Source organism: Anser brachyrhynchus, assembly GCF_964034855.1.
Source record: "Anser brachyrhynchus genome assembly, chromosome: 1".
Taxonomy (NCBI): Eukaryota; Metazoa; Chordata; class Aves; order Anseriformes; family Anatidae; genus Anser; species Anser brachyrhynchus.
The window spans coordinates 14,974,981-15,046,752 of record NC_137694.1 but is presented as its reverse complement, the minus strand read 5'-3'; the positions used below and the strand labels follow the sequence as shown (position 1 = coordinate 15,046,752).

Sequence of the window (71,772 nt, the reverse complement as noted above, 5' to 3'; positions counted from 1 at the left end):
TTCCCTCCACATATCACCTGGGGGTGAATTTTCATTCTCACTTAAAAGTTGTCTGCCTCCATGTAGATAGTGCTGGAAACCTAATATTAGAGTACAGATGGGAAAATCCCTGTTTGCATAATATTTATTCTGGAACAATAAGCTTGTATTTGTCACTCTCAGCACAGCCCACTGTGTCTGAACAGCACTGCAAAGCAGGGGATACTTTCACTCCCCAAATCCTTCTTATCCCATGCTCCCGTTGGAACACGCAGCAGCCTCACCGCCTCAGCGTGTTTTCATGGAGGCTGCTGCGAAGGGTGAGGTGGCAAAGGCTTCTTGTGACCAGGACGCCCATGGCCACAGGGTTCAGTCGGCATGGGCATGGCTCCGCCAGCCAGAAGGGCATGTGCGGAAGGAGGACGGCTGCTCACACCCCGCTGTTGCCTTGCTGATGGGAGGAGCGGCGTTAGCTGGAGGACTGTGTGTCTGGGAGGGTCAGGAAACAAGCCTGCAGCCTGCTCCTGTGCAAGGCCTCGCGTTAAAAAGAAACGCCCCCGTTCTACAGCCGGCAGTCTGACAAATGGCCACAAAATGCCAGGGAGCCACTGTGGTGCCTGGCTGCTCCACGGTGCCCTCCCTTGGAGCTGCCTGGCTCCAAGCCCTCCCTTGAGCCGGTCGCCCTCGGGCAGGTCAGCCCACGCGGAGCCCCATCTCACCTGTGTCCGTTGACCACAAGCTCATCTCAGCACGACACTGCCACCAGCATTTCTGTGCCACTGAGGCACAGGTTGGCCTGGACTCCTGTTTGGTTGTAAGCACAAGAAAGGGAGAGGGTACTGTTATATTTGGAAAAAAAAAAATGTAGAAAATTGGTTTCATTCACACCATTTCATTGTTTTAGCTCTAGTTTGGTTCCAGGAGCTTGTCACCCCTCAGCAGGGATGGCCCTGTGACAGAAACAAAGTCTCTTTGTTTGCTCCAGGTCCCTGGGCCCCTCTGGGAGCAGTCTCCCACTGAACTGTCTCAAATGCTTTTTCCTGCTGTAAGCTTTGAGGTTGTTCCATTTCATCCCACCTCCTTGGGGAGTCATCCTGCATAAAAAGGCTGTAGCTCTTTTCCCTGACAGGTCCTTAAGATATATTGTAACTGTATTTCATATGGATGCAAAGAGGCTGGCAGCATTAAATTCAGATGGAGCCGTTCATCACAAGAGGTTAGCAAGGATGAATATAATTTAATAACATGATGAAATTCTTGTTCTGTTTTTGCTGGAACCCCAAAGCTGTAGGCAAGAACATTTCCAGGATCCAGACCTTGTCACTTTTGAGTCACAGTGGGCACAGTCCTGGGGGCATTGCTGGAGGGAAAGACTGACATAAGATATGACAGTTCTGGGGGTAGCTGCTATTTTCTGAAACTTTTGCATCTATTTTATTTTCTGTTGATCAGGAAAGCTCCAAGTGGAAACCAGATGGTACTAATTTGCTCAGGGTTATTGCTGGTCAAAATTAAACAGTGTTGTGCTACATTCCCACAGACAGCTATTAAAATGGAGATGATTATTATTTATTCATTGGTATTTCAGTGGTGTTCAGTTCGGAGTGAAGCCTATCTCAGCTGGGCAGTATTCACAAAAATACACAGGCAGAGTTACAGTTCTTTGTCCCAAGAAACCTAAACCTGAAGTGAAGGCCCCAGATGCAGAGTGCCTTGACCTCAGGCTGTTATCAAATACTTCTCTCTACTATTTCAAAACCCATTTCTCAGTAATATGGTTTCCTTTTTTTCCTCCTCAACTTGAGAGTAAGACTAGACGCCATATTACAGCAACTGCTAGCTGGGATGACTGTGAAGACATGTTTCAGTGAACTGCTTAGGCTGTTTCAGCTCTGCTGCAAAAGGTTGTTGATACTGGTTGCTCTTCCCTATCAGAACACCCTCTGCCACATTCTGAGCTAACCTAGCCTCCTGCACCCATCTGACAGCTGCTTCAATTGGTAAAACACAGGCAAAACTGCCCGTGGATGCTGTCCTGGAGATTTGTCCCTGGGGCAGCTTTTTTCTTCTTACTGAGGAAAAGAGAGACTGCATGATGCAGTGCTTGTAACAGAAACATTTTCCTGAAGCAGTTCTTGACAAATCCAGTAGCCTTCTTAAAGTCTGTGTTTAAATAGTGGTCTAGTGCACACTGTGGTCAGAGGACCTCAGCAGCCGGGTGTCCTACTTGGCAGGTCTGGGGCAGGCTGGCACAATTCTTGGGGACGGGGGAAAACAGCACTTCAGAAAGACAAAGTGTCTCTGGGGACTTGGAGAGCAGAGGAAAACAGAACCACAGTTCAATCCCCATTTACCTTTGCACAAGAAATCAGCCCAGTTTAATCCCAAGAGGTCTGTGAGGCCACCTTATTTCCTCTGTTAGCCTGAACTGCTTTGATGAACGTACCTGTTGTGTTCCAGAACACGATAGCATGCAAATAGTGAAATCCACTGACGGCAAATATCAAAATGAAGAAAAGTTTAAAGTTAGTGTTACTGTTATCCTAATAGTTTACACCCAATTAACCCATTATAAACTGGTCTTTTACGTTACAATTGCAACGTAGCTGGGTGTCAGGGCTGTGGTTCCCTGTACACCCAGTGCACCTGTCTTCAGTTCCCTGGGTGGCCCAGGAACTCCACAGCTTGCCTTCAGAACAGCTCAGTGTGGTGGTTTTACCCAGCTGGGCAGCTGAACTCCACCACAACCATTCTCTCGCTCCCCCTCCTCATAGACAAAGGTGGAGAAAATACAATGAAAAGGGCTCAGGAGCTGAGATAAGGACGGGGAGATCACTCACCAGTTACCATCACAAGCAAAACAGACTCAGCGTAGGGAGATTAATATAATTTATTGCCTTTCACTAACAGACTAGAACAGTGAGAAACTAAAAGCAAATAGAAAACACCTTCCTCCCCATCCACTCTATTCTATGTCCTCCCCCCAAGCAGCAAGGGGGAACAAGGAATGGGGGCTGCGGTCAGTCCCTAACGCTTCATCTCTGCTGCTCCTTCTCGGTCACTCTCTGCCCTGCTCCATGTGCGGTCCCACAGGCAGCAGCTTTTCAAGAACTGCTCCCACATGGCTCCATACCACGGGGTCCATCCCTCAGGAACAAAGTGCTCCAGCATGGGTCCCCCGTGGGCGGCAGCTCCCCCCAGGCCCCCTGCTCCTGCGGGGGCTCTCCATGGCCCTCAGCCTCCTCCAGGCCACATCCACCTGCTCCACCGGGGGCTCCTCCACGGGCTGCAGCTCCGGCCCGGGGCCTGCTCCTGCGGGGGCTCTCCATGGGCCGCAGCCTCCTCCAGGCCACATCCACCTGCTCCACCGGGGGCTCCTCCACAGGCTGCAGCGTGGAGATCTGCTCCATGTGGGACCCATGGGCTGCAGGGGGACAGCCTGCTCCACCAGGGGCCTCTCCACGGGCCGCAGGGGAACTTGTGCTGCCTGCCTGGAACACCTCCTGCCCTCCTGCTGCACTGACTTTGGGGGCTGCTGGGGTGGTTCTTACTCCTCTCTCCCAGCTGTTGTTGCACAAGAGTTTTCTTCCCCTTTCTTAAATCTGCTTTCACAGAGATACAACCAACATAGCTCACTGGCTCAGCTCTGGCCAGTGACAGGTCCCTTTTGGAGCTTGTTGGAACTGGCTCTGATCTAACTTGGGGCAGCTTCTGGGCCCTTCTCACAAAGGCCACCCCCGCTACCAAAATCTTGCCATGTAAACCCAATACAATCAGATATTAGGGCTGGTCTGAGGCAACAGTCTTCCTTGAAAGTAGGTCTGAACTCCTCGCTACCTCCATAATTAAATACTTGACTCATAGGAGTTCTATGCATGGGAATTTTGGTCATTTCTACAGATTCTCCCATATTGCTCCTGCTGCACCTCATCTCCTTTGTAAGCCTAAAAGTGCGCGTGTTGATTAACATCCTGGGTGGAGTGTCCTTGAGCTTCTCACACAGTTCTGCTGCTTCTGCAGTTGCAAAAGTGATCAAGCTGTACATAGATAAGACATTTGCAAAAAGTACGAACTGTTCCTGCAGATGCAGAAATAGTCATGTCGGACAGACTTTTGTACATGGTTAAGAAATTTAAAACATGCTTTGTATGTAGCTGTCATGGACAAAACAGTCTGGAGTTGGGAAATTTTACTTGAATGAATGTATTGCCAGGCCACACCAATTTCTTATCACTGATTTGGAAAGTGAGGGAAAGAACACAATTATACAGACACTTTCATGAATCTCTGTCCTTCCCAGCCTCAAATTCCCTTATTTCTGCCACAGTTATAACCTATGGCCAAGTGGTGGGTGGCATAGGAAGTTGCAGTGGTGTCTATAATGTTTTTCTGATGCCCTGTGTGTAACAGTTTCTGCCACGCCACACCTAATGATTCCTGACACTCTTAGTGAAATGGTTTCTGCCACGCTGCATAGGCTTCTGCTGCTCTGTCCCTTAGAATCCCTCCTCTGGAGTGTCTCCCATGGGCCACAGTCCTTCGAGCATGTCCTTGCCCCAGTGTGGGTCACCCAGGGGCTGCAGACCCTTGGAGATGGACATGCCTTTGGGTGGAATTTCCTCCTCTCCAGCCTCCTGTGGCTGCTGGTTTCTTTCTCACATGTTTGGATAGAGGGATCCAGTGCTCCTCTGGATGGGATTTTGGCACATGATGGCATAGTTTGGGTACACAGTGTGTTTTTTCACCATATTCTTTTAATTTATTTCAGGGCAGGCTGGAACCACCCGCACGTGGCAGGTCATAACCTCACCACTGCAAATGGCTGCTGCTTTCAGACGGCAACGTCTGCCCACTGCAGATAACAGCAGTGCAGTATGCATTGTCATGCAGGACACAGGGTGGCTTGCAACCGAGAACTTGCATAACCCTTGTAGTTGGGAATCCTGTTGACACTGGACAGTGACCACCTGCTATGAGAGATATGGCTCCCCTTGTGAGAGTTACCGTATGATAAGATGGGGGAAAAGAGGTTTTCTTTTAAACACTCTGCCATTGAGTGTCTCTGCAACATTGGGATGCATGAGAAATGGTTATTAAAATACCTTCATAGCACTCTCTTTGAAAGATGCAGAGCTCAGTATATCCCCAAAAGTATGAACATGAGAGTTAACTCTGCCTATCAGCAGTTGGTTCACTTAAATTAGAAAATGCAATAACTGTCTTAGAAGTAGAGCCAAACATTATCAGAGCTGATTTTCTTTGTTTATGCTGCCAAGTGAAGGCAGTTTGAAAAGCAGCTGTCTGTCCATCCCTTGGAAAGCATTGCAAAGGGGGAAACCTGGCAGCCGGGTGTCTGCCAAGTACTGTTCCGACTTTAGGGTGAGTTCCAGCCCTATAATTGTGCTATCTCTGTGTATTTGTGTGTGTCTAAGGGGGAATCTGCTGAGATTGCAGAGTGGAAGTCAAAGCCCTACCCACAGCCAGCCTGCACGCAGCCACCATCCTCTGTGCTCTTTAAATAGAGATCCGGGACCACTGAGGCTTACATAAAGTGTCTCAAACAATTTGTCTGTGCAGTTACACTCTGAGCTGGGAAAATAGTCTCCTGCACAACACATAAGAGCTATGCAGGCCAGCTCCAGCTGTGCCTGTTTGGGGAAGGGATTAAAGAAAGGTTTAAGCTCATGGGGACAGCCTGCAGAAGTGCTGCATTTGGGTGGACTCCATCCTTGTTGCTTCTTCTGACTTACTCTGGGTTTTCAGTTTTCGTTGCTCTTAGCACCAACACTGCTATATCTGAAGGTGCAATGATTGCTGTAATTCAATCACTTCAAAAAATGCTATGATCTAAATAATTTCTGACAGCTGTATTTGTACTTGTCTAAATTTATAAAGAACGATGTAGACTCTGGTAGTGGTTATAAATCCCCCAATACCCTCAGATGTTACAGTCTATGATTAGTGCACTGTGAAATCTAAAGATTCTTTTCAGAATATGCTTTTAAATGAAAAAAGCCATGGCAGCTTCTCGGGGAATGCTGTTTGCAGTGGCCAGGCACTTAATTTTAATGCTGATCCCTAATCCTACTTCCAGTAATTCAAAAGTGGAAATAAAATTGTACAATTACACAGTTACAAAGGCAGTTAATTCTGCCGTCAGCAGATGTGGTGGCTAAAGATCCCCTTAATCACAGACACATGATGTCTGAATGATAGAACCCTGGGTGAGAGAATAAATACCAATGTGAAAGTGAAACATTAGCAAACGTTTCACGTAAAATGGAAGTTAGGTATTGCACAAGAATGTCTGAGTCACAGATACATTATATTGTAATATCAGATGTTGCAGGCTGTGAAAATGACACTGTTGGTATAGGAAGAAACTCCTTCTGGACCCAGCAGGCAGATACAACACACATAGATCAGCTAACTTGCAACAAGCTGCGTGTGTTGACTATTATGACGATAGTATTTTAATTGAATTCCTATGTGTAATTTATCTCAGGAATACATAGGTGAATAAACGGTTTTGTATATGTGTGTCACTATTTCGAGACTGTTGCAAACTTCTACAATCATACAATAAAGATTTCTCAGAGGGACTCACAAGTTAGTGGTGTTTACCCCAGGGTAATTACTGTCACTCCATATGTTCCTTTCATCTGTCAGATACAGTAAATTGGGACAAGGTCTGCCAAATGATGAATTCCTGCTTTCACAAATTCCTTTAAAGATGCTCAAACTTCAACTGTTCTTCTCAGACACCAGATGAAAGTAGCTTCAGCCATTAGACAGCTGAGTTTTGCTGCGTATATTCTCCCAAGACCAAGAGAATGGAGATTCCTTGAGGACATGTGAAGGTGATCGCTGACAACATATTCTCAGCTGGCAGTACTTCAGCACATAATAAATAGCTGGAATAAATCCAGCTATTTTGGGGGAGTTGTATAAAGACTAATCTAATTCAGAATTCCTGTGCAAATGTTAATAGGTAAAATGACATAAGATCATATTAAATCCAGTCTTTCTTCCTCCCTCCTTCTGCACTCTCTTTCTTTTATTTTTTTCCTAAAGGTTGATTTTTTTTTTTTCTTTCTTGGCTTTAAAGTCCTCAATCACACTTTCATTGTACATAATTACATATGGAAAAATCTGGAAACCGGAGGGTTGTTTAAATTCAGTGTATGTGTATGGGCTATGCTGAAGTCCATGTGAGTTACTATATTCCTCCTAAAAGCGTTGGAAACGGCAAAGGACAGTATGTTTCTGCAACTTGTGAAAGGCTGCAGCTGTCTATTTAATTAGTCTGAGATGGCATTTTTTCTGGAGTCAGTTGAGTTAAGAAGTTGTAAGCTGTGGACTGCTAGCTGTCTAGGCTGGCATGCAATAGCTTCAAGGTATTTGAACCTCTGCATTCACAGAGGAAGATAAGAATTTTCAAGGCTGCATATGAGCAATATCCTCTTATAAAAGAATATTTAAAACTGTGCAGTTGGAGACCTTATATTCATCGTCAACAAAGCATAATTTTCTTTAAGAGACTGAGTGTCCAAACTTACCTAGATATTTCTCTGTTCAGCACTTGATGAGTAAAAAAAAAAAAACAAAAAAAAAAAAAAAACATGTACAGCTTGGTCATACCCCTGTAATAAGGCATGTGCTGGAAAAGACCTGGCTCAGATTTTGCTTGTTGCGTAATTTCACCATTACAGTTATCCGTAGTTCAAAGCAGGTTCCAGGCAATGTCAGATGTCTTGGTGTTACGGAAAACAAATGTTCATCTACACGTACGTTTCTCTCTGGGTATGTCTGCAGAATGCATTTACTGTATGTTCTGGAGTGAACTCCTGGGCCAAAACTGCCGCTGTCAAATTGTTATATCTCACTGGCAGCCAGGATCAGGCCATGGAGTGGCAATACTCTTTTAACACATTCAGCTCAGCAGATGTCTATGCTTCAGATCACAGAGAGAGGAGTTGGACAAGCACAAGAAAAGGGAGGGAGCAGAAGAGTTAGTTCATGCACAGTATGTTAAGGATACAATAGGAAATACCGTTGTCTGCTGAGACTTTATAAGCAACTCTAATTAGTGAGTGAATTGAGCACCTCTTGCTGGTTCAGGTAGTCCTCTGGGAAAGCAGATTCAACGTCTTTGAATACAGAGACAAAGCCCTTTCCATGCTTGCTGAACACTTTAACCAACCCTTCCTGGCAGTCAAGCAGGGATTTGGCTTGTACAAAGACGGGACCATCTTTGAGGATTAGAAGTGGTACAGAGAGACAGAATCCATCTGAGTAGCTGGGGCAACAGCATCTTTGTCAAAAGGCTGGACATGCTTGTAAGAACCAAAAAGAGGAAATGGAGGTTATGACCCACAGTTAAGTGAGGAAACAGAGGTTAGCAGTAGAAAGCAAATGATGCAAGCGGGTGGGAATGAGAGAGATGTCAGGAATGATAAGACCGGGGAAAAAGACACCTACCCCAAGTGTATGAACACAACCTGAAAAATAAGCATGAAGACCTAGAGCACTACATGTAGAACTGCAACATCATTGGAACAACTGAGATGTGGTGGGACAGCTTGCATAACAACAGTGATGGGAGGGATGGATAGAAGCTCCTCAGGAATGAAAAGAGGGAAGAGGATGAGAGAGTTTTGTCCTAGACGTGAAGAGAAAGTTGGATGTATGGAACTCTTCTATGGGGTAGATGACATGTTGGTTGAGAGCTTGTGGGTCAGGATCAGAAAACGGGCCAGTAAAGGTGACATTGTGGTCAGACTTTGTAACAGACCACACAATCAAGGTGAGAAAGTGGATGAAATCTTTTTCTAACAATTCATGGAAGTCTCTGGATCACAGAGGTCTTGGTTCTTCTAAGGGGTTTCAGCCTGACACCTCCTGGAAGGGCCACAAGGTGGGATGTAAGCAATACAGATTTCTGGAGGATGTGAAGAATAATTTCTTTATACAGGAACTGAATGGGCCAACCAGGAGTGACATACAGCTGGATCTGATATTCACAAAGAAGAAAGAACTGCTTGTGGATGTGATTATGAGTGGCAGCCTTGGCTGCAGTGACAATGAAAATAACAGGGTTTGAGATCCTAAGGGGATAAGGAAGGCAAAAAGGACAGTGTAGACCCCGTGTTTTAGCACAGAAAACTTCAGCTTTACCAGACAACAGGCAGGTGGGATCCCATGGGAAACAGTTCTGAAGTAGCTCGGGAAAGCTGCCAAGGCCCTTAGTACAACATCCTCCAAGTACAAGTGCCATATACAGGATGTCAAGTAGCTCTGTCAGGAGACTGGGTGGTGTAAATAGGGAACTAATGACTAAGTCCCAGTGCAATCAAATAGCATACAGGAAGTGGAAGTAGAGATAGGCACCAAATGAGGAATTTAGAAGGCACACAGAGATGGGGTTAGGAAAGTCGAAGTTCAAGTAGAGTTGAAACTTGCCAGAGATGTGAAGGGTAACAAGTACTTCTACTACTACATCAGTAGTTGAAGGCTGAACAAGGAATATATGGAACCATTGCTGAATGAGGTAGGCTATTTAGTGAGAGTGCACACAGGTAAAGCTGAGGTATGTAGTGTCTTCTTTGCCTCATCCTTTGTTAACAAGGTCTCTTGGGCATCTGGACTGAAAGGCCAGGTTCAAGGAGGAGAAGAAGACTGGCCTGGCTGAACAGAGAGTTGTGGCTTGAGCTTAGGAGAAAAAAGAGGGTTTATAATCTTTGGAAAAGAGGGTGGGCCACTCAGGAGGACTATAAGGATGTTGCGAGGCTGTGCAGGGACAAAATTAGAAAGGCCAAAGCTCAGCTGGAGCTCAATCTGGCTACTGCTGTTAAAGATAACAAAAAATGTTTTTATAAATACATCAACACAAAAAGGAGGACTAAGGAGAATCTCCATCCTTTACTGGATGCGGGGGGAAACTTAGTTATAAGAGATGAGGAAAAGGCTGAGGTGCTTAATGCCTTTTTTGCCTCAGTCTTTAGAGGCAAAACCAGTTGTTCTCTGGATACCCAGTACCCTGAGCTGGTGGAAGGGGATGGGGAGCAGGATGTGGCCCTCACAATCCACGAGGAAAAGGTTGGCGACCTGCTACAGCACTTGGATGTACGCAAGTCGATGGGGCCGGATGGGATTCACCCGAGGGTACTGAGAGAACTGGCGGAGAACTGGCCAAGCTGCTTTCCATCATTTATCGGCAGTCCTGGCTATCAGGGGAGGTCCCAGTCGACTGGCGGCTAGCAAACATGACGCCCATCTACAAGAAGGGCCGGAGGGTAGACCCGGGGAACTATAGGCCTGTTAGTTTGACCTCAGTGCCAGGGAAGCTCATGGAGCAGATTATCTTGAGTGTCATCACGCGGCACTTACAGGGCAACCAGGCGATCAGGCCCAGTCAGCATGGGTTTATGAAAGGCAGGTCCTGCTTGACGAACCTGATCTCCTTCTATGACAAAGTGACACGCTTAGTGGATGAGGGAAAGGCTGTGGATGTGGTCTACCTTGATTTCAGTAAGGTTTTTGACACTGTTTCCCACAGCATTCTCCTCGAGAAACTGGCTGCTCATGGCTTGGACTGGCGTATGCTTCATTGGGTTAGAAACTGGCTGGATAGCTGGGCCCAAAGAATTGTGGTGAATGGAGTCAAATCCAGTTGGAGGCTGGTCACTAGTGGCGTCCCCCAGGGCTCAGTACTGGGGCCAGTCCTCTTTAATATCTTTATCGATGATCTGGATGAGGGGATTGAGTGCACCCTCAGTAAGTTTGCAGATGACACCAAGTTAGGTCCGTGTGTCGATCTGCTCAAGGGTAGGAAGGCTGTGCAGGAGGATCTGGATAGGCTGGAGCGATGGGCTGAGGCCAACTGTATGAAGTTCAACAAGGCCAAGTGCCGGGTCCTGCACCTGGGGCGCAACAACCCCAAGCAGAGCTACAGGCTGGGAGATGAGTGGCTGGAAAGCTGCCTGGCAGAGAAGGACCTGGGAGTATTGGTTGATAGTCGGCTGAATATGAGCCAGCAGTGTGCTCAGGTGGCCAAGAAGGCCAACAGCATCCTGGCCTGTATAAGAAGCAGTGTGGCCAGCAGGTCTAGGGAAGTGATTGTCCCCCTGTACTCGGCTCTGGTGAGGCTGCACCTCGAATACTATGTTCAGTTTTGGGCCCCTCACTACAAGAAGGACATGGAGGTGCTCGAGAGAGTCCAGAGAAGGGCAACAAAGCTGGTGAGGGGTCTGGAGAACAAGTCTTATGAGGAGCGGCTGAGGGAGCTGGGCTTGTTCAGCCTGGAGAAGAGGAGGCTCAGGGGCGACCTTATCGCTCCCTACAGATACCTTAAAGGAGGCTGTAGCGAGGTGGGGATTGGTCTATTCTCCCACGTGCCTGGTGACAGGAAGAGGGGGAATGGGCTAAAGTTGTGCCAGGGGAGGTTTAGGTTGGATATTAGGAAAAAATTCTTTACCGAAAGGGTTGTTAGGCATTGGAATGGGCTGCCCAGGGAGGTGGTGGAGTCACCATCCCTGGAGGTCTTTAAAAGACGTTTAGATGTTGAGCTTAGTGATATGGTTTAGCGAAGGACTTGTTAGTGTTAGGTCATAGGTTGGGCTAGGTGATCTTGGAGGTCTCTTCCAACCTAGATGATTCTGTGATTCTGTGATTCCGTGAAGATCTATCAGCAGTCGATGAAGGTCAAGTCAGGGTTGATTTGTAAGATTTCAACCCATTCAAGTACCTCGGACCAGACAGGCTGCACCCAATAGTGCTGAGAGAACTTGGCAATATTGTAGTGAGGCCACTTTGTCATTTTTGAAAGGTTGAGTAGATTGGGAAAGGTCCCCAATACATATAGAGAAGGAAATGTTTCACCCATTTTCAAAAAAGGCATGGTCAGCATCACTGTAAATTATGGGATAAGACCATTTGGAGTCCATTTATGGGTACATGAAGGAGAAGATGGTGATTTGGAACAGTCAGCATGATTTTTAGAAAGGGAAAATCATGCCTAACCAATCTGATTGTCTTCTGTGATAAAATGACTGGATTTGTGGTGGGGGGAGAGAAATGGATGCAACTCACTTTCACTTTAGCAAGGTTTTTCACATGCTGTCAATCTGACATCAAATTGACAGGTAAGGAGGGGGAACCGGTCAGTATCCTCAAGGGCATGGCAGTCATTCAGAGGGACCTGGTCAGCCTAGAGGAATGGACCACAGGGAATTTTCCAAGAACCCACAAGGACACATGCAAAGTTCTGCACCTGCAACAGAAGAACCCCATGCAACTATACAGGTTGGACACTGGCTGGAGAGCAACTTCACTGAAAAAGACCCCAAGGTCTTGGCAGACTGCAAGCTGAACATAAGCCAGCGATGTGGCCTGGCAGCAAAGGCTGGCAGCCTCCTGGAGTGTATGAATGGGAGCAGTGCAAGTAGATTGAGCCAAGTGATTATCTCTCTTGGCATTCATTAGACTGCATCTGAAATACCGCATCTGCCCTCCAATAAAAGAGAGATGTTGATCAACTGGAATAAGATCAGTGGAGGTTCAGAACAATCAAGGGGCTGCAGCAGATTCTCCAGGAAGAGATGCTGGGCTTCTGTAGCCTGGAGAAGAGAAGGCTCTAAGTGATCCAAGGCAGAAGAGCAAAAGATAATGGGCATAAATTGAAACAATAGAGCTTCAGACTGGATATGAGAAGAAAAGAAATCATCATGAATTTTCAAAGTCAAGCAATAGAACAGATTGTCCAGAGAAGTTGTAGAGTCTCCATTCTTGGAGGATTTCAAGACCCAACTGGATAAAGCCCTGAGCAACATGGTCCAATCTCAAAGATGACTCTGAGACCTCTTAACATCCCTTATAACCTGAATTATTCTGTAATTTTATGCACTTCATGGAGAGCTCATTGCTGTTGGAGCTTGCCTCTGTGACCCATTCTCAGTGGGCTTAGATGTGACACAACATGGATTCAGGTAGGGACTGGAAGTTCTAATGGCTTTTAGTGGAAGACACCTCCAACATACACTGGCCTTACAATTGTTTGTGCATGCTGGGGATGGTCAGTGTGAAGAAGTAAGAGGTTCCTATTTTGCTTAGTCTTACCAGAAAGTTCCTATTTCTTCCAGGCTTTCCTCCTTCTTCTACCATACCACTGGAATAATTCTGCTGATGACTGCTTGGCCTTGTGGGAATGCCAGTGGGACCTGACAGCAGGTAGATGTTTTCCAGAGAGATGGAGAAGGGGACATCATAGTCCAGGAAGTTCTGGAAAAGGAAAGGGAAGGGGGACAAAGTGCTGCACTGATTTTTACCATGTAAGGTGAATAAATGTAACTGCAATAGCACTGACAGTAACACCACAACACCAGGCCAATGACAGGAAAGGAAAGCAGATGCTGTTCAAAGGAGTTTTCCTCCCAGAACTGCAATCACAATGTACATAACCAACACAACTGTTGCAGCAAGCTCTTAACCACAGTAACTGATGTGATGTAACTGATTTCTGAACGTAAGTCCTCTCCAGCCGATGCCAAATAGGGGAAACTCCTCTTTAACACACCCAGTACACTCTACCATCTGTAGGCGGTCTGAAGCAACAAGAACAGCTGGGACAGCTTTAAAAAATGCTCGCATTCACAATTCATTCCCTTCATATCCCCTTCTCCCTTCTCTTAGGACTGAAGCTAATGCACAAAGCAAAGCAGTCACCAGTGTTAGGTTTCTGTGTAGTCAAGAATCATGGCATGAAGACTGAAAATGGTGTGACAGAAGAAGTGGTTTCTTGATTCTGAATTCCATCCATTTCTTGATTCTTGCAGTCCATCCACTGGATGGACTTCACCTAGATCACTGTTCTTGATGTTAGATGGGAATGACAACAGAAGTGTCCCAGGTTTTCTCTACTATAACAGACTTTATATGAAGGCCAAACTACAAGCAGCACCATGATGAATGCTCAATCAAAGTTTTCATCTTGATCATCTTAAGTGAGATCATTTTTGACATGCTCTTGACCATAGATTTACTGCCCTAAATCTCAAAAAAACAAACAAAAAAACAACAACAACAAAAACCAAAAACAACAACAACAACAAAAAACCAACAGAATAATAGCAAACAGCAGCAAAATGTAGTGCCTGTGCCAATGGGTCCTGGCTGTTGAGTGCAGGGCTTCTTCTTTGAACTACATTACAGGCCATTGAGTAACACAAGCAAAGTGAAGTCAGAGTGAGGTACGCAGTGACAAAGGTACAACAAAAAAACTCTACCAGGTGAATACGTGGAATAGAAATCAGGGCTAAACATAATTAAATACTAGAAACTGTTCTGAACCCAGAGCCTGGGACAAAATCTTTGCCTCCCAAAAAAATCAGTGGACATTTAAAAAATGGTTACAATTCTGTATGCTTTAGTTTCCCAATTTGTTAAATGAAGATAATGCTGCCTACCTGGTATATTTTATAGGCTTCTTTCCTTCAATGTTCAAAGGGCTCTAAGATCTTAAAAGGGTAGACTGCTGTTGAAGTACAAAACATATTCTTTTTGACTGCCATCTTATTGATCAAAATCTCTCATATATTTGGAAATACTCTCTCCCTGAATTGCTGTGACATTTCAAAACCACACAGCAGTGTCTGACAACATATGAAAAATAACCTGAAGACCCTTATTCCAAATAAGCTGAAGAGATGAGAAATTTATTCTGAATGCTGGATTAATGTTCTTATGTGTAAAAAATCTGTAAGATTCTGTAATATAATAAAGCCACAAATAAATCAAAGTATAAATTATTTCATCTCAGATCTCTTTGGGTTTCTGATCTGGCTGCAGCAAGAGACAGAAAAATGTTAAATTTCAGATCCTGCAGGGAAAAAAAAAAAAAAAAAGAAGAAGAAAAAAAAAGAAATCTGTGTGTTGTACATAAAAAGGCATTTACCAAGGAATGCATGTGTAACCAAGTTTCCATTAGAGATGTTTTCACTGGGAGCCTGTCCCAGTGCCCGACCACCCTCTGGGTGCAGAACCTTTCCCTAACCCCCAGCCTGACCCTCCCCTGTCCCAGCTCCATGCCGTTCCCTCGGGTCCTGTCGCTGTCCCCAGAGAGCAGAGCTCAGCGCCTGCCCCTCCGCTCCCCTCGTGAGGGAGCTGCAGGCCGCCATGAGGCCTCCCCTCAGCCTGCTCTGCTCTGGGCTGAACAAACCCAGGGACCTCAGCCATCCTCATACATCCTGCCCTTTAGGCCCTTCATCATCTTTGCTTTATCAAGTATGTAAAAAGAATTATGTTATTGTTACAGGTCTCTGTTGATCTTTGAAGGACTTAATTGTTATGATTTAACCAAATTGTGTATGGATCAGAAAAAAAAGGGGGGGGGGGATCGAAATGCTGCACTAATTAAGTCTTTTGCCTTTGTTGAATCAGAGTTCACATGCGATAATATATTTTACTTAAACCATAAGGGAAGGAAATTTCAACTTAAATTTGCCAAATTCTGTAATGATTACACCAGTTTTACATAGCAGTAACCACTACTGAATTTAATATGCTTACGCCTCATTTATATCAATGTAACAGAGAGTGAAGCAAGGCCAAAGTATTTTAATTTGACTCTTCTTAACCTTTCCTATTCACACAGCAAAGTGTATGTAATTAGAATGTATGAAAGGAGTAAAAGCTTATGCTCCAGTAGTGCCCTTAAGAACTGGACTGTCTGTATTTGCTTGATTGCCACAAAGTTCAAGGTAGAGCCACGCAGACCTGAGCTGTAGAAGATTAAAGCACTTCAATCCTGCTGCTTCTGTGATAACTGCTAGGTGTTGCTCAGAAAATGTTAAGTTCAGGTTTTCCCTAGTCACCTATAAGCAAGAGCATTAAATCAATGCAGGAATTCACTATGGTTTTCTAGATAGCCCCGAAGATGATCAGAAATTTTATAGAAGATAAAATACAACATAATCTTTTATTCATGAGTAATTCACAGTAGTGTTCAAAGAAATATTGTAAGTTCTTGGCTCCTTATGATGAATTTACAGACTTCTAAATCTTTCTCAAAAAGTAAACAGAAATATCTACATGGAGAAAGATTTCAGTATGTGCTGCTTGTACAGACTCGTCCCACCATCTTGAGCTCACTTCCTGAACTAGAATAACTCTGATTTACTTTCACATGAACTACAACAATCAGAGGAAGTAGTAACTACAGCAATTAGCCAAAGGTATTTACATTGCTTATAGTGTCCTTCAAAAGTGTTCTTCAGGCATGCATTTGCACACTACACGCCCTGATCTGATGGGTCTTCCAGTCAGCTCATTGCACCCATCAAGAAAAGAAGTAATTATCTTTGTGAGGTTATTGCCTGTACACAGTAAAAGGGGAACAGCTGATTCATGCCCCACATGGTAGTCGTCTTCCTCCCGTGCTGGCATAACATTCAAGTCTTCCACAACCTCTGCTTGTGGTGACAGAGATCACCATTTATTGTGTTGCCAACAGCCTTTGCTGTAACCTCCACAAGGAAGTTAGGGCAGGTGCAGTGAGCTAACTGTTCATCACAGAGCTCACAAAATGCCTCCAGCTGCCCACCAAGCCTGGAATTACTCAGATCTGTATGGTTACAGTCCCTCAGTACTGTATTGTCTGAGCAACTGGTTGGGGAGTTTTCTGATTTAACAGGTATGAGCCACTGAGTAGCTAGAACCAACAGAGCTCATAAATATATGCAAGCTTTAAATAGTTATTATTATTATATTTATTAAAGAGAAGTTCAAATAAAACCTTTTCTTGCTTGCTGCCAACTGATTTATTATTATTTTTGCAAGAGCATGCTTGGACTTCCAGGAACCCCCAAAGGCATGGAAGACCCAACTTTTTTTGGTGCTCCAACACAAAGCGAGGACCCCAGAAACTCTGCAGCTGCCGAGTCTGAAGCTTCCAGGTTCATTCAGTCTTCCCAGGGCTTCCAGTCTGCTACTTCACTTCATCTTTCTGGGGCTCCAGGCAGAGCATCCAGGTTGTGCACTGAAGTGGGTGTCTGGAAGCTGAGCTCTCTGCTCCAATTTCAACATTTTAAAAGTCTGTTTTTAACAAAATATTTGTATTTATGTTAAAAAATTATTAAGAAATCCCTCGACATCAAATACTGACATTTCTACCTTTGTTTCTAACAAATATTTTTCATCACACACAAATTTTCCACAAGGCAGATATTTCTGTTTTCACCAGCTCTGCTCAAAATTTTTTCATGTATCTATCATTATGACATGCCTGTAAGACAGAAAAATACAACCACCCTCATGTTACAGGGAAGAAATAGGCAGCAGGCCTGCCAGCTGGTAAAGAAGACTTTAAATGATACACCAGAGAACAGTGATAATAGCTTGCAGTTAAGCAAGGGAGGTCAGGTTGGTAAGTACATGGGACAAGCTGATGGGAGCAAGAAAGCCCTTGGGAAGGATAAAACAGATGTAAAGGGGCCACCTCAGATGCCTATACACAAACATATGCAGTCAGAGAAACAAACAGGAGCAGCAAGGCTCCACATTTGGATACAGAGCAATGACATCACTTGAATCATAGAGACATTATGAGATAAGTTATACCAGCAGAATTCTGGCATGTTTGGATGGATGGACGGACGGACAGAAGGACAGACAAAGGAAAATTAAAACATCACTCAGGAGCTCAAGGATGAAGTCAGGAAAGACAGAGTTGAAACTTGTGAGGGACATCAAGTGCAACAAGAGCTTCTACTGCTTCATTAGTGAATGGGATGGGTGATTTACTGACCGTGGGCACAGATAAGGCTGAAGTACTCAGTGCTTCCTTTGCCTCAGTCATCACCAGCAAGGTCTCCCAGGCCACTGTGTCTAGAAGTAGGAGCAAAGGAGAAGAACTTCTTTCTCGCTGGAAGAGGATTGAGGCAAGTACCTCTTGAGAAATCTCGTCTTATCCAACATGATCAGATCACTCATACCCTGTGAGGTAAGGCTGAGCTTTTTTAGCCTAGAGAAGGATTTAGGGAGCACCTAATAGCAGCCTTCCAGTGCCTACAAGATTGAAACAGGAGGTTCTAGATGGATATAAGGGGAAAATAATTACTGGGAAGATAATGAAGCATTGAAACAAATTGTCCAGAAAGACTGGGGAACCTCTGTCCTTGGAAATTTTCAAGACCTGACATGATAAAGCCCTGAGGAATGTGGTCTGAATTCCACATTCACCTGCTCTGAGCAGCAGGCCAGACTAGAGATCTTCAGAGGTCCCTTTCAACCTGGACAGTTCTATGAATTATCACAGAGAGTTGAAGTGAGTTGCCTGATATCCATCAGGCAACGGTGGTAAAAGAAATGGGCTAGAGATTTGCCAAGAATTCAGCTCACTTTTTTTTCTTTTTTTTTTTCTTCCCTTTCTGATGCATGTCCTCTCTACCCAGATCAAAATAATGCAGTTTTCGAGACTATTTAGTACACCGTTGCATCCAGGAATATCTTCTAAGTCCCAGGTCTGAATCTAGAACCATACCTCATCCTGATTGTATCTGGAGCTCCCATATCACCCTTGTGAGACTGGAAATTCACAGCAGTCCTCCTTGCCCTGACCCTACCTTACACACCATACAAAATAATCCCAGGTACATCTCTTGGAAAGTTGATCTACTAGAATAGATGCTAAGGTGGATAGTCAGCAGCCAAAACACCCATGTACGAAAATGTGAATCAAAACATAAATCAAGATTCCTGATTTAGTGGAGCTGCTGAGAACCTCCCCATAGCTATGACTCATCAGAGGGGTGGGGAAGATTACTCCAGTGGTGTTTGCATAACCAAGGATCACTGACCATTTCTTCTACATATATACTCTCATTGTTGTCTTCTAGATGATCTATTTTCAGTCTTTAATTTCACACCCACTCTTTTCCATTGCTCCAGCCTAGATAGTTTATCCCTCACTGTTCTCTGTGTATTTCCCTTGAGGAGGAGAAGTTTTGACTCTTTAGTAGTTCAGCATCAAATAGAACGCTGTTTCTTGAGCTACATACTCAGAGATTCCCCCACCCGCTCCAGTTTCCATTCTCTATAAAAGAAACCATTGGGATTAACTGATGTACAATATTTATCAGGCCATTGTAATGTAAATCTTGAAAGCCTCACAAATGCAAACCTTTTAATTGGAATCAAGTTGTTATCAAATGGAAGATCTTTGTGACAGTAGGAGTTAGTTGAGTGGATAATGCAAAACCACTGAGAAATGTAAGGTGAAACAGAAATAAATCCTCTTAAAAGGAATATGGATTAATTTCCACTACTATGATCAAGTTATAAAAGAGAGAAAAGAGTACTATGTAGACCACAGAAGGAGATAACTGCAGAGAAAAAATAGATCAGATATCAGAAACCTTCTGCCTTCCCAGCAAGAAGAAAGTGTGCCAGAAGCAGGAAAGGGGGTGCTTTACATAGAGAAAATGAATGAGAAGATGAAAATATAAGGAAGGGACTGATTCAATAGAGTAAAATTAACAGCAGCTATAGAAAGTTTCACATTTCATTTGACACCAAGGATTGTCATAAGCCAACGACTCACCTCACTGGGTTTGTTGGATCACGATACCCGAAACATTTGTGGAATGAATATTGCTTGCTACCTGGTCAGCTAGAGACCTGACTTTTAAATTTGGTGGTAAAGATTATCCCATTTCCATGTCTAAAAAATAATACTGCCAGAGAGCTGATCATTGCTTCATCCCAAGCAATAACCTCACTGCTGGTTTGACACATAACTCCTGCCTCTAAAATCAGCAGTCTAAAACCTCACGCCTGTTTCTACTCACTTGGAGATCTCAGGATCTAATCTACAGAGACATAAATATTAAAAGTCACCTTGCTAATGATCCCAGAGGAAGGACTAGCTATAAACGAATGGGATTTCAGGGGTGTTTTTTAATTATTTGGTTCATTTCTTGAGAGCACTGAGGAAGAAACGAGACTGTAGGCAGGAACTGAGTTCAGGGAGCTTGGCAAACCAGGGTGAGAAGAGAAGCTGGCAAGAAAATACCGTGTGCAGGGGGCCATGCTGTAATTCAGCTCCGTGCAATTTATCGGATTGACTAACTCTCCAAACGTTGCCAAAGTGAAAAGGAAAAGCCAGACCCTACAGGTACTTGTTGGGAAGGTGCAGTCCAAATAACATTGCTCAAACTGGGATCCCGCATTGATTCCCGATGCAGCACAAGCTGTTACATAGCATGGTTGCCATCTCTCTTCCTCCTGGGCTCAGGCAGCTTTTCCTTCCTTTCCACTGCTCAGCACCTCTTGTAGCTCCTCATAATTTGAGGTAATACGGTGATTGTTTTTTTATTTATTTACAGAATCAGAGAATGCATCAATCTGGCATGTATTGATCAGAAATCAATGCACAACCTGCATCCCTATCTCCTCCTGCCACACAGCAGTCTCTCATCTCCATTTTTGATTTCATGTTTAAACACAGTCCTAAAGGAAAATTAGGACAAAGGTGAGTAAAGTAGAATTTAATAGGAAAAAGAAAAAAAAAAAAGACCTAAATCCAAAAGTAGCATTCATAGAAAACTGTGCAGCTGTCTATAACGTAGTAGGTGCCTTTCTGTTTAGCCCAAAGACTTTTCTGGTGCTGGGCAGTTCGCTTCTGTGCACACCCGCAGCTGCCCCGGCACCTCAGCCTGCCAGAATCCTCAGATAACATCCCTCTGCTTGCATCCAGCGAGCATTTCTAGGCCACGCTTCATGCACGCTAATGGGATTAAGGTCTTTGCAAAATGCAGCTGCAATCTTTTCCTTCGCAGAGAGCGAGAGCTGAAAACTGCCCACCCATTTAAATGACAGCCCAGCAGAAAGAGGCCGCTGCTCCCAGCGTGTGTGTGCCCTCCAGCAGAGCTTCCTGGCCAAGGGAGCCCAGGCTGCCTGCCAACCTGCTCAAGGTTGTCTGCTGTAGAGAGAATGGAAGATGGATTGGGTCTGAAAGGGAGCAGAAGAGACCTATGTCTAATCTATACCCTAAAGTCTGTGAGCAGTGTGCTGGGAGCCCTGTCTGCTGCTCCAGTGACTGCGTTTTGCATAAACCAGTCAATAGAGATCTTGTGAAGCACAGCGTCCCGTGCCAGTGCAAATATTGTGTAAGAGCGCTGTTTTTTTAAAAAATAACTTTTTTGCCAAGATCATTTCTGTCTGGGACATCAGAAAGGAAGATCCCCAGCTCCACAAAAGCGTGCACACAGTCACACGCTACTTCATCACTTCTGCGATTATTCACCAAACGTGCTGACTTTAATCCTGCGCAAGTCAGTAAATCCACTAACACCCTAAATTTAAGCACACAAGGTGGTTTTTGCAGGTTATGGGTTTAGGCTATTATTCTAAATTCCTCTGTTTTCCTTCACTGTTACCTTCAGAAGCAACAGAATGCAAACCCGAATATCAATTTCCATTATTTCAATTTCAAATTCCCTGATTTGAAGGTATTTTCTTAGACAATTTCCACCTCTTTTATTTTTTTCCCTGCTTTCCACGTCTGCACAGGAGAAGCACAAGCCATGGCACAGCCAGCAGCAGTTCAAATGCACCAGCACTGAGTGAGCAGAAATGATTCTGCATCCGCATGCAGGGCTTGCTCACCTAGAGCTAGGATGACTTAGCAGAACAGCCCTGCATCCGTATGCAGTATCTCAGCTCCAGCCACAGGTACAAATATCCTTGCTGACTGCCTGAAAGGGCTTTAATTTTTCCCATAGCCAAATCCTAAAGCCTGTGATGAGCTGTTATGAAAATGGACATCACTTGGGGCTCAGTCCTGGTCCCTTTATAATCTAAATATTTGCACTCCTCAGGAACAGTAGGAGCGAGATCTTGTTCCCATTTAGAAAGGGTGCAAGAAAAAAAAAATCACACATTTCTTTAAACATGTAGTGCAACAAATTTTGTAGCCTTGTGATATTTTTTGCCAGAATGCTCTCTGCTCAGTACCGCTTGCCCTCCATACCATTCTTCTAGAGAGCAGAAATAAATTATTCATTATTTTTTCTCTTTAAAGAAACAGTATGCAAGATCCTGAGCTCACTGAAATCAGTGGTAGCTTGGACTACTGACTGGAGAAGTGCTGCCTGTTACGGGATCATGCCTAAGCAGAAAGTGTCTGAGTATGTTAACACGACCCCAGTTCAAGGCTGAAGTTCATGTGAGGAGACTGGTTGATGTCACCAGCTGTGAAACCGCCACTCCTACAACTGACAGGTTAAAGCACAATGGTAAGTGTCAGGGCTGTCTCCTGTATTTTACAAATGTGTTGATTTATCTCGTGTTTCTGAAAAACCAGCGTGAATGTTACAGAAACCGGGTGATCACCACGTACATATAATCTTCCATGTTGCCAATACAACAAAACCAGAAATTTGGGGGAATCAGAGTTTCTAAGGTAATACAGGTTTTTTTTTCCTGAGTATGTAGAACTAAAATAAAGAGAAATATAACCTTCACCTTGCTAGAATGAGCATGGAGACCTGGATCACTGAGAAGTCATCTCTGGGCTTTCTAAACCTGACAACTGTCCTTTGGCGGTCAGATATATCTGTGGCAGAGCGGCTCAACTTTGCATGTTTTGCTAACACAACGGCGCATTGGGTGTTGTCAACCATGTATTCTTACCTGGACACACAACTGGACAGCTCACTCTCTTTGAAAATGGTTCTTTCAAATACACAACAAAAGAATAGCTTTGTTCGAGGTCTCTTGTCCCTCCAAACCGTACAAAACTCAGTCACACTCCATGGACACTGCAGTTGCTGATATTGTGGAAATGCAGAGGCTCTCGTTTGAATCAGTCCTCACCACATTAGGCAACAAACAAACACAGAACTAGAAGTGGTCTCAGCTCCAGAGGACTTACAATTTTTTGTTTTACTCCAGAGCAGTAAAAAGTGATTAAATTACAAATGTTATTCTACAGAAATGACTGTAAAATCTTCACACTGTACCATAACAGCACAAATTCTCCATCGGCCAAACAATGCTGAAGAAACTGTTTAGAAGTACTTCTGAATCCTGAAATAAATTTACTGGAAATAGTTCACTCTTCTTCCTGTAAAAGCCAGACGCATTAATTAACATGAACTCTATTTGCCCGAGCTGAGCCTCAGGGCACTCTAATGAAGTGGAGGAAATTTGGTTTGGGAGGCAAAGAAAATACTCTGGGCTTACTTGATTTAAAAGAAAAAGAAACTGAGCTGTTCGGATGTTTGGGAACCTTGATGTGTCGGCAAAGCACAGGTGATCCAATCTAATATTCATGACAGCTACCTTCCTTCCTCCCACAGTCCACAGATAACATTTAACTAGCTGTGGAGGGTGATTTCAGGTGCACATTGTGCCATAGACACACTCGGTATAGCTCAGAGGTTATTAATACAAAGTTCATCGGCTCAGGTACAGCGCTGCACAAACAAGGTTAAACAGCGTTCAGTGTCGTTTCAGATCTGGAAGTGGCTGCGCCGTTTTTACGTGATCTGGGATGTGATGAGTAAGCTTTACTGACCGAGCTAGCTCCATTCACTGTATATCTGAACCACACTACAAAATCAGGAAGACTCAGACGTGCAGCACAGGAAACTTTACTCATGGAGAGACATCAGGTCCAGCAAGCTCCGGCTCAGGAAGGTCTGTCTTGATCCAAGCTGGTTCTAGGCAGATGCACTCAAATATCCATGCACAACACTTAACTTGTGAGGAATCTTGAGCAGTGGCAAAAAAGAGCAGAGACACCTGAGCGGCCCTTTGTGGAGGGAGCCTCAGGACTCAGCCAAAGCTGCCAGACTGTGGTGGATCCACAGTGACTATGCAGAAGCAGACAAGTATCTCAGTACCTTCAGAAACTTCAGGGGATCCTGTGGCATTCATACATCTGTGTGGCAGCATTTTCAAGTCATGTCACCTTCACATTACTCTGGGCAGTAAAGTGATTGAACTTTTACTCCCTGAAGAACTAGCAAAAACCTCAGTACGGGTTATGCATTGCATGTCAAGAAATAAATATTCATGTGCTGAATAAAGGCATAATCATAACCTGAAATGAGGTTAGCCTTATGAACCTGAAAATCACCTCTTCCAAAAACCAAGGCAAGAGGTCTGGCAGCATATCTGGAAGGCTAGCAATCCAGCCCCCAGCTGAAAGACATACATCTGCTTCCAAAGATAAGACCTAACAGTGAGATGGAGCTCTCAGGAAGGTATATAGAAAACCTGACTTTCTGTGATCCACATGTGGAACCACAAAGCCCGATAACCATTTGAAGGCTGGTTATCCTGAGACGTGAATCTTGCTGCCCCAGGTCCTGCGGTCATATAAACACCTCTTGGTAGGCTGCAGTTCAGAAAAAAAAGATGCTACACCATGGACTGAACAGGAACTTCAGCAGACAGACCACCAAGCAGTATTTTAACAGAATATTAGTTTGTGTATACACACACACACAAATACATACAGAGAGAGACAAAAGATCTAAACATCAAATTACATAAAATCTAGTGTGGCTGCCCACCAAAAGGCTCTGCCATCTCCTGTAAACAGAGCCTTGCACTGTATTTAACCTTGTCCTATAGCGCATTCCTCTTATTTTCATACACATTACGTTCAGTAATTTATACAGCCTGCATAACACAGAATTTTTAAAGAGTACTTTGAGTTATGATTTAATGAGGCTTCTACACAAGCCTTTGATAAACTACAAGGGAGAAACACTAGTGCTTCCTTCATTCACTGACTATGATTTAAAGTGATGTGTCAGGATTTTCTTTTATTCACTTCTATAAAAAATAATCTACCTCTCCATGATTCCTTGTGATTGCAATTCTATTTAAAAAGACTATTGATGGATACTGTTTAGCAATAAGAATAAAATTCTCAAGCCTAATGAAATCTACTTAGATGGCACTAACATCTTAGCCAGTTGTGCGCTGATTAACTCCGGAGCCCCATTCACGGTGAAAAAATGCCTCGAGAACACAGAGGGAGCACTGCAGAGTGGTGTAGGGTGGGAAGGTTTAGGAAGGATAAAAGGAGATTTAGCAGACTTAGTCTTGAAAAAAAAAAAGTCTCCAGGCTCCACTCTTTTCCTTATAGCTCCAAAATGAACAGTGGTATGCACTGAGGTGGAGAGACACAGACGTCTGACACCATCCAGCAATTCCAACCTGTCTGTCAGACACAGAGGCATTTGGTGCCAACCATTATAAGCTGCACCAACCCATTCAAAACCTAAAGCACAAAGCAGGGCAGCTAGAACTCTGTTCTTTTGCCTGCATATTTGAGCAGAAATGATCAGTATTTAAAGATAGTCTGTACTTGGCTCTGGTGAGGCCACACCTCGAGTACTGTGCTCAGTTTTGGGCCCCTCACTGCCAGAAGGACGTCAAGGCCCTGGAGCATATCCAGAGAAGGGCTACTAAGCTGGTGAAGGGCCTGGAGCACAAGTCCTGTGAGGAGCTGCTGAGGGAACTGGGGTTGTTGTGTCTGGAGAAGAGGAGGCTCGGGGCAGACCTTATTGCTCTCTGCAACTGCCTGAAAGGAAGCTGTGGGGAGCTGGGGGTCGGCCTCTTCTCACAGGTAACCAGTGACAGGACTAGAGGGAATGGCCTCAGGTTGTGCCAGGGGAGGTTCAGGTTGGAAATGAGGAGACATTTCTTCTCAGAAAGAGCAGTCGGGCACTGGGACGGGTTGCCCAAGGAGATGGTGGAGTCACCGTCCCTGGGGGTGTTCAAGGAGAGGTTGGATGTGGTGCTTAGGGACAGGGTTTAGTGGGTGACACTGGTGGTAGGGGGGCGGTTGGACCAGGTGATCTTGGAGGGCTTTTCCAACCTTAATTATTCCACAATTCCATGATAATGCTGACATTTAGTTCATTGATATGCTTTGGAATTACCACCAAGATAAACAGAGCACAAGGGATTGGTCTGGGCTCAGAATTACCAAACTAACCAGAATTTCTTCAGGTGAAAAATTCACACTGTGTGCATAGCCATGGTGTGTGCAGAAATTTCAGTCACGCGGATCTTCTGTGCAGCTGTGACACGACTCTCACAGCTAGAGGAAATAAATACCCAGTTTTGCAATAGTGACCAAAGTGATATGATCTAATCTCCATCTTAATTTGGCTGTCCTTACACACCTCCCAATACATCAACCTGAGAACGCATTTGCAGGAGAGCTTTCCTCCAACTGCAGCAGCAGGCTACATTATAGACTTCATATACATAAAATGCTGACTGGACACTTCTACTATGAAGAATATCACTTCTCATCAGAAATCCCCAGGGAGAAAAACACGTCCCTGGATTAATATGGCCTTATTAAACCCACCATTAGGGCTCTGTTTATTAAAAATACCTAAAATGAGTACCTCTAATAGCGTCTCGTATGTCAAAGGAAAATGTTAAAAGATAATTAGTGAAGATGCCCAGCTCCGTCGGTAGGCTAAACGGTGTCAGAACCGATTTAGCTGAACGTGCATTTAAATTGAAGGACAGTATTTCCTTATGGGGTGCCATCTGAAACGAGAAGTTACGCCCCATGTAAATTACAAATCCTTGTTTCAATAAGCCAGATGATCAGCCCGAAGTCAGGTTCACGGATAACATGGCAAATACAGCACAGACATCAGGTGTTTGAGGTCCCAAGGATCACCCCTCTTCCCCCATTTAACTGTACTCCCACTGCCGCAGGAGCATTTATTTTTTTTCCCAGATATAAAATATGTTCCCTTAACCAGCAACGCGTGATTTAATGCGGCTCTGTTCAGCATAATACTATTCCCTATTAATACTCTGACGCCCTGACTTTACAATATTTCAGTGCAGATACGGCTTCAGATACGCTCACGAGAGCTAAATTAAGCCATTCTTCAGGTTCTGGCACGCCGTAAGACACAAGAAGGAGCCAGCAGGAGGAGTGGGAAGATGCTGACAATTAAAAATTCCGTCTGAGCACATCATCGTTAATTGTGGTACTGAAGGCTCGGAGGTCCAGCAGCAGCGCTCTGCAGCCAGGAACGTCAGGGTTTTAAAAAAGGAGCCCTGTAGCATGGGTCTGACTTTTTGCAATTTAAAGGACTGATCTAATGAATTCGTTTTTGATTAGCGTGCACTGTTATTTTCTGAACATAAATGAGGATTTCCCCTTCGCTGCCGGGAAATGTCGCCGTGCAGGAGCCCGAGGGGCAGGGAGAGGAGGGAAGCTCGCCTTTCGCTTCCAGCCACCCCCCTGCCGGGAAAGCCCAGCAGGGACTGGGGCAGGAGGAAAGCGGAGCCCCCCCCACTCCCCTCCCCTCAGCGCGCCCCCGCGGCGCGCGCCCCCGCCGCCGATCCGGGGGGCGCGCGCGCGGGCCGCGCGCTGACGTCACCAGCCCCTCCCAAGCGATCGCGCGGCGCCCCCGCGTCACGCCGCCCCCCCGCCCCCCCCCGCCCGCCTTTCCCCTCGCCCAATGGCGAGCCGCCCGCCCCCTGCCCCCCGCGCCCTCGCCTCGGGGCCCCGCCCCCGGCGGCCTCGCGGCGGGGCCAATCAGCGCGCGGGGAGCGCCGCGCCGAGGCCCCGCCCGCAGCGCTCCCGTGCCCGCCCCCCTCCCCTGGCGGAGCGGCGGCGCAGCCCAGTCCGCGCCGTGCCCGCGCCGCGCCGTGCCCGCGCCTCGCCCCGCCGAGCCGTGCCGTGCCGTGCCGTGCCGGGGCCCGGCGCCATGGAGTGCGCGGCGGCGGGGGCCGAGTTCAACATCCTGCTCGCCACCGACTCCTACAAGGTGCGTGGGGGGCGGCGGGGGGGCACCTCCGGCACCGGGCGGGGCACCGAGCCGGGCAGAGCCGAGCGGGGCCCTTCCCCCGGGGGGGGAACCGTTGCCCCCCCCCCCCCCCCCCCCCGGTGACCGTTATCGGGGCAGGGCGGCCCCGCGGGGGGGTTGTTGGTTCCGTCCCGGGGCCGGTGCCCCGAGCACGTGTGGGCCGCGGCGGGCGCAGGGCTCGGGGAAGCGAAAGCGCGGCGGGTGCGGGCGGTTTCGTATCCGGCGGGGAGCCGGGCGTGCCCTGCGGCACCGGCACCCGGCCCCGTACGTTGAGGGTCCGGGGCTGCCCCTCTGGGGAGCCGCTGTGGAGCCGCGCGCCCCGCTGCCCTCCTTCGCGCGGCTCCCCGATTCCGTCATTTTTGACCCCAAAGCGCCGTCAGCGCGTCGGGAGGTGAGAGCGGCCAGGCCCCAGCCCTGCGCTGCTCGGGGCTGACCCTACGGCCCCTCAACGCTGGGCCTGCGAGACCCCGAGCCCGGTCCTACCCGCGCTCCCTCATCACCTAGACTGAAAAAACTTAACTTTTTTTTTCCCTTCAGGAGCGGAATTGTAATTCAGAGGGGCTGCTGGGGCACTAAGCGCAACGACAGTACCGCTCCTTACTTTATTGTAGTCCCTTAAAGGTTTGCCCGCTCGTGGGGGGCACGCTTCTGCAATTCGTGCCCCCTGCTGCCGCTGTTCGCAGGAAGGTGAGCTGGAAGCCTGCAGGATGCTGATACAATCTCAGAGCATCTCGCTGAGGGCTTGTGGAACTGCTTTCATTCAGGGCTTAATCTGGCACCGGTGCTCTTTTAAGAACCGCGCTTAGTGTTCATTGTTAACCTTAATTCAAATGTGGAAGAGCCCCTTCTCTTCCATGTTCGAGACGAATCACGCCAAATGCTGTAGGCATGGGTTTAAACAGCATCTATTTTAATTCTAACGTGCCGCTACTCTTAAATTCACTGCATCTGGTCAAGGATTAGTATTAGTGAGGAGTACTGGGATGACAGACGACATTTATTTCTGTCTCATTTGCTGTTTTATAGGCAGGATGATTTAGTAACAGTCCATGAGCGGTAGAAATCCTAAAGGAGTCAAGTAAAGGCCTGAGTTTTTCCTAGTTCAAATTTAATTTGGATGAAGTTGTCTGTGGCAATTAGGAGCATTTCGTACTGTATCAAAAGCAGTTGGAGTTGCCTGCTTTGCTTTGTTAGGGCCATTCAAATTGTTTATCTTCCCATATACTTTGTTCCAAGTCTCAAAAGCTCCAATATTGTTAAATAATGCTTTTACAAGTAGCTTCTTTTATCTTGTTAGGTAACGGGAGCAAGCATCACTTACCTTCTCCCTGGATGATACTGTCATTTCCTAATCAATGAAGCACGCTTAGTGGAAGCACTTTCAGTAACAATCGCGCTAAAATAGCTGGTAGTCTGCAACACCAGACTTCTTACAGGAGTTACCAAGTGCTCTGATTAGCAATTAGAACAAAATTGAGAGTTGATGTTGTGTTCTTTTTTTTTTTTTTTCCAATATTTCTGCTTTATCCACAATCGCAGCATCTGTTTATGTGCAACACGCAACAATCAAACCGTGAGGCAGAACACGTAGCTGTGTTGGGAACTTTGCTCGGTGATCCCGACGCAGATCCATACGAACTAATGGCGGTGGCAAAAGCCACATGAAAATAAACAGCTCGGGGACAAACTGTGCAGTGTCCCAACCAGTACAGCCCCAGCTTAGGCAGCTGTCCATGAGTAACAAGTTGTGGTGTCTCCAGCTCGTATCTGTCACAACTCATTAGTTTGAGGCAGGACAGCATTGGCTCCAGTGTCCCACTTCTGTGTTGCTACAATGGAAAATTTGGGATGGCGAGAAAATTGGTGACTGGTTTAAGTGCCTGTCAAAACCCAGGAACAAGTAGCATAAAACAAAGTAATTTGGTGGGCAAAGATTTTTCCACTGACGGCTGATCTAACCTCCTCCCTCCCAAACCGCTTTCCTGCCTGGGTGTGTGTCACAGGACATTTCATCTCAAGTCACAGAAGATTATCAAACACCCAGTTTCAGTATCGTACTTAATTCTCGTGTGCTCTGTTTTCCTGGGTAGGAGTCATTCCCAGCAGGTGAATTTCAGACTTTCTACTCCCTGAACCCAGTACTCAGCTTCCACTATGAACGGGGTTTACAGATCTGTGCGAGTGCTCCATGATTTTGAGATAAGGTTTCAGATTGCCTAGTTTATCTCTAGCCCCAATAACAATATAAATGTTTTTACATCAGATTATTTTTTTTTCCTCCTTCAGTACTTGGATATTCTTAAGCTTCTCCAAGTCCCCCAGGAGTACAACTCCCCGTGTGCTGGGTATTCTGTGCCGTCCCCTCTAGGTCTGGGCGTGGGCATCTGGTATGGTGTGTACGCATCTTGCTAAACAAGTAAAAGTATAAGTAAAAATGCATTTTTTAATTCTTTGGGTCACAAGACTTTGAAGAAATTCACCCACGCAGAGTTATTTGGGGAACTGCTTTGTGCTGAAGTCCAACACAGAGATGAGCCTTTTAGCAGTGAAGCTTTCTGCTGGTGACCCGATGTTGCTGAAAAAGACCAGCACGTGAAGTCAAGATCCTCGTTGCTAGTCTGAGAGCTGCAGGTGGGGCTATCAGCAAACTCCTTGAAGTTCATGGTTCCTCATGCAAACATACTGCATGCTGTCTTGTTCTGTCTATACCAGGAAGTTCCTCAGTCTGGTTTTTCTTCTTTTTTTTTTTTTTTTTCCTCCTTTTTATCAGGGGTTAGTGTGCCCTAACGTCGCCCTTCCTCCCAGCAGGGCTGTACGGTTCCTCCCTGTGGCTCTGCCTTTCTCATGCCCCTCTCTGACAGGTTTGCTCACTCATGGTGCTTCCCAACGAAAGGTCCCACGTCCTTCATCCGTTCTCATCCTCCTCATCCATTCGGTGCTGCAGACACGCTGCCCCTCTTTCCTTCCTCTTTGATTCCCAGTGCTCTGTTTATCCCACATTTATTTGTTTGTGTACAGGCATCAAATCTTCCAGGGAATCCCTATCTGAGACCGTCCTGGGGGGCAGCTTGGCAGAGCTGTGGGCCCGGCCCGGAGAGCGTGAGGAGCGAGGGGAAAGGCTGCCGGAGGGAGGCAGGAGCCTCGTTTGCTAAAGCAGTGATAGCTTCTGTTGTTCTTACCAGTGGGCTGCCTGACTGCTGCTTGGGATGGTTTGTAATTAAGCTGATAGCTCTAACAAGCTGCGATGCAATTACTCCATAGGAGGAGCTGACTTGCCATCGGGACTGTAAATGAGATCTGTTTCTCTTTCGGGATGCTCCGAGGCAGCTTAAAGATTTTTGCTTAACTCTGTCCGTCTTCCATGTTGCATCTTAATAATTTGTCATTGCGACTGACTTCTTACGCTCTGCGTGGATGTAGAAGAGCGCTTGTGAAGCATTTCACACCAGTGTGTGTTTATTCTCAGGCTCTGGCAGGCTGCATGTGCTTTATTTAGAAGGCTGTAGGTATGCGAGGAAGAGTCATGAGTATCCTTCAGCTTATTGGGTTTGATCAGTACTCAGCGACGGCAAATTATTCTTCTCTGTGGCACATACGTGTATATATATTTATTTTAATTGATAGGAGTTGGACTCAGTGATCCTTGTGGGTCCCTTCCAACTCGAGATAAGCTATGATTCTATGATTCTAATTAAAACCTGTTGGTAGGGGTGCAAATCTGTTTTGTTACCTCCTGTAATTTTGGCAGTGGCAGGCATCGGAAACTTCTGGGCTGGCATTCCTCGTAGGAAGCAGCCTTTGCTCTGTCAGGGGCTGTTATCCTCCAAGTTTTGATTCACAGCCACGTGGTGGTGTCCCAGCCCCCAAGCCGTCATCGCTACAAGGGAACGCTGCAACAGGACAGGATTCGGACAGTTCTTAAATGAATGGGAAGTACACCTTTACCGAGTCATTGCAGCTTTCATTCTCAGAAAGTTGAATGCGTCGTCTTTATGTTTAAGGATCAGGAAACTTGTAGCAGTATGTGAAATGCTACAGAGGACTACTCAAATGTGTAAACAGCAAACATAGGGTGTTTTGTCATCTTTGTTATGATAATCTTGGATGCAAACCACCGGAATTTTGGGAGGTAAAGAAATCTGTTGTAAAGTGTTACCTTTTTAAACGTATTCTTTTTTTTATTTGAGCATTTTAGAATACATTTAGTTACAGTGCTTACGCTTGACCTTGTTTTTTAGATGAATGTGAATGTGGTCACTTAGAGCATCTCTTGCTGTTATGAGCAGCTTCCATAGAAGTTTGGTTGTGTGAATGTGCTCCCCTTACTTTTCATAGTATTGGCTGATCTGTTAACTGTTTCTTGCTCACCTCTCATCCTCTTATTTGTCAACCTGTAAGTAAGAGATGATGGATGAACCAGATTACAGAGACATTAAAAGTGGTACAGAATCAGCTTTCAGTCTTGGTCATAACCTGAACTAGTTTCTCCTCCTGATCCGTAAGAGCAGGTACCCCAATATTCTCACTTAAACGCTGCCTTAATCTGTGTTTGCTACACTTGTGCCACATCAAGTCATCTGGGGTCTCTCTAAGGCTATTTTCTTACTGTAATTTGAAGCTCATATATGATCAAAATAAGAAGATTGTACTTGACTATTAGTATTTGGGTTTTTTATGCTTGCTTGCAAGCATCTTGCACTTAACCTACTACTGTCGAATGCCCTTTTTGTTAACTTCTTAAAGGTTGGTTCTTCTGTGATTGCCTTTTGTGTTCAGATAAGTTTATTGTTTAACCACACCAACTTTGGGCTTGGTTTTCATTTCTACTTTTGTTTATGGTACATGTTCCTTTCGTGACTGCTTTGGAAGCTGCAAAAGCATCCTTGTTGAATCTAATTGCTAGTCACAGGTTTTTTTCTTCCCAAAGAGGGTCAGCAATAACTGGTGTTAGTTATGTCTCATCCCAGTGAGGTATATTTGATAAAGCTTTTCCTTTGTTCCCAAGTCCTGGTTCGCTTCCTCTGTTGTTAACCGTGTTTTCCCCAAAGGTTATTGGCAAGCTTTGCTTTGAACCACTCCGTGGGTTGAACCCGATGAAGGGTTAGGTGAAGTGGTCTTCCAAATTGTGGCCTCCCTCTCCCTACACGAGGTTTTTAACTGGTAAGTAATACCAGCACTAGTGGGGGTCTTACAAGTGTTTCCTCCATGTCTCTCCAGCAGAAATGCCCGGAGCCCCACTGCAGTAAAGTTATCTCTCTCAGCGGGTTGTGTGTGGGGGCGAGGATCCCCCAAACACATCTCTTCCAGTACAAGTTAGTTCAACAAGCAGTTCTGACACCTCATCCCGCAACTTCGGCTCTCCTTTTTGTCACTTAAAACAATTCTTGCCTATGCTGGCGTGGATATGGCCCATTTTGGTGTATGAACGAGGCTTGTAGTGCAGTGAGCAAGCCCTAATTTGTGCCCTAATAACTTTCTGCAGATCCTGAAGTGCCCCAGCTGAGCAGCCCATCTACTAGCTTCCAGGACCACGCTCCTTCAGGCTTATTTTCTCCCTGATTCTCCCTTGTTTTCTACCTGATTCTCTGTGTTTCTGCCTTGGTTTCAGTAGCTGGGCTGTTCTGTACCTATTCTGCAATATTTTTCAACTAACTCCAGAAAGTTCAAGTACCTTCTTGGTTGAGCTGGCGTTATCTTATCTCTCGTGGAGTTACAGTACAGGCCTGACCCTGCTGGTGGATGTTCTGCGTTTTGTTTTCTTTGCTGCAGGCAGGGCTCAGAGGCATCTTTCTGATGGTTTGTGGTTACAACTTGCTGAACACCAGGAATAAGCCACCGCTGGAGAATTTGGCCACACCTGACTCCTGTACTTAGATCAGACCTGGTTTCCCTCCTGTTCTCAAATGGTTGATGTGTATAGACGTAAACAACCTTTTTAAAGTAGTTTCACTGCAAACTCTTGTACATCAAAGCTTGTAAACACAAGCTGTTACTACAAAGGGTTTATCTTCTAGCCTACAAAAAAAAAAATACATCCTTTGCCTCAGTTCTCCCTGTTTTGTTATGAGTACCTGTTAATTCATTTCTCTTAAAATCTAACTTAATATTGGGTGTTTTCTTGGATGCCTGACCTAAATCCGATTTGTGCTGTGTGTTCCTCTCAAATGGCTGACTAGATAGAGCTGCATAGATGAAGTCCTTACAGAGGTATTCTTTGCCCAGCATGCGCCTTTTCTTGGATTAAATTTGATAAGGAGCTATCCCAACTGGAGGATAGGTGCTCTAACTCAGTCATAGTACGTACCCTCGTTGGAGATGGCTGGTTGTCAGACTTGGAGTAGGCAAAACCCGAACCACAGTCTTGAACTAAGTACCAAAAGGCCTTAGAAGATATTTTGGAGTTCTGTTTTTTTTGTTTTGTTTTGTTTTTTTGTTTGTTTTTTTTTGTTTGTTTTTTTGGTAAGGGGTTGCTTAGTCCACTACTGGGATTTTGGTTTGGTTTTTGTTTGTTTCTGTAGAAAAGGGGGTTTCTTATTGAGTTTCTAGTCACTTCTGCTTATTGAGAGCCTGTCTGTACAGGTCCAGCTTCTGTCATCCCCTACCTGAAAGCATGGGTTTATCAATGCTGTAAGTCACGTAAAACATATTTCAAATGCCACCCATTGTCACAGATTGTTTTTTCTACTCTTATGTAGAGTACAGAAAGAAGCAAAACATCATCTGACAACAAGGGCAATTCTGGCATTTTTCAAAGTGTACTTTTCCTTGTGCAAGCGCCTTGTAGTCCTGTTTGGTTTTGTGTGGTTGGTTGTGGAGTTTGTTTTGATTCGTTTTCCACTGGCGCTCTGTCTCTTCTGTGAGCGTTCCTGCTCCCTAGGGCTTGATCCTTCCTCATATTTCATTTATTTTTTTACCCCAGACATTTGGCTACGTTACCCAAGTGCCTGCCCATCACTCTGGTGGGTGGGTATTATTTTCCTACCTCCTAGACATCCAGAAATCCCTGCTACTGGTCAGAGCTGCAGTGATGCTTATTAGGCAGATGTGCCTTCTGGGCACCTTTTGTGCCCTGCCTAGTAGCTTGCAGGCAGAGCTGGGGCCGGACGAGTGCCCTTAGGCTGATGGATGCGTGCTGGAGGCGCCGAGTGACACCGTGACTTAGCACAGCAGGGACATGGAGGGTTGGGAGTGGATCCAGAGATCTGCAGCTCCAGCTAAACCCATCAAGAACAGGGGAAATGGCTCTCGTGGTTGGCTTCTCGCACACCTGGAGTAAGCAGTGGCTGGAAGATTTGGTCCCTTCATGCTGTGCTTGTGTCTTTTAATACCGAGAAGTCTGTGAGATCCTCGCAGACACCCAGTGGGTGTTTTGATTTTTGTAGCTAAAACCAATAGCTTTGTAAAGCATCAAAGAAAAGCACAAGTTATTTAAGATTACAAAGGTGAAGATTGCTTAGATGTGAAATATCTTAATTGCCAGGGGTGTGTATTTTTCACTGTCCAAATAGATTCTAGTATGTGAAGAATAGAATTAAGTCTTACACATATAACCATTGGAAAATAAATTATCTTTCAAGTACTTGATGAAATTTAATTGATAAACTGACATTTCTTTCATAAGCAATTTTCATCTAGGTTTTCATCCTTGCAGATAACATTTCTGGATGCTAGCGGTTATATATTTTCAGGTTAAGATCTAATCCAAAGTCAGAAAAATTATTTAAACCCGTGATTTACTGTTTGAGGAACTTGACTATATTTTTTCTTAGGTTGAAACTGCCAGCAAGGTAGTCTGAAGGAGCTGTTTCCCCAGGCGTGCTCCATAAAGGATAAATTGGGTTGTTGGGCTTTCCAACTGGGTTTCAGCAACTTCCAGTCTACAGCCAGAGCACCACGTTTTGGGATCATGCTTCAAAGCACAGCTAGAATGGGAAGTCCGTGAGGAAAACTGCATTGAAATGCACCAGGGAAGCGTGGCACCAGCTCAGCGTGTGCACTGCGCACCTTAAGTGAATCTGGGGCCTGTAACCCATTGACAGAGAGAAATGTTTAGCTGGAGGAGATGCCTTGGAACAGCAAAAGACAGAGTTGTGTTTTTTTTTAAGCTGGTAGCTGAGGGTCATGCAAGTTTTCATTATAATGTAGGTGCTAACTTCAGCAACCTGCCTTTGTAACTTGGATAATTAAACTTTGTTAGAGAGACTTGATTAGGCAGTCTCATGTGGATGTAGCTTTGTTTCGTTGTTGTTTTTGTTGTTGTTGTTGTTGTTTTTTACCTTTTTACCATTGTGGGTAAAACAGCATTACATCATTTTGTTCCAGATCATATTCAAGGAATTCAGGTATTGGTTTGGGGAATTGTTCCTGGAACGCTGGCTCTGTGCATTTGAAGCTGGTGGGCTGTGTCGAGTGTTTCTGAAAGCATGAAGCTGTAGCATGCAAATAGGAGGGAGAATGAAAATGAAGTTAACCGGAGTTCCCAAGCGATATAATCAAATGAAAAGCCCCAGCTTAAAATCCTGTCCCGTATGCGGTCACAAAAAAGAACAAAACTTTTCATGTAAGGGGATTGTGTGGGTGTCCATACTCAGGTTAGTTAGGAAGACGTGTCAAACAGCGTATTGCGTTAGACTGCTCCGTAGTAGGTTTTTTGGATTGTTGCGTGGTTGTGGTTTTGTGCGTGTGGTTATGGGGTGGGCAGAACTGCCTGGGCTGGCACTGGGATTCACTTTGTTGGGAGTTCTGCCTAGAACTGGGACCGGGCATGGTATAGTTTGTGGGGCGAGACTTTTCCTAATAGCTAGAAACCAAATCTGCCGGGCAGTTTTTGACGTGGGTTTGACATGATCAGCAGTAGGCATTCTCCCTTTGGAGCGGCTGTGGAATCGGAACAGAGCGGGTTGTGCTCCGTTCAGTGTCTCTGCTCTGCGGTGCCTTGCTTGAAGTGAAGGCAGCCAGCTTGCAGTGACAAGCGTGGGTTTTATTTGACTGGCCTCGAAAATTCCGTACGAGTAAAGATAATGGGAAGATCAGAAAATTGACCTTCTGGTTATTTGACCGTTCCCTTGCAGCATTGGAAACCCAAACACAACTGCTGGTATAGGAGGACCAGAAGGTGCAATTGAGCAGTCTAGGTCACTATCCAAGCTGAGTGAAATACTAAATAGAAATGACATTTAAGAGGGAAAAAAAATGATTTTAAATCCTTTAATAGACAGTTTTAGCAATACAGGTAAGGGAAACTTTCAAATGTTTTATTTTGAAAGTGTCAGAGGTACATTCTAAGAAGACAGGACAATGTTAAACTAACCTTTTTCCAGTTCAGTGTGATATTGAAAAGGACACTTTTTAGGATGGTTTGGAGTAAGAAGTTGCAGCAAGTATAACTCATAGCTGAGCCTGTAAATGTGGACATTTCGGAAAAATCCAGACGTATTTCATGCCTTTCTCAAGTTTTGTTCTGAGGTGTGATGGCACTTTACTCTGCTATAGGAATGGTTTTCTCTTATGGAACGTATAGATTTGTTCACAGACTTTCCTTAATAATTTTAGAAAAATGTTGATGCTTCACCTCTGGGTATGCTTTAAGCTGATTTATGTATCCTGTAATTTCAACATTCAAATTTACAGTATCAGATTTACATCACTCTTTTTTCTTTGTGTGTGAAATATGGAATTAGAGGTTTTACATGAGGTTTGCTTTTTACATACTAGTAGGTAACAATTTTGCAGATTTAAGTTGCTAATGTTTCAGTTGCAGCTGTTTCAAACGGCACATTACCCTAAGTAAATTCTTGGGTAGGTTTATTAATTACCAATAGCTAATAAAAGCTGGTGTGGCTGAATCCAGCTTACCTGGATATGTTCGTGTGACCAATTTCCATGTGATACACGCTTTCGGACTTCAACTTTCCGTGCTTCCTCTATGCCAAATGTGAACTTTTACAGAAATTGGAAAAAAGTACAAAAGGGGAGGCACAAACCTCAAGCAGATCTCGTAACAGCATTACCAGCACTAACAGGTTTGTAAGCTGGCTTTAACATTATCTGAGCTTGAGAAATGCACTCTGCTCGTGGATAATGGGACGCTTGGGTAGGTGCCATTGTCGGTGCCTTCTTGAGCCTTGAGGGCTTTCATTTGAATTACGTGATTATAGCCTTCAACGCTTCAGCTACAAGCAGAGAACTTCACGTTGGTAGTGGCAGACAGCTCTGTGCTTCCTGCAGCTCTTGGGCTTGGCCAAAGCACAGTGGGGTGAAAACTGACTGGGTAGGTCAGTGCCCTGTGCTGCTCCTAAAACCCCAGCCGCTGTTCTTCCCAGTTAGTCAAAGCAGAGGTTTGAGAGCTGGCCGTGAAGGTTACTGGGGAAAAAGGCCTGTTACGGAAGCAGAGAGTAAGATAAAGGAGACAGACCTCTGAACTGAAAATTGAAGAAGTGGGAAATCCCCCAAAGACTTGCTGACTGTAGAGTGTGAACAGAGAATAGTCCAGAAAAGTTGGAGTTACTGTAAGCTTTAACAAAGAGCTCTGCTGGAAACCCTGATATTGCCCAATGACTTTTGATTTCTCTTTTTTGTAGTGTTGTTTCAAGAACTTACTGAAGTTTTTCTTAATGTAGGTTACACACTACAAGCAATATCCACCTAACACAAGCAAAGTATACTCCTACTTCGAATGTCGTGAAAAGAAGACGGAAAATTCCAAATTAAGGAAAGTGAAATACGAAGAAACTGTTTTTTATGGCTTGCAATACATTCTGAATAAATATTTAAAAGGTAACTGACTCAAAAGTAAAACTTTACCTGTAAATAAATACCTTAATTTTTCTCATGTCTTGCTGGAGTTGTAGAATTTTAAACAATTCCATACTATTTTGGTACAATGCAGGTAGTGGCAGGCATAAGGTCTTATTTATGTGATTTTGAAAATGAGATGACCGCCCTTGTTAAAAGGTATTGACTTCTAAATTCAGGCACTGTTCTACTGATTCTTTATGACAATGGGTTACTGAAAATGAAGACATGTTCATAACCCTACTTCAGGGGGTTAAATTGAAATGAATTGAAGTAGAAGAAGACTTCATAGAACCACACGAAGGTACACTTCACATTTTGAACATGAATTTTAGTCTATTTGCTGATTTATTTAGTGTGTAAGTCAGTAACGTTAATTTTCCTTAGATTTTTGTTGCCACTCAGATTGCTAAACAAGGCAGCTACATGTGAACATGTTTTCAATATTGACAAATTTTAAAGTAACATCTGAAAAATCCATGGTGGCATTTAAGACTTCGCTTGTTTTCTTGCATTATGTGTGAATGTCATCTGTTCTGACCCAAATGCAAATTGCCTTCTGCCAGGCTTTAGAAGGACAACTTTAGCCATATAGCTTGCTTGTCTTTTATCTCGAACCAGAATTCATAAATCTCTCTGCCAGTTCTGCCAGATATTGGAATTAGACTGAAATCAAAGCACTTGATAATCTTTTCTGTAGCAATCTGAGGATTGTTCTCTAACACTGCAAATAGAAGATTGGTCATAAAGCAGCAGCAATACTTATTCAAGTAATGCGGTTAGTCTGTCTGTATCACAGAAGTGTTTAATCTGATTTTTAAGGCCTCTCCATAGGGATTCTTTCTGGAGCAGTGTAGCTTGAGACCTGGTCAGGTTGTATCTTGTGTGTGCTGAGTTGCACAATCATCACACTCCTCCAGGAAAACTACAGATAAACAAAACTCTTGACAGGTTATTAACCGTTCTAAAATAGAAAGCTGAAACTTTTATTGAGTCACCTGCTGACCACAGCTTCCTTAGCATCGTAATCTATATAATAAATTAAATTTGGTTTGAGCATAGCCGATTTACTGCACTTGACATGTTTTCTGTGTTGGTTGTTTTTTTTTTTTGAGGCAAAGTAACTTTTCTGTGTCTGAACCTATTTGTTATTATTTCCTAATCTTTCATTTGTTTCTGGAACCACAGGTAAAGTGGTAACCAAAGAGAAAATCAAGGAAGCCAAAGAAGTGTATAGGGAGCACTTTCAAGACGATGTCTTCAATGAAAAGGGATGGAACTATATTCTGGAGGTAAAAATTTATGAAAATAATGCAAGTTCATCCTGAAAGATTTATGTATAAACTGTAAAATAAATTCCACAGTCTCTTCTTTAAATCAAGATATTTTAACCGTAATACCAAAGTGTGGGTAAATTTAGCTTCTTCATACAGTGTACAGGGAATAGAAGCAGTCAGAGAATAATCATAATTGCAAGTCCATAGAGGAAAAACAATTTTCATCCTTTTGGATGCCAAATATGGCTTTGCAGGTAATAAGGATTTATGGCTGCTGTCAGCCAGTTAGAATAAATGAGGGCTTATTGGCAAGTCTCCATTTATATATATAGTGCTTTGTGGTTGGTTGCATCATTTATATTGCTTTCTGTAACTAATCATAACCATTTTTATTCCAATGCAGGAAGCATTACAACTTCTTGTATGTGTAAATAGTTCCAGAAAATGTGTTTTGTTCAATTGTTTCCTAAATTTTCCGGAGATAACTGAAGTTGAACTTCATTATGAAATACAAGGCTTGAGTATTTGACACGCAAATCTTTCCAAGTATTTCCTCAGTTTATCCTCTTTCCCTTTTGTTTAAAAAGTTATCAGTCTTCAAGTAATTGCAAACATCTCTTCTGTGTAAAGCCAGCAGATTCAGACTAGTAACACTCACCAGAGTTCTAATTTCTGCTGGTGAATTAAATACCAAGTTTCATTGTGGATTCTTATGAATGGCATTTGACGCTTGAAAGCACAATTTTTAGCCTTTTGCATTTATTTTCATGTGGATACCCTGACTGAATGTATTTTATGGTGGCATCTGTGAATGTATCTGGATGTCATCTTGCAATAAGGGTGAGCCATAAGGAGTGCAAGAGAAAAGTGAATTTAAGTGTTGAAATTGGCAGCAAGGTAAATAACATTGTTTTCTAAGAGGGACTTAGGGATATGTTTGTAGAGGACTTGCATCCATTTGAAACAACTACAGATGCGAATTCAAGCCGTATTTTTAAGTTACATTATACATTGTGGGCTACTCTAATCTGTATTTAATCTTGACCCCTCTTTGGCTAAACTGAATTAATGCCTTGTTAATGCTGCATGTCTGTCCACACTGAGTTTTGACATGGTTTAACTAAACCTGTTCCAATGCATGCTTTTGGCTTATTCAAAGTAGCCTTCCCATGTACCCTCTGTATACATTCTTTATTCCTTGGTCATATTTTCTTGCTGAAACAGTGCAAATATAAAAACAAATATGATTTCTATTTTTTTCTTAGATGCTCATGGTGCTCAAAGTGGAATGGTTTGTTCCCTTCGGGTGCTTGTCTGCCGTTATGAGCACCCAGAGATGTGCTTCTACCCCTCTGTACTATTGCCTGCTCTCTCTGGCTCTGTTAACTTGTATGTTGTGTTAGGTAAAGTGGAGGGATCAATGGCTGTATGAGTGACGTGCCAAAAGGAATTTGAAATGTATGTACATGAACTGGTACAGAATAAATGAATGAGTAAATACCTATAGGATGGAGGGGGTAGAAGTGAGGAGTGGGATTCCTGTGGAATGAGGGGATGGGTAGAGGTTGGAAGCAGACAGGAGCTGGTGAGGAGCGTTAGAGTTGTAAGCCCTGAACATACGGAGTTGATCTGGGCTAAAAAGGGTGTAAATGATGCATTTTGCCTAAAATGCTTACCAGACACTCTGCGTACATTCAGGAGATACCTCATTACAAGAAAGAAGCTGACTCTACCTGAAAATTTTGAAAGATGCTATAGTGTTATGATGAATTATAGTATTTGATGAATGGTGCTATAGTGTTATGACATGACCCTGTTGCTTTTTCCATGGACAAAATCAACACCTTTACCAACTATTAAATCTGTTTTGTTTTTCCACTAAGTATACTTCTGCTTTCATTGAATCATTAATACATAATTTTGAGCCTTTTTGAAGGCCTCATTGCCCTTTATTAAACCAGAACTGGCATCTACAAGTCTGACAACTAAACCCTGTGTGGTAGCTAAACATAACTTGCTTCAGCATCTTACACTTCAGAAGAAAACTTTTAGCTGTACTATAGAAGAGATCTTTGTGTTTTGGGCACTGGAGAACGTGTATTGATGCTACTTAAGAAATCTGTGTAATTTCTCTAAAGTGATGCAATTTTTGTTACCTTTAAAGAAGTAATATATCACAAAGATTTCTGTCAAAAATTATTAATGTGCAAAATGTTTTAAGTATTGTCAGTTTAGCTTGCAAAGTTATAATTACTGTTTTAGAGCAACTGTTTGCAACTTACTCTTTTGCAAAAGGCATGCTCCACAGACTATTTATTCTTTCAGGGATGAAAGACTGAGTTTGACAGAAGAATGACACTTCAAGATTGGATTTCATGTTTAGTGAATAGTTGAGATGATAAAATATTCTTTAAAATAGATGCTAAATAGATCCTACGTTAATAAATTAACAAAGCACGCATCTAGACCAAGCAAAACTAGTGATTTTTGTTTAAGGTCTAGATAATAGCTAAACAGTTGTGATTTTTTGCTTTCTTCATGTGAAAGCATGGAAGAAAACCGCATAGCAGATATTTCTTGTTCTGTGATAGAGCATATTTCTTTTTATTGACTATTAAAGCTTGTATGCATCAAGGAATGAAAGTGATAACCAAAATTTGGATTGATAAAGATACTCTGTATAATTTATTTATTTTTTAGGTTATAGAGTTTTACTCCTTTTTTGATAAATGCATTTTTCTTACTCGTTTGGGTTGGTCAGTATAAACAAACACTTATTTTAAGGGTCAAAAGAAAGAACTAAAGAGCTTTATCAATAAACTCACAGACTGACTTTTATCCACTGCAGTTAAGTATAAGAAGTAGGTTCCAACCTTCCTGTTACCTAACAATATTGCTATTTCTCACACAGAAATATGATGGCCATCTTCCTATTGAAATAAAGGCTGTTCCTGAGGGCTCTGTCATTCCCAGAGGAAATGTTCTCTTCACAGTAGAAAACACAGATCCAGAATGCTACTGGCTTACAAATTGGATTGAGGTCAGTTTTGGAAAGCTAGTATGCTTTGCTAAATAAATATTAACGCACTTAATTTAAGGGTTGAATCCCTTAATGGCTTAAAGCAATTCTCTGGCAGCTTTCATCTTCTGCTTTAAGTAAGCCTGGATTCTTTCTTCATTGCTCTTACACAGACCTTTTCCCACTACCTGGCAAGTGACTGTAATAGTTTTTACAGGAAATTCACAGCAGTACTTTTATTAACAAGGAAAAGAGGAGGAAGGGAGATAAATGTCTGTAGCGTGGGAGCGATAAGTCCCAAGATGGCCAGTACTTACCCTACCTTATAAAGGTATTATAAAGGCAAATTACTTTAACCAAAAGCAAATTGTTGGAGACATCAGTACTTTTTAAATGGGTGATGAAAATAAATAGCCCTTTTTGCACCTGATTAAATACCGAGTGGGGATTTTGGAATCCTAAGCAAACTTGCACCTAATAACGTGTTGGGTTTTGTTTTAGACTATTCTTGTTCAGTCATGGTATCCAATCACAGTAGCTACGAATTCTAGAGAGCAGAAAAAGATTTTGGCCAAGTATTTGCTGGAGACTTCTGGCAGCTTAGAAGGACTGGAATATAAACTGCATGACTTCGGCTACAGAGGAGTTTCTTCACAAGAGGTAATGCTACTTTTCTAATAATTGGAGAAGCCTGATTGTTCTTACCTGTAAGGGATAGTAGCATGTATTCATTAACAATTACATCTACATGCCACAGTGAAATTGTGAATGCATACAGCACTGCATTTGGACTTACATGGAGGGGGTAGATCTGGGTGGGGGTGTGGGTCTGAACTGTATCTGAGTACTAGGCTGAGAGAGCTTTCTTCCACATAGACACTGTCTTTCCTGTGTAAATGCATAAAGAGTGTATTGGTAAAACAGGAGCTGAGTCAAAGTTTTGTTTCAAGCTAGTGCTAGCCAGTAACTGGTTTTAGGCTTCTATATTTGGCGTGGCAACTGAGAGCTGCATCTTTTTCAGACTGCAGGAATAGGAGCTTCAGCTCATTTGGTGAACTTCAAAGGAACAGACACTGTAGCTGGAATTGCATTAATTAAAAAGTACTACGGAACAAAAGATCCGGTTCCAGGATATTCTGTTCCAGCTGCTGAACACAGGTAAGATTTTTGGCTATCAAACTTTTTTTAAAAATAAAAAAAATTACATGTTGTTAAACCTACTCATCTTTGTATCCAGAAATTTTTCACTTAAAAGGATGAGGCAGGCTTAAACTGTTTCATTTATATCACACGGTATTAGCCATGACTGACCCAGCTATTATGGCTAAAGTTTGATACTGATGTCTTCTGTATGTTCTAGGGGCACAGCAATGGCATGTCTGTTTTTAACTCGAAATGTTTTTTTAATGTTTTTAATTATAAACTTCTTAACACAGTCTAAATAGAGTAGGAGTTGGACTCGATGATCGTTGTGGGTCCCTTCCAATCAGGATATTCTATGATTCTGCGAATCTATGATTCTAAATGTAGATGATTTTTAGAATGGACTTGAAGGCCTACAGGCAAAAGTAGATATTGAGTTATGAACTTTAAAATTGTTCTAAACATAAAATAGTAACATGAAAAATTGTATGAGATGCACCTTTAGGCTTTCCCAGATCATGTTCTCCCTCCAAAAGAGGCAGTTGTTCTAAAGCTTCTATCCACGTAACTAATTCATCCAGTTGATCCTTAATCTCACACTAAGATTTGTTCACAAGTTTGAGAGTAAGGAACTGGTCTCAAACAGGTAATTGAGATGAAGAGCTCTGGGTTTTGATATAGGAATCATGTACAAGGTCAGGAGTGAGGGCAAATCTTTGGATTTCACTTGTGTGTCTCTGCATGCTGAAATGAGCACAATATAAAGGAAGGGCCAGTTGTGTTTTTTTCTCCTAGCAAGTACAAATACAGTCCTTTTTAATAGGGTTATTTTCACTCAGAATTGTAAGATGGATAACACAAGTTCAAGTGACTAGTTCTAATATGATTATCTTTGAAGGTACATTACTTCATGTAATTTTCTGGACCATTGCAATAGTGCTGTTCTAAAACTGCTGCTTGATCAGTAGAAGTAACAAAATTTGTCAGACTCATCTCTGATTAGCTTAATACTACAGTTATATCAAAAAATGATTAATAAAGTGACTATAATATCCTTTGTAATGAAAGGAAACACGTGGAAGCATCTTTTGTACAGCAAGTTGAAGTGGTAGTATGAGAGCAGACAGCTTAAGTGTGTTAGTTTGTATTGCCAAATGTAGACTGCAGTCACTCTTTTCAAACTAGTACACCAAAAGGGTCTTGTGCAAGAGTTGAATTGTTCCAGAACTGTTCTTCTGTTCCACAGCTTCCAATCTAAGGCTGTGTCTTGCGTGTGGTGCTCACTTCTGGCACACCACCAGGGTGGTCCCTGTGACTGCCCCAACCTGCTGGAAAAGAATTTTTTTGTCTCTTCGTTACCATGAGCTAGGGCTCGTATACACAGAAGTTAATGCTAGTATTTTATGGTACAAGTTCAATGCCCACTAGCTCTTACTGCACACCTACACTTGGTAGGAGTGCATTTAGTGTCCATACACAAGTTATTGATGTAAGTTATGTCTGCTGCTCTGCGACAGCCACATACAGACAGCCGCTGCAGATCAGCTAGCATTCAGTAACTTACTACCTCTCATAGCAATTCTGTTCGGTATGCTTGCCTGTACCCTTGTACCAAGGGTAATGCTCTGAGGTTCCTGTAGAAGAACCTTTGTATCAGTGAGCTTAATGGCTTTAAATCATTATCCAAAAAAAGGCAAATAAATTGTTTTTGTTTAAGTTTTTTTCTAATTTATGTTGCTAGTTCTCAACTTCCCTTTTTATGGTCTGAGGTTGCCAGAGCAGATGGTCTGTTCTTGTATTTGTAGTTCCCTAATTGTCTGAACGTCAGATTTAACAGAAACTCTAACAAAAGTTTTTTAAAAAAATAGTTATATGTGAAAGAAGTTTCATGTGTCCAGTGCTTGTCTGAGTTGCAAAGATGAATCCAGGTTGCTGTTAATATATTTACTATCAGTGTAGCACAAAGCTGATAAACATATAGTTTGTGCTCTCCTGTTATCACACTGTCTATCGTTATCTTGAATTATTTCTTGTAGAAAGTACAGGATATGTGATTTAATGCAAATGCTCCTCTAATATGTATTTTGCAATTGACTTCACAGTACCATAACAGCTTGGGGGAAAGATCACGAAAAAGATGCTTTTGAACACATAGTGACACAGTTTTCTTCAGTGCCTGTATCTGTGGTTAGCGACAGCTACGACATTTACAATGCTTGTGAAAAAATATGGGGTGATGACTTAAGGCATATAATTGAAGCCCGAAGTCCAGAGGCACCGCTTATTATTAGACCAGATTCTGGGAATCCTCTTGACACTGTTTTAAAGGTAATGCTTTCTTGAAATCATTTGTATACATGATTGGGAAGGACAATTTTTTGTTTTGTAATGACAGGCTAGTAAACATAAGAAAAAGTGTTCTAACTTAGTATGTTTATTATGCTTTGGATGTTTTTTTATCTATGAAAAATCTAAATGCTTGCCTTATTTAAATGTAGATATGGCAACTCTTTTGCAATCTGAATGGTTTTATTGTTTTCTTCAAAACCATTCTTGCATACTGTTCCTTGAAGCCTTTACAGCAGTTACCAGTTTTGATGGACTAATGATGCTGGAATGATTCTATAAAGAAGTCTTTCGTCACTTAGTAACAAATAAAACGGGGAAAAAACTTGAATATTGATAAATGCCAGGCAAGTAAGACTTTTTATCTCCAAGGTTAGGTATCTGGGAGTCCTAGTGTAATTCACTATTCTATGCTGCAAATACATGCTTAGTGCTCTTCTCCCTTTTGTAACACTTGCATTTAAGTTAGTGACATATGACCTTTAAGCTGAAAACTATTTCTTGCCTTCTAGCTGTATAGAGAGCATGATGATTCTTGCGGTTTTATTCCAAAAACTGTTGATACCTTCTGAATTTGAGGAGCTCTCAATACTGTTTTAATAAGAAAGTAGGGGAGATTTTAGGTGTGTTGGTAGTCTGTCAGATCCATATAGCTTTTAACACCTTTTTTTTTTTCCGTTGGGGCAAATGGCATAACAAATAGGAACTTTGAATAATCTTTCTCAGAGCTGATAAGAAAAACCCTATCTGGAGAGTTTAATTTTAATTATTGATGGCTAACAGAATCTTAGAAAACTGAAAGCCTCATCCACTATCTTAATGGAGGTCAAAAGAAGAGCAGAATCTTCAGCTGACTCATGAATAGCCATAAATGACACAACCAAAGAGAGAAAGGAGGGAGGCATGGATCTGATTAGCTTTTGGGTACAAGTGCATAAAGGCTACATATTCTGTGACTGCTTTAATCTAACAGCTTCTGCTACAATGGCTGGCATGCTTTTTGTTTGTGTACCTACATGGATATATTTAGAGCAGGGTACGTGGGTATACTCATGAATTTGTGCTTGGGTTTTTTTTGTTTTGTTGGTTTGTTGTGTTTTGTTTTTAGCATGAATCAGACGTGGAAATTGGTTTCTTTACTGGAATGGCAGATTTTTATTTTTATTTTGAGCTATTTCCCTTTTCTTTCCCATAGGTCTTGGAGATCTTAGGGAAGAAGTTTCCCATTACAGAGAACTCTAAAGGCTACAAACTGCTGCCACCCTATCTCAGAGTTATTCAAGGGGATGGTGTGGATATCAACACATTGCAAGAGGTAGGAGATCCTGTTCGTGTATAAGGGTGACACTGGTTATATTGCTAATTAATCTGAAATCTGTTACGACTAGTCAGGTGTTGCAGCTTCTCTACTGACCCCACCCTGCCCTTCATCCTAGACATTGGCAATGATATCCTAATGCATAAAACACCTTCATTAAAAGCCCACAGGGAGTTATTAAGATGCATAAAAAACTAAGAGGCATATCCTAATCTTACTGTCGTAACCATTCTACTCCCACTGTCTCTCCTTTTGTTTGCTTTTATCCTGCTTGTCAAGCCTAATTCAGATCAAAACCTGGCAGTGTTTGGTCCTTTCATTGATACCTAAAGCACACTGCATGACTGCTGTGCTGTAGCAATAGTAGTAATTAACTGATTTAGCTCGTTAGTTATGTATGCTCTGTAGAGTGCTTGCACTCAAATTTTGAAGGTGTGTTTTGTGAAGGTGACTGTTTAAGAGCGAACATAATGAAGGTAAGGAGTCTACTGATTTGGCAACTAATGGAACAAAGATTGTTGAAAGCCCAGAAAATGTGAATAACAGGTCTGTGGTCTGAATCAAATTGGACTATGTTGCACCACTGATGTCTTGAGTCTAGTAAATACACTAATTATTAGTAATATTAAAAAAGGGCAGTTTCAGTAAGACCAAAAAAATAGGTTTTTTTAGTGGATGCTGTGTGCTAGAAACTAGTTACAAATTGACCGCTATTGGCTAGATAGAGATACTAATATAATGCAGTTATAAAGGTACAGGCTGCAGCAACTGCAGCTGATGAGGGGGAGAAGGACTTGACTTTATCAGGCTTGTCCTGGCTTTCATCATTAGCGGTACTAGAGTTCAAAACCAGAAATAAGTTGGATAAGCTTAAGATGAATTTTACTGGATTTTATTGAACCTTGTCCTAGCTTCCTAGACTGGCACACCTTTAGACTCTTCTTAACAAAGTTGACTTTTGCTGCTTCTCAAATTAGGCAAGAGAGATAGCAAGCTTATTTTCTCGCTGGCTTGAAACTATCTGCATATTTAACGTGGGCACATCATGTTAACCTGAACCACGGAACTCCAAAGATGTTTGTCACTCAGATCCTTAGAGAGCAGTTAATACTGACATTGTTTCCTGATATGCCATCTGTAGTGCAGTTAAACACCATAGTTTTGTTCCTATAGCCTTTGAAGCAAATTTGTTTTCTTCCTCTGGCTTCTTGAGAATAATTTGTGCTAATAAGCTTAATGAAACACAAGCATGAGAGGTTAATAACTAGAAAGGAAGTCTTATGGTTAGATACTAAGGGAAGAGACTTTATTAATAAACTTCCCAATGACTGTTAAACAGGATTTAACCATGACTTGATGCCCATCTTAGGTAAAATATGTACTTGTAGAGATTTTCATGAGTCTGTGACAGGGGAAGAAAAATGGAACATTAAGCCTTTCATGTAAGGAACTCAAAATTTTCATTTTGTAGGTTATACATAGCAAAATTTGTAGAGGTAAGCTCATATGGCATTGATTGTACTCGGAGAGCCACAAAGATCAATGAAGGGACCAGAGCACCTCTCCTATGAGGAGAAGCTGAGAGAGCTGGGATTGTTCAGCCTGCAGAAGAGGAGGGATCCATCAGGGGGATCTGATCAATGTCTATAAATACCTGAAGGGAGAGGGCAAAGAGGATGAAGCCAGACTCTTTTTGGTGGATGCCAGCGCCAGAACAAGAGGCAGTGGGCATGAACTGAAACAAAAGAGGTGCTGCCTGAACATCAGGCAGTGCTTCTGTGCTGTGCGTGTGACGGAGCACTGGCACAGGCTGCCCAGAGAGGTTGTGAGTCTCCTCCTTGTAAATCTTCAAAAGCTGCCTGGACATGGTCCTAGGCAGCCTGCTCCAGGGTAAGCAGGGGGGTTGGACCAGATGGCCTTCAGAGATCCCTTCCAACCTCAGCCATTCTGTGGAAATAACAAAACTATTGTTAAAGTATTTATGTTAGAGGATAAAATGCAGTCCTCTCCAAGTCCTACATAGAGCAGGAAATTAATTCTAGTAGCTAATGGGAGAGGATAAGAGGCAGAAGGGAGCAATTCTTTGTTCAGATGATCTGCCTGTTCATGTGTCTTTCTCAATCAAACTGTTGCTGATTACAAGGAAAAGTCTTATCTGTAATATGTAGAAGAGGGTTGAGGATTCAGTTCCTGAAGACTTAACGGAGCTGACAGAACTCATTGCTGCTTAGTGGCCACCTTCTGATCCTTTCCTGATTCTGTAATCTTGCTCTGCACTTCGTGTCAGCTATGGTCATTAAACTGCTGAACATTAAACAAATTTAGCCCACAAATGTAGCAGCAAACTAACTTGGCCAAAACCAAACAATTTTCTTTTGTTTTAATGAAATTGGCCCATAAAAGGGGCCAGTAACCACCAGTACAACACAAGAGTAAAACCAAATTGTTGTCTTGAGTTGGGGGAAGCAGAAAAGGAGGAAAGAGACACTTCTCATTTGGCAGCAACAAGTTATTTTGGAGCAAAAAGGCCACGAGCTTGCAGCCTAATTTTGATCGTGGTTAAGATGTCGTGGATTTCTTTCCTTTTATGTCAGCAAAACCCAAGTTTCTTCATTCTTTTCATAAAGGAGTTTACATGAACAAATCTGAATGCATTGTCGTGGCTATCCGTTTTTCCCTCTTAAAACCTATGCAAGTGATTGTTCTAATTACTCTGTATCAGCCTTAGATCGACCTGCTGTTATGGATCAGGTGAAAGGTAACCGGTACAATAGGAAAACTTAGAATGAGTAATGACAGATCAGTCTCATTTAAATATCAGACCTAGCTGAAAGAAAAATACAGAAAACAGAGTGTAAACTGGATTTTAAAATTCTTTGTTTTAATAGGGATTGCTGGTAGAACAGGTAAGGAACCTTTTCTGACTTTCTTCTAGCATTTTCACTTTTAAAAATCATTCCAATCTGCTAACTCCACAATATGCTACACTTTCAAAGGATTTTCTTTGAACATTCAATTTCCAGATGTCTTTAAATGGTTATAAAGAAAAAAAATCCTCTAACCTGGAGTCACAATTGATGTATTAATCATGTTCATAATGGTCAGGGCAAGCTAGTCAAAACCCTGTCACTGAATCTGTTGTCTGTATAAGTTTGGAAATGGGAGACGATCAGTTGTTCTGCATTGTTTTTCCTCTGGAGGAGGATTTAGTTGTTTGGAATCTCCTCCTTTTCTTCCTCCCCATTACTGCTGCTGTTCGCCATCTCTTCTCCATATCTGAGGAAGCTGTAATCTGGGGCAACTGTGGGTCACCGGTAGAAGTCAGAACTATCTTTCAACTTAGTCTCAATTTCCCTTCCTTTCTGCCCCTCACTGACCAAAGATCAGTCTGGCTAAGGAAATCCCTTGATAGAGAATGGAAAGGTGGAAGCAAGTTCTTCACCCAGGGTAAGTAAGAAGTTGTGCCTGTAGTATAAGATGAACAAACTCTCTAAATTAGAGCAGAATTTCCAGCTGAAAGAAGGTTCCCATTTCTTCTCACCTAGGCAAGGGGGCTGAGCAGCTACGTCCCAGCTGTGTTATACTTGTACCCGTAGAATATGTTATCCTCCAAGTATTGAAGAACGTGAAGTCTAAGCATGGGCACAGGATGTTGCTTATACCATGTAGTTTATGCTGAATCTTGCAGGCATATTCATGTGAATTCGGTGTCAGACCTATCTATAAAACTGGATAAGTTGTGGGGCAGAATATATTGGCTCAGGCTTGGCCAACAGTTTACCTGACTTCAGGCTTGGTCGCTGTCTGGACAGAACTTGCTCAGAATCCAGGTGGAGCTTACCAACACCTGCCTTTTCAAAAGACAGTGTAGATAAGCAGAGCCGTATCTGGGAGTCAAGTCTAGCTTCTTTCTGTCTGTCTTGGTCTTATGCTTGAGAGGGTATTCAAAATTCCTTTTCTTACCCTTCCTTTATCATGTTCAGTAACTTCTGAGGTGCTTAAGGGAGAATCTCATTAGCACCATGATGGTACTAAATCCCTTATCCTCCATGGATACCCCTTTTAAAACTACTTCCAGGAGAACTTAATCTCTTGAAAACATAGATTTCTTTCGTAGTGGGTCACTGTCTGAAAGGGTGGAATGGCTACTACTAAAATCCACAGGATTTTCACATATTGAGGCAGTATTTGTTCAGGACAAAGTGTTTCCCAAGGGTTTCCCTAAGCAAAAGTCATGGAGGTGGGGCCAGAGATTCCATTTGCTTGGTTTGTTGGATGAGGCTGAGTAAGCAGTCACCATTAGAATGAGGAAGACTCACTGATGGTATCTCTGCTGGGGAAATCTGCTAAAAATCTAGTGGGAAATTGTTCGAGGTGTGCCCTCAAATTATGGCTCTCCAGGCCACCTTTCGTGTTGGCTGGCCTCTGTCAGGCATTCAGACTCTGAGAGTATCCTTGAGACAGGCAGTCTACATGTGACCGAATGGATAAATAAAAAGAAAACTACTAGATATTTTTGTTTACATTAACTACCCATTTACCATTGTCTGAAATTGGAGTGGTCTTTTTTTTTTCCCCTCCATATAAAAGTTTGATTTTTGCCTTAGCTGTCCTTTGAAGAAATGACTTCACATCAGTAACTCCTAGAACAGTTATGTTAAGTGCTACCATGGTGTTTTCCTTTGCAGGAGGACAAAAAAGATTACCCCATTTCACATGACACTGATTTCTGAAACTCTGCACTGTTCCACATGGATTGTGTGTTTCCATTCTGCTCCTCACCTTCCTTTTTCTGGATGGAGGGGATTTTGCTACTTCACCTCCTCTGAAGTTTTCTCACCCACTTTTGTTAGTGAAATATTTAGGAGATAGGAGTTCAAACACTTTTATCGGGGCCGTAGCCACCTTTTCAGTCTGTAATAAGAATAACAGGTCAGGGAAACAAATCTTGCTTGCTTATGAGCGTGACTAAACTAGCACCCATGACTCCAGGCTAGGGGATGCTATGTTTGTGTGGATAGAATGTGGTGAGGAGGATGGGAATGCTGTAGTAAGTTTTAAATTAACTGTTGATACCCGTGCAGTTCACATTGATCTGTATCTGCTTGAGAAGGTGCCAAGGCAAACTTTTTAAGCAACTTTATGTATTTCCATTTCCCATCCTCTAAATTGCCAATCTTAATTTTAGACGTGATTTTTTTCAGAACTGCTCTGCTGAAGTCATTGGTCAAAGTGGGTAATATCTTTCTGGAGTTGATGAGCAAGATGATTGCTTTGTTTCAGGATACATGCTATGCTTTGAGGACTGCCTATAGTTCTGAAAAATCAGAAGGCTCTGAAATAACTCCCACGAAGTCTTTTGTTTTCTCTAATTGTCTGGGCATTGTATTGCTGTGCTACCCTAGTTTGGAAAGGATATGTGCCAGCATTATAATAGTTTTTCAGCAAAAACTTTCTATAATTATCCTGTGCTGTAATCGCAATGAAAAATGCAAACAGTATGCCAAGTATTGGCAGCATTGTTACATATATCTCCTGGAAACTGAATGTTAGTTGGTTTAATTGTCTGTAAAAGCATCTTGTTTAAGTAGTAGTATATTTTTATGGAAAAAAAATGGCATGGTCTAAAAGCATGTTCCATCATAGTTTTCTTTTTATTATTAGATTGTAGAAGGAATGAAGAAGAATAAATGGAGCATTGAGAATATTGCCTTTGGATCTGGTGGAGCGTTGTTGCAGAAACTAACCAGAGATCTCTTAAACTGTTCCTTCAAATGTAGCTATGTGGTGACCAACGGTCTTGGGGTATGTCTTTTACTACGTCTACCATTATGCTGTCAGTAGAGGCCTCTTGAAAACTGTTTCGTGTTTCCTGTTACATTACCACTGTCTGCATAAGGGTACACAAGTCTGACAAAGCCCAATGTTCCTTTCATTTTAGGTAAATGTCTTCAAGGATCCAGTAGCCGATCCAAACAAACGGTCAAAGAAAGGCCGACTGTCTTTGCATAGGACACCTGCTGGAGATTATGTAACACTTGAAGAAGGCAAGGGAGATCTTGAAGAGTATGGACAGGTATGAATTGTCAAGATTTATTACATCATTCTTCATGAAAAAGTAGACTGAAAAAAAAACAGGTTATAACTTAATTTCACAACTTGTTTCCAGTTGTCTTTTTTTCAGCTCCTGTCTCACTACTTCAGAAGTGTCCCCAGTGCCAAATTTGCTAACAGTAGAATGCTAGGATGTTAGTAGAATGTTCAGGCTTGAAAACCAGCACTCTCTTTTTTGCTGTGTTTGGAAACAAGAGACTGTTGCTTCTTTTTCACAAAAGTAGTGTCTCATAATGTAGCAGGACATAAAAACTATTAGAGTGCCCAAAGGAGAGCAACAAAAATGGTTAAAGATCTAGAGGGCAAGATGTACAAGGAGCAGCAGAGGCCCCTTGGTTTGTTCAGCCCAGAGCAGAGCAGGCTGAGGGGAGGCCTCATGGCGGCCTGCAGCTCCCTCACGAGGGGAGCGGAGGGGCAGGCGCTGAGCTCTGCTCTCTGGGGACAGCGACAGGACCCGAGGGAACGGCATGGAGCTGGGACAGGGGAGGGTCAGGCTGGGGGTTAGGGAAAGGTTCTGCACCCAGAGGGTGGTCAGGCACTGGGACAGGCTCCCCAGGGCAGTGGGCATGGCACTGAGCCTGATGGAGTTCAAGACATGCATGAACAATGTTCTCAGACATGACACTTGGTCTGATTTTTGGGTGGTCCTGTGTGAAGCTGGGAGTTGGACGCTTGTGAATCCCTTTCTACTTGGGATATTCTGTGAGAATATGTTAACGAAGTACTTCTGTATGAGTCGTGTATTTGAATAGTAGCTTGAGGTGGAGGGAGGAGAGGGACAGGCTTAACTAAACTTGTTTCTACTTTCGCATTGAGATTTGTAAATAGTTCCTTCAGGTGTTAATGCTCTATACCTGGAGTAACTTCCCAATTTTCGAAGATTAATTAAATTAATCTACAAAGTCTGTTTCCTTGTTAAGTCTTCACAATCACGAAATTAAGTGCTATTTCAGTAGAATAAGTACAATCTTTAGGCCAATCTCAGGTTTTCAGATGGAGATCTCTTAAGTATTCAGTGAACTGGCAACAAAATGCTTAACTGTATGTTGAGTCTCTTCCTAAATTAAGGGGATTGAAAGTAAACACATTATCAAATTGCTCTTCAGCCATTAAAAGCTCGAAGATTCTTGAATTTTCTGGTATGTAGACACATTTCTGTGCTACAAGACAGAGGGATTTTTCCAGGCATGCTGTTTAAGCATAAAAGTGAGATCTCTGAGAAATTTAAACATAGAAAACAAACAGTTATATACTCTGTAGTTATGTGCTCTGGATGCAAAGACCTAAGAACAACAACAACAAAAAAAACTAACTGGGACTGTAATAATAGGGCAAAGCATAACTACTTTAAACAGAAAGAGGGTAGGTTTAGATTAGTTATAAGGAAGAAGCCCTATATTATGAAGGTGGCAAGACACTAGAACAAGTTGCCCAGAGAAGCTGTGGCTGCCCCATCCATGGAGGTGTTCAAGGCCAGGCTGGATGGGGCTTTGGGCAACCTGGGCTGGTGGGAGGTGTCCCTGCCCATGGCAGGGGGTTGGGACTGGGTAGTCTTTAAAGTCCCTTCCAACCCAAACCATTCAGTGTACTTTCAGAGTTGTATATACACATATGCATGTATATGTTTGTGATGCAGATTCATATATATCTATTTATAAATACATGTGTGTGTGTGTATGTATGTGTGTATATATATATATATACACACACACACACACATATACATAAACGGGAGTTAGTGGTAAGAAGTTCTTCCAAACAACTCAATCACAACCCTTGGGGTCTGAATTAAGTTGATGTGTGGTTCCTTCATTTTTGACAGGTGAAAGAATTCATAAAGTAGTTTCCTGTAATGGGATGTTAGAGAAGGTTGTATATGCGGTACAGGATCTTTGGAACTTGGGGAAATGGTGGGGAGATGTGCTCCTTTGTGGGTCCTGGTTCTCTAAAGCCATGGGTCAATAGGTCACCAGGCATAGCAGCTGTCCAACATTGCTTTTGTGCTAACTTTTCTGTGCAAAGCTATGTTTATTGCCCTTTCAGTGTGCTACTTGTGAGCACTTTTTGATGCATTTTTAATATATTTTCCTAACAGTCCACATTACATAAAAAAGTTTTTTCCATAGTTGATGTAGAGAAAATTAAGATTTAATCTAAACCTCTGAAGTTCAATTGTACTTAAAATTTGGTTGATTGTCTCCTTTCCCAGTAGCTGGTCTAGTAGGATATATTTAGCTTATTTATTTTGTTTGCTTGTCTTTGGCCTGATGTGGACAACTTAATGAAGGGGGATTTCTCAGTACAAAACTTCTGTCTGCGCACAGGATGGGCTAAATCCTTTCTTCTGTCTAACCTTTAGTGGAAGTTACCAGACAGAGCTGAAAAGATCTAGTATCTTGACAGTCAAAAGCTTGTCCCATCAGTGTTGATTTGGGTCCTTGCCTTTTGAGTTTGTGTGTAGCTTGTGTAATCTGTGTTGTTTGTTCATTTGGCAAATGAATCTTGCTAAAACAGTGGTGTTTCTTGCAGGATCTCCTTCATACAGTATTTAAGAATGGAAAGGTAACGAAGTCATATTCATTTGATGAAGTAAGACAAAATGCCAGGCTGAAGAACAGTGAACTAGAAATGGCGTCTCACTAAGTTTCATTCCTTGTCCGTGTATGTGTGTGTAACAAGTATGTACTGCATAGCTACTGGGTTTACTGTACAGATTTGTGTGTTTGTGTTTTATGACATTGTAGCCAAATTATTTGTTGGTTTATGGACATACTGCCCTATCTTTTGCCAGTCTTTAGAAAAGATGAAATCAGGAAATGGTACTTACAATGTAAAACATATTTAATGCTAAAGTGTGCTTTTTAGGGCCCTTTGCCAGTAGTGATTCAATCTGGTATTGATCTTTTCACAAATGAGACAGAGCTGAGAAACTTTTTTATATATAACAGAATATCACAAAATGGATTTACATAAAATTATCATGATTGCTTTATGTTTATATTTAACTTGTATTTTTGTACAAACAAGATTGTGTAAAATATATTTAAAGTTTCAATAATTAAGTCTTTCCAACTTTTCATGATTTTTATGAGCACAGACTTTCAAGAAAATATTTGGTGGGGGGGAGAATCCATTGCCTTTTGTCCATTAATCAGCAAATAAAACATGGCCTTAAAGTTTGTTGTGACATTGTACCATTTGACAACTAAATCAGGACTTGTATCTCCTTAAGATCCCATAGAACTGCTGACCTCACCGTTTCTTGTAGTTGTCTGTATTAGTTAATCTACATTAAAGAAAGTTACTGTTCTTACTAGAAGGTTTAGGTACTACAGACCTTGCTGGCATGGTAAGGTGTATAAATGGAATGCCAAATTTGAAAGGATTCTCTACTGCAACTTAACTTGCCAAGTCTATCCCACTTGGCACATGCACCTCAATATTTTAAGAGTAAAGTTTTTAAGAGATCTCCTCTTCCACTATAGAATATATGTGTAAAATACTGAAATATGGAAGCGGTGTATTTTAAAGTAATTACACTTCTGGGTTTATTTTTCATATACTGTAAGTGACATGACTTTAAAGCAAAATACTGGACTCGGTAGTGCACTTTTTTACTTTTTTGTATTTTTTTCATTGATTTGCCTTTTGTCAGACTGGATGTTAAATTGTAAAAAAAAAAAAAAAAAAGTTTAACTATTTTTGTTAACAACTTTAATAAAACTTTATGCTAGCCAAACTCCTACATGAATGGCAAACCTGTTTCCCCTTCTCCCCTGTCTCACTGGGGCAAGGAGGGGCTTTTATTTTGCAGAGGGTAACCGTAAAAACAAGGTTTCAGAGAGAGTTTTGAACTGTCTGCACTTGATTGTACTTGCTCTCTGCATATGCTTGATTTGAATATCTGCTAGAAAACAAAACTGTTGAGGATTTTATTTGAGAAGCTATGTAGTAACCTCTGAAATGTTTGATAGTACTGTAGGATGGCTCTCACTAGAAAAGGAATACCTCCCTTATTTAAAGGAAAAAAAAGCAAAAACAAATGGTTTCTGTATTTTGTTTATGATCAACTGTCAGACAATGACTTAATATACTGATGTAATTAATGCTTCTAATTAGAAAATGATGTTACAGGAAAATGTTAGGGGTCCTCTAAAATCACTTAAGCCTACAAAAATTATACAAAATATGCTTTTAAAGGAAGATTGAAAAGCCATACTTCATTGTTTTTATTCTGTCACCAAGGACCACATCAAAGCATTCATAATGTTTCCAGGGTTTGTGGTTAAGACATTTATGCCCAGTCTCAATAGTTCTTGTTAATAAAAACTTGTTTTCCACTCTTAGTGTATGTAATTATACATTTAAGTGATGTCTTGTTTCAAAAATAGTGCTTTAGTAAAACTTTAAATGCTGACCTTTCACACTGAGGAACTGCCTTCCCTTTGTTATTAATGATATTGTTTGTATTTGGCCAAGAAAGAATTTAAATCTGGACTTAGGATCAATAGCAGGTAAATAGTACAGAGCCTATTTTACTCCTCCAGATATGTACTAGGGAATTTTATGATGTACGGTTTAAAAAATAAGAGTAAATGCTGCTTTCATTCTGTACCAATAAAAATTTTGATAACTATTAACTACCCATAACTGATATTTTTGTACTTGAAAAGTGAGGACATGCTGTGGAAGCACTGTTTTCTTGTGTAACAAAGAAATGCATCAGTAGTTGTTCAGTGTTCTCTAAAACTTAGCGTGTTAGCTGGAGACTTAAAAGCAAATTCTCTACCTGTGCATGTCACTCTCAGAAGGTTGTCACATCACTCATTTTAATAAATGCTAATATCTTTTTAAAGGGGGAGGAGGGGGGCAGAACACCTGGTGCTATTCACACCTGAATACATGTCTTTGTGTTTCTGGGCATCAAGGAGTTGATAAAACTTATTACAGTGCTTGAACCATACAGTATCCTGATTCTTCCACATAAAAGCAAACAGCATGTTTAAGTTTGCTTTAAATTACTAGATTTGTAGTCATTGAGATATTTTAATTATCCCCATTTCATAATATAACACAGTATTTGTATTTAAAAATAGGAATTGGGAATTTTGTGTTAATACACTTATTTGTAACCATAATTAGCATAAGAAATGGATTTTATAAAACTATTTTTTCTTAAGCTGCATGATTATGAAAAGATGCTTTTTTCATACTTTGAAAGACCTGAGGAGAGAACAGAAGAGTACTTAACTGTTCGGTTTGCCAAAGTCAAAACAACGTTTAAACATTTTTTTCGTGTAGGTTTTTACATTCCTTCTTAAACTGTTTAGTGAAGAATAAGTATTCCTCACTTAAATCCTCTGTTAAAGTAATTTTAATGTATTTGACATCAAATACCAGTATGTAATACACATGGAAATAAAGTTTAGTTCTGGCAGTGAAAATAAGAGCCATTTGACTGTGTTTTAAAGTTGTGATGTTGGGCATCAGATTCTGTTCATGTGCTCTTTGTTGCCAAACAGATTGGAGTACAGCTGTGCTGTCATTATAGTCCACTGTAGGAGAACTGCCCTGTTGGCTCGCATGCAGTTTGTGGTCAGCTTAGTTCTAAAGAAGAAAAGGAAAACTGGATTCTTTTTTTCCCCTTTTCTATTTTTCTCTTGCAGAGTGTGAGCACATCTGTACTTCAATATCTGGTGTGCTTCTGCTTAAAAATGGAGCACTTGCCATTGAATTTGCTATGAGGTCATATCCTCCATTTACATTTCACATAATCCTTTCTCAAAGATTCATTATTTTTATTAAGATTTTTATCTCTAAAGCGGTTAAAAATGCTTCAGTATCTATCAAAAAATATCAGCTCTTTAATAGAGAGAATGTCTCCAGTCCCTTTGGACAGGATTTTCATAACTGGAAGAAATAACACATTTAGTTCCTACATAACTTTAAATTGTACCTTAAGCACAGTCTCTAATACACGTGTAAAGATTATTTATCTTTCTTTGTTGCCAGTCCCTTTAGGTTGTGCTGGACTATAAAAAAAAAAAAAAAAAGGACACCTGTAGCCTACAATAATGGCCCTTAACACTTGAAATCAAAGTCTCTGTTACGTTATCTTTACAGAGAGCATACACAGCGTAAGTTGTAGGTAAGCAGGGCTCTTCCTCCTCCTTTCCATGCTGGTTTCCATCCAGGTGTAACTCTCCAGCTCTTCTTACTCTAGGTAGCCTTGGTGCAAGTTAAAAGTGACTGCCAATGGTGAGTGTGCTTTGGTGGGCTCGCAGATCATCGTGCAAAGGAGTCTACAGGGAAACTTCAAGCCTCAAACTGTGCAGGAGAAGGCAAGGGACTTACAAATGTCTCTCTTTCTGTCACCCCCCTAATACTGCTGTAATGATTCAAATAGTATCTGTGCTGAGTGGCTCAAGGCTGGAACTATGAGTTTGTGTTTGAGCAATGGTAATTACCTCTCCGTGCAGTAATGTGTGTTTCTGCTTGTCCGTGAGAGTCCCATTGGGATCCCATAGGTACACACCTCTGTGAAATTTGTAAACAGCTTAGTGAAAGGTGATCCCCTTGTTTTTAACCTGACAGATAGAGGCATGTTACGTGGGGAGCTGCATGCCTTCTAAATAACTTGGCCATCAGAAATAAGGAAATTCTGAAATTAAAGCTACTCCATAAAGTCAGGCTTACTGAAATCACAATTGTTAACCCTAGATAATTTTTTCATTGCTTTACTGATAGCACAGCCAACCTTGCTAATGATTTAAAAACACCCATTTTGTATATCTATTTGTTTTTTTATGGTAAGGGATGAGAAGTACTTAATAGAGCTTTACTGAAAAGTTTTTTCCTGTGTCATTATTTTATCGATACGTACCCTGTTTTCTGCTGTAAGATAATAAAGAGCAAATCAAAAGATCTGGGAATGAAGTCAGTAGGATTCTTCTTAAGTAACATATTTTGTTCAATGTTGTTTCCTTACAGCTCTTTATCTCTGCTTTTTGAAAAGAATTTTTAGACTTTTCAATTTCCGGTGAGGTTTCCTGGAACCAGAGCTGTAGTTCTCTATCCTGCTCCTGGCTGGAGCAGGGAGGTCTCCTAAGGAGAGGGAGGGAGGAGTCCCTCATGACTCTAGCAGTGTTTTTACTTCCCTCTTCTACAACTCTTCTGAGAAGAAGGGCAAGTTTATAGCTAGTTTATAGCTAGTTTACCATTAGGTCAAAAATCAGAACATTTGGATTTTACAACTTTTACAACTTTTTCTCCAGCAGTTTAGGTTGACACTAATTAACCAATTAGTTTAGATTGAACCAATTAACATTGGTTCTCGATCTCTATATATATATAATTAAACAAGGATACTTTAGTACTATATGAAATACTTTACTTTGTTGTTGTTGTTTCATTGATTAATGCTGTGAGACTTGGAAATCCAATTTTTGGTGGTTGTTCCTATGCCTGTATCAAGTACATATATTGGACAGAGCCAGGGAATTATAAATTATTGAAAATGGTTTCAGCATTTTCTGAAACTATGGTATTTAAGAAATTCAAGTACATGGATAAAGAATGCATTGAAGGATCTGAGGGGTGGGAATTTTCACTTCTTTGTCACTAGATTGTGTTATTAATGTAGCTATTTAAAGCTTTCACATCAGCTCTTTTTTTATGCAAGAGGATGAGGAAACACTTTATAATGACTGAGTATTCATACCAAAAGAGTAATAAAAAATGTCAGGTGAATTGTGTGGACTAAACCTTATACCTTCTAAAGAAAAGTGATTATTAGTCTTGATCTTTCTTCTTTTTCTTACTAAAGGGAAGAGAAGAAAGCTTTTTTGTCAGATTGATTGGGATGCAATTTCCTCAGCTGATTAAAGAAAACAAGCTAGCATGCTCTGCCCTTTAAGGGAGTTTTTCATGTTCTAAGAGATGTTGCCCTAGTTTAAGCCTAAGGAATTGTGGCTTGTTTTTTGGTGTGTCAGAAAGATGACCTCTCCAGCAATTTAAGAGGATAATCTGTAGGTTAAATGGCTTTGGGTATGGATATGTCTGTAAGTCACAGAAGGGTCAGAGCATGACAGCTAATCTCCCTCTGGTGAGGGTGCCTCCCCTTGATTTCTGTCTCAGCTGAGGAGGTTCAAGTCTATCCTATAATCTGCTGCAAAAAAGCATTGAGGCTGTTCAGCCAAAACAGGGGGTGGCCGTGTCTATGTGGTAACAAAGCAGTGGTGTGCTAATGTGCCCCAGTCTAACCTTAATCCATTTTTCAGGGCTTATAGCTACTTGTTAAGCCAAATGCCAATGACAAACTTCATTAAAGCTACCATTCTTCCCACACACTGTGTTTTTTGCAGCCTCACCTCCAGCACTCTTGCCTGAAGACCATTATTTGCTTTTATTGCAGCTATAAATCTGCACAAGGTAAAAGGAAGATTTCACCTTTGTACAAGGTTTTGCAATCTTTACACCTTCAGACAAAAGCAAATAGATTAGCACAGTAAAACCAAAAGAGAAAGCTGTCCCTGTGCAGCCTTTCATGTCCTGACTTGTGACCATGAAAATGTTAATATACATGAGCCTGGCAAAACTAAAAGCATTTGTTTTCTTAAAAATTATACATGCCGTGATGCCGTATACTGAAACATACAGTTACAGTCTTTCTAATTACTAAAACATAGCTGAATACTCAAACATTTTAGCTTGATTTCTGCAGCTGCTTCTTGACTCACCAGTCTCAGCCAGATTCCAGAGGCTTTGCACACATAGTTAATCCCATCAGACAAAGAGGCAGCACTGCACACAGAGCAGCAAGACAAAGTGCTCAAGTATAGGGAGTGCAATGTCGTGTCTTGTGTCCACCATGAAATTCCAAACACTGTATGAAATACACATCCTGCTGCTGTCCTGATCACCTGAGAGGAATAAAAAAGAAAAAAAAATGCATTTTTGTTGGGTTTGGTGGGTCTAATTCAGCTCCAGCTCTGCTTCTACCTGTGGATGCTATTCCAATAGCTATTTTGTCATATGAAAGTGTGTTCATGTTCCATCCCTGATTGATTTTTTACAGCCTGTATGGAACTGGGAAAGACACAAAAAGAGTTTCATCCGTTTCTTCCATGCTACAACAACAGTCCTGCTCAAAGGCATTGCGAGACAAAAACCCATATGGTTATTGAATATGTGGTGTGCTGTAAACCAGCATGAGAAGAGCATGAAAGTGACTTTGCAGGTTGTCATGTGATTATAAGTAATAACTCCTTCCGTAGTCAATCAGTTAGACACAAACACTGTCACTCAGGTGACTGTTATAATATTGTAGGAAAGACGAGAGGTGCGTTGGCTAAGGCTGCCTCTAGTTCTTTTTCAGCTAACTTTCTTTATCCACCACCCCCAGCCTGCAGATCATGGATTTCCCAAGCCACAGGAAACACATTGTATTTACTAACTTATCAATAGTCTTTTATTTCTTGAATTTTTCCAGTCTCTCCTTAAACACCATGTGAAGTTTAAGCATCTGAAACAACCTATCGTAATAGCACAGCTTAACTATACGTGGTGTTAAGAGCTAGTACTGTTGTTTGTTTTCATCCTGCCAACAGCTACTTTCTCGCTCTAAGTCTTCCCTTCAGAAAAGGAAAGAACATATTTCACCTTTTCTAAGCCATTCGTGTGTATGTAGATCTGTATTGTTGTCCTACTCCATGCTGAACTGTCCCAACCTACGTACTTATTCCTTGTACAGAAGCTCTTCCATGCTCTGGATCTTCGTTTTCAATTCTCTCTAAACCTTTTCTAATTCAAGTCCATCCTTTTCTGTAATGGGACAATATATGAAGGGAAATGCATGCTGGAGTCAAGATGCAAGAGAACCAGGGTTTATACAATGGCATAAAGCTCTGTGTCACACTCTCTGTTCTCTCCTAACACTTGAATTGCTTAGTTTGCTTGGTTTTAGTGCTACTGAGTTTTGTACTGGCATTTTTATTAATCTATTGTTTATAACTCCAGGATTTTGTGTTTAAGTGGTAGTAGATTATTCATAATGCATCATTTCATGTGTGAGGTAGGATTATGTCATATGTACATCAGTTTATGCTTATGTACACTGGATTTCATCTCCAATCTTAATTTGCTGTCATGGTGTTTCATAAGATCCTTTAGCATTTCTTCACAATCAATACATGTCTTTACTACCTTGAACAACAGCATCTCCAGCAACAGCATCTCCAGCAAATTGTCCCCTTGTTACTCATCCTTCTCTAGACTGTTTCATAATATGTTGAGCAGCATGAGTTCCTGCACAGATCACTAAGAAACTCCACTCCTCTCTGTGAAAGCTGAGTATTTTTCTTACTGTTTCCTATCTTTTGATCAATGTTGTATACATGTAAGTACCTCCCCTCATATCACAAAACTTCTTAGCTTCCTTGAAGATGTCTGATAAGCAAACCTCATTGTATGCCTTTCTGGAATAAAAGTAGGTTATATTAAAAGGATCTCCCTTACCCACACACCTGTTGTTTCCTTCAAAGAACTCCGGTCTGTGAAACGTGACTTCCTCTTGAGAAGTCATCTAGGGACATTTCTTTCCCAGCAGCTTACGCTCATTCCTACCACCGCAGTTTGGGAGTTGAGTTTGTCCAACTTCAACCTCAGCCACTTGGCCTTTCTATGCCTTTCTCAGCAAGGTCAAGAATCCTTTGAAGATTTGGAAAATCAAACTCCATAAAATTCAGGGCATTTGTGAAACCAATCCTTGTTCTTCTGCTGTCTTTGCCATACTGGAATAAAATTCTCAGTGGCAAATGGTACAATGCTGATAAGACTCCGCAGTTTTATTCATATGATAACAGTCACCTGTTTCAGCAGAGTCCTTTGGGACAAGATAATTGTTCTTTTATACATACCGACTGTATAGGGGTCACATACATCTAAGTATATATATTTATATTATAGACACATACATACAAATCTCTCTATATAAATAGATAAATGAATGCACATGCATATATATTCTATATAGAGAAGGAAATGCCCACAGGCTAAAGACATTCTAACAGTGTTCTTTCATGGGCTGTGATCTTTCACGTGCTATGATTTTTCACAAACATGAACAGGGATCCTTGCCCCCTTTCTTCCTGATAGCTTCATTTTGTAGATGAAAGGGTTGTGTAATCAGCCTTTTCAGCTGCCAACTGACTGGTAGCTTATGCTGAAGTGTTCATCTATGATTACTCCTAAATCTGTCTATGAATTATTGCTTGCCAAGACAGTCTGCATGTCTGTCTCTGGTGTTGTGTAAGTTGGTATTTAGCTACCTGCCAGTGGGTGTCATGGGACTGTGACCGGACAAGGCAGGTTTGCATAACCCATCTTTCTCCCCCTTCACTACCTTCCAATTTGCATTTTCCACAGACTTTGCCAGCAAAAGTTTTATGTCATTGTCTAGTGATAAACTGATAAACTGATAAACAAACTGAATTGAAGAAAAAAGACCCCAACCCTTTGGCATCCCTGCTAAAAGTGGTCATGCTTGTTGGTGGCTCCTAGTGACTAGTATGAATCAATGATCAGAGGTCAGTGAAAGAACCAGTTTTTAATCTATGTAGTTAATTCCTTGGTAACTCCATATTGCACAAGTTTTTAAAACCAAAGACAATGGTGTACTAATGCCCTGGAGGAATTAACATGTTACCACAATGTTTTTTGTTATCCAAGAGATCTGAAATCCCATCATAAAAAGGACAACAGCATTCAGATCCATGCTCTAGTAATTGCCTTTGCCACTACTGGCCACTAAAGTGCTTTGAACTGGAAGGTTATAGATACCTCCTTCTCCACTTAAGACCTCCTTCTCCATTTAGCTTTGAGCAGGAAGTGCTGCTGGCCAAGTCCTCCTTTCTGCTGCAATTCCTAATTACGAAAGGAAATACCTTTAGGTAAGGAATGTGCTGAGAATATTTGGCTGGCGAAAACACTGCTCTCAGGAGAGAGGCAGGAGCCAGTATGTTAGCTTGGTAAAGTCACGCAAGAAGAGGAGACCATCACCCTGGGGGCTGGCCTGCCTGGCACACCTCTCATCTGTCAGTTCTTCCCTCCCTTGGGCCCATGTGTGTCAGACCAACCTGGCCAAGCCACAGGACTGAAGCCCCAGCTAGGCTGAAATGGGGCTCCTGGGCCATGGGCAGGTCCCACCTGAGGCTGGACAGGGCAGCCAGAGGCTCTCAGCACCAGGGCAGAATCAGCAGACCATCATGCAGCTCACAGCTCTATTTCTGAGAAATTAAACCCATGTACTTGGAGGATATGGAAGGTGGAAGACAGCTGTGGTGGGCCTCAACCTAGTTCATGCTATGTCCCCAACATGCTGCTTCAGCAACATTTAAAGGCTCCTGAAATGAGCATTAATGTAGAGTTCAGCAATGTTTATGTGTGAAAAGTCAGCACAAAACAGTGAGCAATGCTGATGAGGTAGAAGAAGATAGTCGAGGAACAAAATTTGTAAGGGGAGCGCAACATCTTGAGATACACAAGGTTCAGCAGGTGCCAGTGATACCCGCTGCCCAGTGGGGAAGGGCAGCCAGCCCCCTGCCCCTGTTACACCAGTGGCAAACAGTCAAACACACAAGACTGCCCAGGTGATTTTCTGTCAGCAGAAAGAAGATAATGCACAGAATGAGTCTGGGGCTTGCTTGCCTCTCAAGGAAAGCCAGGAATGCCATCATTTAAACACAGGAGTTTTGTTGAAAGGGGAGGCAGAGCTCTGGGGGGCTCTGAAGCTGTGGACATGGGTGGGATGAGCACGAGCAGCAGCAGGAACACACCACAGGTACAGTGTCTGACCGGTGATGGACTTTTCCACAGAATAGGCCTCCACACGTGTCCGGAGAAGAAAGTCCCGGCCTTTCCCATGCTTACAGGTGCCAGGCAGCTGCACAGGCAGCAGCTCTGTGAAGGGAGGAGCTCACTGACTGGACTGTGTCAGCCAGGGCCTGACCACCCGCGGTGGCACCACAGACCTCTCTGGGAGGTCTCTGCGTTTTTAGAGCAGTTCAGACACAGATATGTGCTGTATTTTGGGATTATCTAAGTGTGGCAGAGATAATGCACAGGAATATGCCTTTCAGAGCCTGCCCTGATGGCCTCCCTGGGTTTCTCCAGTCCTGCTCACTCACCAGGAGTTTTCCTCTTCTGCAGAAGTGCTCACACACCCACCACAGCCCCAAAATGCAGCTCCTCGGGGGCTGTGAAATTCCTTCTGGGGTAGCAGAGGGCTCTGCTTGGAGCGGTTTCCAACTGTCCAGGACAGGCCCTGACATGGAGCAGCCCCTCCTCTACCTCCTGGTGGAGCCACCACACTGCCCAGCCATCCCCCGAGCTCCTGTGGCCTCTGGGCAGCAGTGTGCAGCTCTGGGGCCAGAGAGGCCGCCGTGGTGTTGGCATTGCCAGAGCAAACCAAGGCTGATGCTGGTGTAAAATTCAAGGTGGTGAGTTACATCCAAACCATGCCTAGATCAGAAAAGCACAATGTCGAGAAGAGTGTGGGGAGGCCAGCAAACTGAGCAAGGATGAAGAGGACACTCCCTTCAAATGCCCAGCATACCACAGAATGACAAAAAGGATTTGTTATGCGAGGCTTTTTCCTCTTTCACGTCCCTCCTGCTCATTAGGTGTGAGCAGGGAAGGGAAGTCGTCATCTGGCATGCACACACGGAGTGTCCCTCCGTGCTGAGCCATCCCAGTGGGATGCGTTTGTGTGTGGAAGCTGAACTCCAAGTCAGCCAGGCTGTAAGCTGGGGGACAGCACAGTCATCCAGAGCACGGCACTCTGCAAGGAATCGGCAGCTCTGTGGATGCTGGATCCCTCTGCCTGCATCTAAAATAGCCGAAGGAATGGGCGCTGCCACAGGAGTCCTGCACAGGCCAGGGCTTTTTTTACCAGTGACCTTTCAGCTTCCAGGCTGGTGACCAGCATGAGCAAGAAGCAGCCCCTGAAGCGACTCTGCTCCCACCTCCAGTGATGGCAGAAGTGCATCAAGTCTTCAGGCAGCGTCAGGCAGCTGGCCAACACTATTGCACCCGCGGGGTGTCTTTATAGGGATTATTTCCTTCAGGGAGCTACTTGCCATCCCAGAACAGGGTGTGGGTTTCTCTGACCTGTTGGTACAGGCCTGGGACCAGGTAGGTGTTGGCAAAGCTGGTGGCCCATGTGCGATGTGCCTTGCACACTGACACTTCTTCTGCATAAGGTCCTCTTCAACAGGCTCCGTGCTAGTTCAGTGCTGGTCAGGACAGGACAGTAGGCAACAACAGAAAGGAAAAATTATTTCAAAAGTGGAAGAATCCAGGATTCTGTGATGCTTTCCTCTGCCACTTGAATAATAAACCAGCAGACCACAGTGTTTGTAACTAGAGTCTTCCCTGTATTTTTAGCAACTGATCTATGAGATCATTTTGCTATTTTGAGTTGTTTGTGACTTGGGACTTTTCTGCTGGGAACATGCTGAGTGAGGAGGAGAGCATACCCTGAGCTCCCAATGAGGGTCTGAACAGTACCCAAAAGACTGGACTGGTTTTCTGAGCTGTTTACATCTCCAGAGCATCAGCAAGCCAGAACACGGACAATAGTTTTGGAAATGCCCTCAAGGTTGCTCCTCCAAGACACAGGATAATAAGCACACACCCAGGGAAAGTCCAGACAGTCTTCATTAAACTGAACCGATCGCTCCCTCACACAGGCAGAGTCTGTTTGTCCATCTGGATGCCATCTCTTGTGCCCTGTTCGCAAGCAAGCAGCTTCTTGCTTAAAGCAAGGAATGCAGTTCCCACATATGCTGTCGTTTGGTGATGCATGGGTTTCAGTGTGAAGTGTCCCATGTGCTATATATTTTACATGAATCCGAGTGTTAACAAAATGCTCGATGCAGCACCACACACTCCTGCCTGCTGCTTTAGGCACAGCCTTAGCTGCTTGCTCTGGTGGCTTCCAAAATGCAGAGACCTCCACCTGGGCTCCGGGCACCAGAAAGTGCCAGACCTCTCAGCCTCAACAATTCAGTATTGTCAAAGCTTCAGGATCCCCAGCTCAGCTACCAAAGTTTTAAGCTACTTAATTACTTTTTTCTACAGTATTTCAAATTATAAAGTGCCTATAGAAGGACAAAATGGCATTTTACTACCATGAATGTTTATCTGTTTTTATTTCCAGTTAGAGGAGAGTAGAAGAAAATAAGAACTTTCTTTCTCCAAGAAAACAAACTGACCTTTTGACTGTTATGAAAGCCTTTATACAATAACTTCAGCAAAGAGAGCTGGAATTCCTTCTGTGAAGCATATTTTTCCTTTAAAAATGCCAGTTTGTTAAAACCAGAACTGTTGGCAGAAAGGCTTGGTTTCAATAACTCTGCCCATTTGATGCATAGCAAAGTTTGGAGACAGCTGCTGAAATGCTGAGTTTGTCAGCAAAACTTTTCAAATATTAAGTTTACCTACAGTTTGAGTTAAATAATAGAATGAGTCAAAGAAATAAATAGAACTGAAATAAAAAATGTTTGCATTGTTTAAAACAAAGATGTTTAAACTGACCTAAGCAAAAAGATGTTGTGATCATCAATTCATAACAGTTTTTTAATTTAAATTTTTGGGGAGCAGGAAAGTCCACCCCCCAAGGAAGAGCTTTGTAACCAGCCCCAGGAGGAAAGTGGCGCCTGTGGGGCTGCGGCTGCACACCTGTGGTCTCCAATAAGCTGCCAAAAGTTACAGCATTACTTTCCGGTACACTGATGCAAAAATAAAAGAAATAGGGCAGCCCCTTCTGCCTCATTTCCCCTGCCCCTGCAGCCAGAAGGTGGGACACAACCACTGGAAGGTTTGTCTGAGCCAATACATGGCACAGGGAGGACAGGTGAGATGCTGGCTTGTCCTTGTTTGTCCATGTTTCACTGATCTCCTGCTATTTGACGGTTTTGTTTTAATTTGTTTCTTCCAAATAGCGCAGCTTCAAAGCAACAGAGGAAGCATTTCTGGCTTTCTCCCTTTTTACCAAAGGAGTCTAATGAAAAAAAAAGAAATAAACTTTAGACTAAAGGCATGTCTTGCTTCTCTAAAATAGCTAGAAGACTTAGTACTGTTTTGCTGCTGATTTTTATCCCAGAAAGGATATATTCTTGGCTCAAATTACTGTGAGGCGTCTTTAGAGAAAGATAAAGGTCCGGTCAAAACCCTGTCCTCTGCTAAAGATATTCTTTTCCAGGAAATACGGCGGGTAGGGGAAACCAAAGGAAATAATTACAGATAGGTAAGTAAATGCCTTTCCATTTTTTGTTTGTTGTTTTTTTTTTTTTTCCCCTACTTCCCACACCAGAGAAAGATTTGAGAAAGCACATAAAGCCAATTACGTTCACTCTAATTTTGGAAAAAAAGTGGCTTTTTTTTAATGGCCAAAAAATAAAAAGAAAAAAAAAAAAAGAAAAAAAAAATCTTCATCCTGGAATGACACTCTCCAGATCCTGCACTGGCAAGGTGCTAAATGCACTTCCCAGCTGGATGAAATGACACCGCCTTTGGCCTTACGCCCCATGGCACACCAAAGCCATGAAACAAAGGCTCCTTGCGGATACCTTTTATTGTGGCTCAGGGCCAAAAAGTCGATGCTAATGACTTATATTTGCACAGTGCGTTTCATAATCCACCGGGGCTGCAGCAGAGCAGGTTGTGTGCAGCTGTGCCCTTCTTATTCAAATTCCTAACAAATTAACGTGCAGGTTCGTGGTTGTTAGAGAAGACACTAAGTGCCCTATCTTTCCCCCTTGTTGCTTGATAACACATTCTGCTGCAATTCTTCCTGAGAGCTGCTGCCGTTGATTTTTATCCTCCAGGGGCTGAAATGACATTTTAATACCAGTCAGTGTATAATCAGTGCAAGCCTGCCTTTGCTTAGGTCCCCAGCTGGAGCAAGAGATGTATTTATTTGAAACCAAGAAGGACAAAACCATTCGCTCTCTCAGATGATCATTTCCAAAGTGCTCTCCCTGACAGCTGTACATGAGGAACCTTCATCTGGAATTAGTGTCTTCTCTTCAAAAAATCATTCATCATTTATTTTTTGTCCACTTGCAGCTTAGCCAGACACTTTCCTGAATAGCCAGGGATAAAATGGCATCATGGTTGTCTTTAAAGTTCACAGCACTGAATCTGATTAAAAATATCCAAGAATTGAACATATCAGGCTTAAACATATCTAATAAATATAATAAAGAGAGAGATACGGAGACTTTTCTACATCTGAAACAGGTAATTCAAGTGTCATAAAAAATCCCAGCCATAAAGAAAGTCCCCAGAGTTCTTGCAGTAAATCAAGTCTGAACCCCGGAGGCTTGACCTCATCCTGCAGGAGCCACAAAACTCCCAAGGCAGCTGAACTGCTATAAAAACACCTCCACAACTCCAGACCTAACCCAGCAGCTTTGGGACTGATCTGCTTTAGTTTTATCATCTTGGAGTTGCTCAGCTGTGACAGGTGCCATGTCTCACACCTGGCTTTGCCTTGCCATTGCAAAGCCTCCTGAACTATGGTTATGACCCTTTTCTGCTTGTTTTTGTTGTTGTTTTGGTTTGGTTTGTGAGCTTTCTGTTATTTTGTAACCCATAAAAGTCAACCATTCTCCAGATGATATGGTGAAGATAAGGACCACTCGGTGGGTAAGGAATTGGCTGGATGATGTCACTCAAAGGGCTGTGGTCAAAAGCTCGATGTTCAGGTGGAGACCAGTGACAGGTGGCATTCCTCAGGGGTTGGTATTGGGACCGGCACTGTTTAATGCTGACACTCTGGAGGGAAGGGATGGCATCCAGAGGGACCTGGACAGGCCTGAGAGGTGGGGCCTGTGCGAACCTCGTGAGGTTCAACAAGGC

General features: G+C 42.6%; 1 protein-coding gene and 1 long non-coding RNA gene across 3 annotated transcripts; both read left to right on the top strand.

The window, feature by feature from the left end:
* The first annotated feature begins 14,982 nt into the window (after positions 1-14,982).
* Positions 14,983-25,254, top strand: LOC308176685. Of its 2 annotated transcripts, XR_013938487.1 has the most exons (4): positions 14,983-15,258; positions 20,358-20,503; positions 22,055-22,268; positions 22,506-25,254. It is a non-coding gene; the product is annotated as an uncharacterized lncRNA (long non-coding RNA). The 2 variants fall into 2 exon arrangements; XR_013938488.1 differs by having other exon boundaries at positions 22,055-25,254.
* A 2,364-nt stretch (positions 25,255-27,618) lies between these two features.
* NAMPT (nicotinamide phosphoribosyltransferase) lies at positions 27,619-59,297 on the top strand. Its single transcript, XM_080553911.1, has 11 exons — positions 27,619-27,800; positions 38,459-38,615; positions 39,822-39,925; positions 42,822-42,950; positions 43,431-43,589; positions 43,951-44,087; positions 46,175-46,400; positions 47,614-47,733; positions 53,401-53,541; positions 53,678-53,812; positions 56,380-59,297. The coding sequence occupies exons 1-11, from the start codon at positions 27,741-27,743 to the stop codon at positions 56,491-56,493; spliced, it is 1,482 nt and encodes a 493-aa protein (XP_080410037.1). The 5' UTR covers positions 27,619-27,740; the 3' UTR covers positions 56,494-59,297.
* Positions 59,298-71,772: the final 12,475 nt, after the last annotated feature.

Coding starts and splice junctions, on each gene's coding strand:
- NAMPT (XM_080553911.1), top strand. CDS start 27,741: ATGGAGTGCGCGGCGGCGGGGGCCGAGTTCAACATCCTGCTCGCCACC. Junction 43,590..43,950: donor GAGGAGTTTCTTCACAAGAG/GTAATGCTACTT, acceptor CATCTTTTTCAG/ACTGCAGGAATAGGAGCTTC. Junction 53,542..53,677: donor TGGTGACCAACGGTCTTGGG/GTATGTCTTTTA, acceptor CTTTCATTTTAG/GTAAATGTCTTCAAGGATCC.